Genomic DNA, 72,089 nt, shown 5'->3' on the forward strand with positions numbered 1-72,089 from the left:
TAAAAGTGTAGATAGACATATCCAATAGAGTAATTACATGTAGACAAGCAAAGATGCAAAATAGTAATTATACATGATAGTTTGACCTAAAAGTAAGAAAATAAAGATTTAATAAAATTGATTAAGACATGAGCATCTTGGAAATAAAAAAATAAGATTTCCTTGTGATTGTAAGGCATTAAGAAAGGTTTAAATACTTCAAGGAACTATTGCATCTTCTTCCTCCTCTTCGATAGTTGTTGTGTCTTCTTCACGCCTCAAATGAGATGAATTCATGTCTACTTGTATGTGTGAAGCTTTCTATGTTAATACGAAACTTTCTATGTCGATATGACATCTTTAAAGACTTTACTCTTTCCAATTTGAATTTTGAATGTCGAGTGAGTTTGTAGAGTTAATTTGAATTCACAATTTAGTTCTAATTTAGTTGTTCGTAAAAGAAAAATGGTGGGCTTACAATTTTTGTGTGGTGGATGCAAGTGGATGGGATATGAAGTGACCAATAGCTAATCACTTCAACTGGAAAGATGGGATGGAGTGGGGAGGGTGCAACAAGGTGTGATTGTGGTCATGTTCCAAGAGGCACGTGTAGTCTCACTAGTTGAATTGCACAACCAATTATCATTCTGTTTTGGGGTTATTAACTCCCAAGTGGGAGCACACTCTTCTAATGTTGGTTGTATATGACTAGGGTGACAAACCTTCCTTTACTTATCATATGTTAATTAATTTAACATGGACACCAATTTTATGGCCTAATGATGAGTATAATAAAATTTGTTAGTAGAATAGATAAAACTGATTGATTAATTCAGACTTCATTATTTGCTAGCTTTTACACATAATAATTTATGTCAAAATTTAATTTTGTTGAAACTTTATATAAAAGTTTAATTTTGTTGAAACTTTATATAAAAGTGTACAAATTCAAATAATTCATATTTATATTTTTTTCCCCATCTTTTCAACTTCCATTTACATGTATTAGGGGTTCAAGTGTGCATCCATAACCCCTTAAGCCCTCTAATACTATTGCATGTATAAGACCCCACATATGTAAAAAGTTTATCTCTAATAAGACTTTAGTAGAACACTTGAGCAAGAATCCAACACAGGTCCATGAGGAGAAAAAACATACATAAGAACAAATATCAAATGGACAACTAAAATGCTCATAGCACAATTTAGGAAAAGCTCTATCATTTGAGATGCGATGAGACTGCTGGAGACCAAGCGACAATTTCTCATGAAATGCCTAATATACATGACATCCGCTCTAGCTATTGGGATATTCTATAAACATGAGACTTAGATACTCATTTTGAAGAAACACAATTGGTAAGACAACGAGTTTAGTGGTCAATATTCATTGTCAAAAAACAGACTTAAAGAAACAACTCCAAAAGACTTAATGTTTTTATCTTATAGAATATGCTTGTCTTTTGTCTTGCATAGACTACTTCTTATCTTGTAGAATGCTTCTTGTTTTTTTTGGTTCTGTGAGTCCCATTGACTGTTTTACTTGTTAAAATCATTCATTGATTCATACATTCACTTTCCCTTTCCGTCCCTGATGGATACGAGTTCACTCTTCTTCACCATTTACCATTTACTCGCCTCCCCAATGTCATTTACGAATTTCATTGATCGTTTTACTCGAGATGGCCCACACATTTACAGTCAGGGTCGTTGCTACCAGCTGGCGCATTCGTCCATTGCTAGTCAAATTGACCTTGAAATCTACCCACAAATAATGTTTTGGAGTATTAGAGGCAATGTGATGGCGGCCATACTTGTTCTGTTTGAACAGTCCACTTATCTGTCTTGAGATTGCATGTTTTTGGAATTGAAATTGTTGAGAATTTCAGTAAATTCTCAGCATTAAAAACAAGAGTTCTATTTGAGCTTGAGACCCTACTTTCTGCTGTGAGAATGTACTAAGCAAATGAGACATTATAATTAGCACCATAAATGAGAAACACCTTCCATAAAAAAATTGTACATATGAACAAAGATAAAGAAAATTTGAATGAAAAATCTCAAATAAATCTTAAATAAAATCATTATGACAACAAGAGCTCTTTGTGAGCTAGAGTCCTTGCCTTTTGGGTTAATAGTAGGGTTATAGTAGTCAGCATGTAGTTTGTTTGTAAAAATTTAATTGTAATTGACAAATTGATAATGATTTGCTAAGGAAACATGAAAGAATAAAAAGATTACAGTATGAAGATTACATCATATGTACATTTTAGTTTTAATATTTATAATTTTATTTTAGAATATAAATTATTTCATGTCAAGCTATTAATTAAAGATTACTTTTGACATCAAAATTTACATGTCCTTTCACTAAAGCATATGGGTAAAACATTAATTTCCCAAAATAATACTAAGAATTTGCTTTACTGAAGGATCCAATTAAGATACAGAGAGGGGAAGATATACCTAGTAAGAGATAAGCATTAAGTACTATAAAGTATTAAGTGTAAGAGCCAAAAAGAAAGAAAGTGTTTAAATAAATTATTTAGAATTAGCTAATTTTGATAAAATTTAATAAGCAACAATGCTTTATTAATGTAATATAAAAATGTTAAACATGTAATTTGAATTAATTAATAAGTCTATTAATTAACTTAATTTTAATAATGTAATGATGAAAACTTAAAGGAATTGATTGATAAATACAAGAGATTTGTGAAGAAAATAAATCAAATATTTTTGTTTGGATGTTATTCTAATTTTTGAATTTAAAATAAAAATAAAATTTTAATTTGCAATTTTTACATTTTAACATTTTACATATCTTAAAATCAATTTTCAAAATAAAATAACAAGAAATTCACAAAATAATTAAGTTGCAATTTTTAAAACAAAGGAAATCAATAAATTTTAACTTTCTATGTCATTGAAATGAGTTTAATTGTTTAATTAAATTTATTTTTATATATAAGAAAGAAAGCAATGGATTTTGTAAGTTAAAATGGAACTATTTATGTAATTATTTTTGTTTTCATCTTTCTTAATCTTCAAATCTTTAATTTGATTTTAATAAAAAGTTAAATTTATCTTAATTACAATTATAGTTATATTAAGTGTACAAATTTAAAATTCTATCAATAACAATATTTTATAAGTATATAATATATTTTCATCCATATATACTCTTCAATATTTTTTTCTATTAGATATAAGAGAATAAAAAATGAACCAAGAGTCACCAGAGTTTCATTGTGGGAGTACAAAAGGAGGCAAAGCCTCACTACGACAGAACAATATCAACTGTACATAAAAAGAGAGGCAAGAAGGAACAACAATCTAGCTGAGAACATCACAGTGAATGTTGACCCAGGCAGTCCAGCCTAAGGGACCCTCCATCCAAACAATACTTTTGTGCTCTTGTATCTGTGTTAGCATAAAAAGTTCATCTTTTTTGGCAATCCCATTTTCTCTGATTTCTTTATTCAGCTTGTTGCACACTTGCTCAAAAATATGTAAGTCATCCAACGTTCTTCACCATTGGTACCCATGCTTGAGCTCATAGTAGTAAAAGGTAGCATGCCCATCACGAAGAAACCTCCTCATCTTGTCTTGCTCAATCACCATAGTAGCCCGCACCTACAAGAATATTTTAGAATAAGTGAGTTTTTGAAAAAACTCAGTAAGATCCATGTGCTTACCTTGGTACCTTTCCTCGTTCCTACACTTCCAGATCTGCCATAGAATGTTAGATGACAAAATATTCCAAAAACGGTTGGTATCTTTAGGAAGACCATTAATGTGACCAGAAATAATATAAAAAATATTGACATTAAAAGGATAAATAATGCCAAACATGTTCCATATCTCCTTAGCAAAAAGACAATCCAGAAATATATGTCTACTAGTTTTAGGAACTTTACATAAATTATAGATATTAGAATTCACAAAATCTCTTTTCACAGGTAGTTTACCTAACATAAGTAATCATTTAAAGCATCTAATTTTGGGTTCCACAGGGTTCTTCCATAAGATATGAAAGTACTTCTTTAAAACATTAGCATCATAGGAAGAATACCAAACAACATTGATATGTTCTATAATTTAACTAAAATTAAATTCTTTATTTTTATATTATAGATCTTAAATTTCTCAAAATTAATTTGATTATTTAATTTCAAAAAGAGTTAAAAATAAAATCAATAATATAAATAGGTTGAAGTACGTAAATCAATGTTTAATATATTTAGCAATGGACTATTTTGAAAAACTAATTCACAATGTTTATGGTGAAAAATAATAATGTTACAGTCGTTGTCAGAGCATGCAAAGGTACATCATAAGTACCGATTAATTAATTCGAGGAACCACCATAAAATGAACGTCATCCTGACGTAGGACGTGGAGCATAAATTGAATGGCTCCGATTGATGGCAACGACTACCCAGCCAGTTATTTCGATTGGCTAGGTATGACGCCGTTTCTCCTTCGTCTTCTTCCTTCCGCCCCTCCCATGCACGGACCCTGCAGCAGACTGTTCCGTACCGTCAGTCATGCACGGACCCCGCGACAGTACATTGCATCTTATGATTTGATTGAATTTTTTTAATGATAAATTTAACAAGTTAGAAATATCAAATTGATTTGTGTTTTTTTAATATGTTTTTTTTTATTAGTTGTGCTTAAATTTGTATTATAATATCTTATATATAAATAAATTTAAAGATTGTATTATGAATTGTAAATATGAATACTTATAATTGTCAAAATTTATTCTGATGTAAAAAAATTATGTTAAATTCATCTATAAGATAGAATCTTATGTTAATATTGTTTTCATTTAATGATTAAATAATTTAATATTTAATTTAAATTATATAATTAAATATATGATTAAATAAGAACAATTTTAACTTAGATTGTATCTAATATACAAAATTTAACAATAATAAATTTTTTTTTTGTCTATTTAACTTTATAATATACTTTGACAATTATAAATATTCTTATTAATTTTTATAGTTTCAATCAACTTTTATAAAAACAAAATTAATAATATATATAATGAAATTGTAAATTTTTTAACAAAATAGTTTTTTCGAATTACTTTTCTAAAATTTAATGGATTAAAAATGTTTGATTGATATAATCTTTTAATAAAAATGACAAAATATTTAGGTGAAATTCTAATATTACCAATATACTATTGTAAAACTAATTAATTCTCACCAATCACAAACAATTTTTTTTAATAATTCGAATATTTCTTTAAAAAAATAATTTCTTGATAAAATTTATACTCTATACATTATTGGCTAAATTATTCTAGTGTTAAGTTTTCCATATTCAATATTTTCACCTAGATTTAGGAGTTTTTTGTTATGTTATCTAAACACTTTTCATAATGTGGTTATATTAAAATAACTATCTTTTTTATTTTTTATTTATTTTATAAACACATTTTATAAAAATAATTTAAGTTTACATATTAATTAAGTAAAATTTTAAATATAATTGTGCATATCATGTTACTTTTGACTTTTAATTAAAAATATTCTAATTTTTTTTTTCTCATATATTATTGTTTAAAATTTTTATTTTCACTATAAATAAAATATGTAATACATTGTAATTTCAATAATAGAAACTCAAATCATTAAAAATGGAAATATCAACATGGGAAATTTTGACCAAATATTAATAATTATAGATATAACTAAATTATAATCAATATAGATATAACCATAAAATTAAATTTTATTTTTTCTACATTAATGAATGTTTTCAATATTTTGTAATTAATATATTTAATTTTTATTAAGAATGATTTAATTAATAACATTTTAATACATCATTTTAATATTAATGATCTATTTCAATTTACTAAACAATTATAAAAATATTATAATGCATCATTTATATATTAATTATGAATTATCTATTTCAATTAACTAAACAATAACAAAAATATAAATATTTAGTTATAAATAAATTTTAAGTAAAAATATATTATTTTTAAATAAATAATAAATATATTTAAATTTTTTTTTTTTATCTTTTTCATTTTAAGATTATCTATAATTAAACAAAATATTTTCTTTACATCAATCTAAATATTCAAATAAGAATATATTATGCCATTGAGCTAAACCTTAAAATATATATAAAATGTTTGATTAAAAAAGAAAAATCAAAGTTATCCCTTTATTAGTGAGATATGAGTTTTAATGTAATGGGTTTGAACGTGCTACAAGTAAGAAATATTATTCTACATGGTAGTCAAAACTTATTTCCTTTTTACACGGTAGTCAAAACTTTCTCATTTCATTTTACATAGTAATTATATTATTTTATGAAATTTATCATTATATTTCATTTAATGTTTTAATAACTTATAAGTTTAAATTTGATAATAGATTATAAATTTGATAACTTTGCTTATATCTTTATATTAATTTCTAAATCAAATAATTTTAAAAATAAAATAAATAGAGGCAAACTATTTTTTACAAAAGTATTAGCAATATATAATTATCTTTTCATTTTAAATACAAATAATTAAAATAAATGAAATAAGGTCTTAAAATAAAAAATTTCAACAAGTTATTAAAAATTAATATATGATGTTCATTTAACATACAATTTAATATTTTTAAAAATTTATTACTCAAAACATTAATGTACATACATAAATATTTAAACTAAATATTTTGTTGGTTGATCATAAACAATCTTTAAATTTATTTATATATATAAGATATTATAATACAAATTTAATCACAACTAATAAAAAAAACATATTAAAAGAACACAAATCAATTTGATATTTCTAACTTGTTAAATTTATCATAAAAAAAATCAATCAAATCATAAAATGCAATGTACTGCTGCAGGGTCCGTGCATGGGGAAGGGCGGAAGGAAAAAGACAGAGGAGAAACGACGTCATACCCAGCCAGTCGAAATAACTGGCTGGGTAGCCGTTGCCCCGATTGATTCTCTTCTATTTAATAATATATCATCTGATTCAATTAACAATTCCGGTTCTGTGGACGACAAGCAATTTATGTTAAGAAAATGAGTTGTTTATAATAACTGTGTAATCTTGAAGATGTCTGAACAAGCTATCAATCACAAGAAACAAATGTGATTTGCACGGGGTCAAACTCCTTTGATTTGGTTTGGTTTAAAGCCATGGGTTACAACACACAGTAAAATGAAATTAGAGCGAATCACGAGAGTTTATTGTATATTCATTCACAGATGAGGAATTTCCTCTCAAATATTTTAAATATGTCTTTTGCAAAACAATCTTTCTTGATTGTGCAAAGCGTAATGGTGTATAAAAAATTCAAACGAATCAAATCAAGCCCTCACATTTATGGAAGGTATATTGGGTTCAATGAGACTATTGGATCTTCCACATTTCAAAATCTGCTTATCTTTCCAGTATCTAACAATTGCTAACAAGAACATTAAATACATCCTTATCTATGGAAGGAAAATAGTATCTGACCAATCAGAAAAAAGGATTTATGTTGTTATAAATGAATTTATAAATATACTGACCAAAACTTTAGGAAAGACTTTAGAAATATGATTGCTTTTTCCAAAAAAAGAAATAGGCAGGGGGTAAACAAAAACATTAGTTCCCTACCTTATATAAGACAAGGACTAACAAATTAATAAATTATAAAATTTAATTAATTCTTTTGACAAATTTGGAAAATTAAATACATCTTTAATTATTTAAAAAATATAGATAAATAATAAATAATAATATAGATAATTAAGTTGTAAATTTAATTATTCTTTAAAATATATATTAATAATATATTTCATGTAGATAAAATATAATATAACTTAAAATATAGAATATTAATATAAAATATATTAATATAATATTAATATAAAATATATTAATATTTAACACTTTTTCTTTAAAAACGAGTTGTATGTTTATTTTAAATAAACTATTAATAATACTATTAATTCATGATATACGTATTTATAATTGTTCATTTAAATTCACCTAAATTATAAAAATTAAAATAATCATAAACTAATTCTCTACGCCTATGTCATGTTCCTAGTGGTTTTTTCAAAAGTAGCAAATACAACATATATAAAGTAAAATAATCAATGAAACAACCCTTGCATGCTTTGTCTTTGAACTTTGAATACTAAAATCAATCAGTTCATAATTTTTGTGTAGTAGATGCTTTTCAGCCAAAAATAAATTGTTGAAGTTAAATTTGGTAGTGGCACATTAGTAAGAAATTGTTTCAAGTCTGTGAATTAAATACTTTAATTGGATAATTTAAATGTTATTTAGTGTGAATACTCTGTTGTGCAGCGGAAATTTATATGACATTTATTAGTTTGAGGATAGCAAATTGAACCAACATTATTATGTTAAAGATACATTTAAATATGTTTATTTCTTGATCTATATATTTTGCATGTGAAAAGAATAATTGATTTTGCTTAAAAAAATTAGTTAAGTGGTAGTGATTTATATCTATATGTTGTAACATATTTTTATTTATCTTATTTATTTGTAGACATAAGATGATAAGACTGAACTCATCTTAGGAAGAAGACTTTAGTAATTGAATAAATGGACATGATCCCCAAAAAAATACTTCTCTCATAAATATATGTTTGATTTCATATTACAAATAGAAACATTTAAACAAAGTACCCCTGGACTACCAACACATTCTATACTATTTTCTTCTAAGCTCTTTCTTTTTCAATTAGTTCTTTTCCTAGCTCAATTTCTCAATCCTATAGCAGATTATATCATCTAATAAACATGAATTAGATTTTGAGTAGCCCCAACCAGCTAAGATTTACTATTTGGCTGTACACCAGCAATCTTGACACTGTATTTAGTAGAAAGGTAAGTGTTGTAAATGGCTCCACCTAGGACCAATGTATCAACTATGTTGTAAATTTTGGTCAAGTTCCCAATTTTTGTGTAATATTTAGCACCAACAACGATGACTACAAATGGTCCACATGGCACCAAGACAGTTTGCACATGGGAAAACTCATCCTAACAAAATACAACAAGAAGAACTTCAACATATTTTCCCTGTAGTAAAATTGGAGGAAGCATATGATGAATGCTTAAAATAGATGTGGTTTACAAGATGAGGAAGAAATAAAAGAAACTTGCATGCAAAGCTACGTGTCTGTGTCTATTCTTTTTGTTCCCCCCACCAACATTGTTTCTCTTGCCACATTGTCTTTACAGTTTTTGTTAATTTAGTTCATAGAACGAGGCATTGGGCATTGGGAGGGCAGTTATAGATGCCTGCAATGTGCCACTTACATGTGATCTTGTGGCCTTATTATGGAAAAAGAGTCCATGTGCATTTGCTTCTACAAATAAATGGCAGGTGGAAAGCCAAATTCTACAATCTATTGTGGCAATGTTCGCCCAACAGAGGACGGATGAATGCTCTACATTTTCTGCCCCAGAATCAATGTGATGTTTGGGCAACCTTATGTTTTTGGAGTAGTGGACAGTGGTATTATTTATTCGTTTTGAATATAGATTAATGTTTGCTTGATAGTTTAAACTTATTTGAAAGCCTTTGAGCATAGCGATTTGATTTACTGATTTTTTTTAAAATCTTAAGAGTTGTCTTTTTTTCTAGAAAATAAAATGGTAATTAGATTAACCGTGCAACTCTATTGATGTCTACAGGGGTTTCTAAAACTATTAATTATGTATAAATTGGCTAGACACAAGCATGGAGAGAACTCTTTTAGGCTTGAAGAAATTCTTGCAACTCGTCACGTGGTTCTGTAATGTAGTTAAGTGGATTTTCTTTTAAATAGAAGTCAGTACATGCTATGGAGCTAAAGTCTGTGCTCTGAAGTGCTTTTTATATACAAATGTATGCCTCTTCCATTATTAATTTGCTATTTTGGTTCTTTTCCCTCTGTATGTGCTTTTTTGTTAAGATCTCTAAATTTTAGCATTTTGCTCCATTAACTAGTTATAAACTGAAAACTATTCAACATCTTGAATTGAAATTTATTGGAGCAAAACCATTTGGTGTGAGGGAGGCTATTTCTGTCTTTCTTTGTTTAGTGAATTCTTATTAGGAGATGAATTCAATTTTTTAAAATATTTTGGAAGTGTGTATAAATATTAATTTTTTTTAAAAAGACAGAAAAATCCGATGGAAAATGATAAAATTTAAAGGCTATACAACCAACCACCAGTTGTAATTCTCAGATGTTCTAAACTAGATACATATAGAAATTAAACATAGTAAAGCTCCAATAATAATTTTTTTTAGTTTATGTCATCTTATGAAACACATATTCAAAAGAGAGTAACTAATATAGTACATCTCACTAGGAATGTCAAACATACAGATTTAAACTCTAAGAGGTTCCCCTCACTTTGTGGCATGGGCACTGATTGCACAGTTATGGTAATTATTTTGTGCAACACAATTATTGTTAGCATGATGTGTTAATTCTATCTACTTAATTTTGCAACGCATGATTATTGAGAGTTTTTGCTTCCAAAAGGACTAGGTTCACAATTGAATGTTCATCCTTAAGCACTGATCAGACTGTTGAATGCCCATTATCTATGCTTAAAATTTGAAAAGTTATATTGTAAATAAGATACTGAGAAAATTTTGGAGACAGATTCTTCCTAGTTTAGTGTTTATGCATGAAGTTGATCTCTACCTTGTTTTTCCTTCAATTGTTATTGCACAATAGGAACCGAAAACTATGGTAGAAAGCTCCAAAAGTAATGGAGATGATGGTAGGGTTTATTGGCGACCATGATGATAAAGATCGTATCAGCGTAGTTAAAAAAAATTCATGAAGAATCTGTGCAATTTAAAGAAAAATGTAGAACTTCCAGAGAAGCTTCAAGAAGCTTTAAAGTGAAAATCTTGGCAATTAAAAAAAAATCAGAACTTCCAGAGAAGCTTCTGGAAGAAGCTTTAAAGTTAAAAATTATTATTTTTCTGAGAACAACTTGACTGAACGATGGGATAGTTGATTGGCTATTTTCTGACAATGGCAGTTGTCATAGTTATTACGACCTTATCTATCTAGCGTTTTTCTTTATATTTTATAATTAAAAAAGAAAATTACCCCTCGCAAAATGCCTTTCAACCAATAGAAATTTAGGATTTAAAGCACAAAAAATAAATTTTTTAAATAATGTATATTTTAGCCTTAAGGAAATGATAGTTTGTCATATAATAAAATTAATTGGGTGCCCCTACCAAAAACATTAGTTCCCTGCCTTATGCAAGGCAAGGACTAATAAAAATGTTGTTGACTAGGGTTAGAAAAGTTCTAGATTATAGTAATAATTTTGGGGATGAATTGTATATTTGTTCTTCTTTTTAATAAAAAAGTTATATGTTAAATCTATGTGTAGATTGTGATTATTTGATACTTGTACGAGATTTTAAGAGAGATTAGTTTTTAGAAGTTATTCGATTTTAACTGGAAATGCTAAAAATAAGCATTTGAAGAATGATTACTCTGTTTAATAATTTTTGTTAGCACACTTCATGCTTTGCTACCAATGTAATTACGCATCATGATAGGACTAAAACAAGAGCTCTTTGGAGCTGGAGTTGCCTTTTGAATCTTAGAAAATAGATTATTATTAAAATAGATTTATACCAAGTGCAAAAATTTGTAAAGTATTTTATTTTGATAATTACATCCAAAATATATGTTGCTTTATAATGAGTCTTACGAACAAGTAAAAATAACTCATGTAACCAATTTGAATTTCAAAGATTAAAATTGTTTTTTTTCGCATTTTAAAATATATTCAACTATGTATTATAGTTTGTAACTAACAATTATACCAACCTTACACAAATATTAATTAAAAAATCATATAAGAAAACATTTCTCAAAGTAATCTATATATTCAATTGAACAAAGATATAAATCTTGTATTTATATATAAAATTAAAAATACATAAAATATTATTTATAAATAAAGAAATTAAAAATATTTATACTAATAAATTCTATTTTTACAACTTCCAAATATGGTTCCCCCACTTTAAAAAAAAAAAAAATAGAAATCTAACTTTTCATTACAACATAAATAAACAACTAAGTAAAAGATCAATGCGAATATCGTATAAAGTGACAGTGACTCAGTTAAACAATTACATGTCATATCATTATAGTAAGCATACTTTAAGGAAAGATATTTTAAAAAATTAATAAGGAAGTGAAAAAGAAATTTAAATTATCTTTTTGACTACCTGGAAGACACAGCTTGAAATTAAGTTTGCTATGAAATTAAGTTAATGGGTCCTCTTGCATCAACCTTGTATGTATATTGCAACAATTCTAAAAGTGAAGTGGGTGAAAAAAATCTTGAAACCCCTAGCAAATAACTAGCTTTGAGGAAATGTCTTTTATAATGTCAAAATTTACAATTTAAAATTTAAAATATATTTGCAAAGCTCATAATTTGTGCTTCAATATTTTTAGATTGCATCTATTAGATAGTTATCCTTAACATAATATTTATGAAATTTGTTTTCGAGAGGCATAGTTATTAGTGTCTTAATGTCAAATTTATCAAATTTATTTTTACATAGCCTTGGCTATTAGCACGATCAATCAATCGAATTACCTTGGAAAATTTGTGCACTGACATGCAATGATATACTGTTTTTAAAAGTTTTTGACAAACTAAACCCTCTTTCATGCTATGAAAACTAAGCTGCACTATATTGAAGTGTGGCTGACCATTTGTATTGTTTAGCAATACTCAAAGAATACCTTTATTTATAAATTTATAAAAATTAAAAATATTTATTAAATTCAATTTGAAGTATTATGTTTAATATTTAAATTATTTAATAATATTTTGATACCTTATACTTGTAAAAAAAACTATCTTATTATTGACTATAATTTGATTTCTAAAAAAATTATAATTAGTAAATAATAAGAATCCAATGCAAATATCTTATTATAATTTATAAGATGTTCAATTTTTTTTTTTTTCCAAAAATGTTTTTATATTTATTTGCTACATTAGTATGCTGTGTTTATATCTCTAAGTCTTAAACAGATCAACATTATAATTTTTACTAGTGATTAATAATAAATTTTTTTGTTAAAATCTTAATTTAATATTTTATATAAAATAAATAAATATATTAAACTAATATTTTCCTATTCTAAAACAAGTATACTTAAAATATATATGCTACTTCCCAATTGTTATAATTTATTAAAAAACATAGCTATAAGACGTTATTAATTAAATGATGACATGGGAACATTCAAGAGACTGTACTTGCAAAATGGCTATTTGCTTTGCCACCTGATATTTTCGGATCCCAAAATGTCAGACAATCGTTTGGAAAAATGAACTTAACACTATTCTCGAGATAGTGCTTGATATCGAGGAAGAAATACTGTATTCGCTTCATAGTATCATATAGATTTGCAGAAGTTGAAACAGAGGCATATAGGGCAATGTTCTAGTTTTAGTTTACCAGAATTTTCTTTTTGGGGTAAACTTTTAACAATTTTTTTTCTAGGTTCCTCTTTTATAAACATTGCAAGATATGCTCTTAAATCCCTGCATAAGTGAATGGCAGCCACGGGAGTATAAGTTTATGACAGGAGTTTGAAGTTTTTATGGATAGAATAAAATTTGGTAGTTTTTGTCACTGGTTTTGGTTGATTTTATCTAGTAGGTTTTTTGGTTGCTTGTAACATTCTATGGTTTGTTCCATGTGTAGACACCTAAAAATCTTTAGAAAATAAAGTATTTTTATTTTCTGAAAAATTCCTGATGACATCATCATTTATTAATTAATTAATTAATTAATTAATTAATTTATTTTTATGCCATTAAATCTCTTTATCTTAATTAAAAATATTTAATTAAGGAATCCCTCCCAAAAATGTTTAAATCTTATTTAAACATTATTTCCTTATTTATTAATTATTTAATTAATAAATTGACCAAAAAACCCAAAATAAATAAAAAATTTATTTTTTGCCCAAAACTTGGCCAATTTCCTTAAGATCACTAACCTCTTCCAAAATATTCTAATCCTTCTTTAATTTTGATTAAAGGCTAATCCCATCATTTCCTACCCCTAATCCCAACTCAAAATATTTAATTAAGATTAAATATTAATCCTCATGTTTATTAAAAAAGTTTTAATAAATATCTCCTCAACCCAAACCCTTGAAATAAATAAAACTTTATTTATTTCTTAAAACTAATTTATCCTCATCCTAAGAAGTTCTAGACTCTTCTAGAAAGTCTTCATCCTCATCCTAGGAAGTTCTAGACTATTCTAGAAAGTCTTTATCCTCATCCAAAGTCTAGACTCTTCTAGAAGATGTCTTTAAACCTAATCCTAATCCCCTCCTAACCTTGTCACATTCCCTAAAAATGGGTTAAGACTTACTAACCCAAGCCAAAGTTAACAAATATCTTCTCCTTCACCCACCCTCATTAAATGCCATCCACTTGTCTATCCCTAAGCTAATCCTAAACCATCCTAATCCATCCTCTAATCATTTGCACAATCCTAAGCAAGCTTAAAACCTTCCTAATCAAGCCCAAGTCGAAATTTCTCTCATCTCCCTCAAAATATCCCAACCATAAAACTTTATGAAGTCCACTAGGCCATAAATGACTCTTCCAAGCCCTTTTATTGCTCTTACAAGCCATTATGAGGGTCTTTATGAAGATTTTATCCCTTGAGCCTCCTTTGTTGACTCATCCTTCCCCTTTCCTCCATCCTCTCACCCTATGACATGTGTCACTCCTTGATTGGCTGTAAGGAAGCACAATCCATGTGCTCTCCTCTCATGCAATCTGAGCCCTCCATGAGCTTTTTCCCATCCTTGCATCTTAGCCCTCAATCCCTCAAGCCTCTTGCCTATAAATTGGATCCTTCCCCTTTGCAAAATAACACAATCTATGAAGTAAAGTCATAATGCCATTTTAAGAAGCCATTTTACATCAAAACCATACACTCACACCCAAATTCCAACTCCATTTGAAGCCCTTTTTGAAGCATAAAGCTTGAGCATACATCCTATCTATTTAGACAAAGCTACTCAACAAGAAAGCTTCTCATTGAGAGAGCCCATTAATGGCTCATATTCTCAATTAAGAGCTCATCTTAGTCTATCTTGAAGTTTATGAATTTTGTTTAGTTTGTAGAAGCTTCATTTAAATTTGGTTTCTATTAGCATACTAACATTGCTCATATACATTTTGGCACGCTCGGTGGGACCCCGCATGGGTCATCTTCATTAGCTTTTTTAGTCAATTTTTTTATGTCATTTGCTAATTTTGGCTAATTTTGCTTAATTTTGTGATTGGTAGGATTGTATAAATTGGTTTTGTAGGTCCACATTGTTGGAAATGAGAATGGAGTAACTGAGAGGGGGAGGGGGTGAATCAGTTACCACAAAAACATTTCACAGTCCCTTAGATGTCTAAAAGCTTGATCTTAGTTACAAATTACTGAAACTTGATAATACAGCAAATAATAATAATTATTAAGAACTAATAACCAAAAACAATTCAGCAATCATGAACACTAGAGACACCAGATTTAACGTGGAAACTCAATATGGGAAAAACCACCAATGTAACTAGTTACTGTTTTTCACTCTTCTGAAGTGAGCCCTGTTAGGAGCCAACCCTGTTAAAGGTTACAAAACACACTGTTAGGTGTGACCTTGTTAGAGGATTTAATCACCATGTTAGGAGTGGCCTTGCTAGAGGTCTTTAGAACAATTCAACTGAACTGTCACCTTGTTAGAGGATTTATGGAATGGCTGTTAAACCAACTTTGTTAAGAGATTTTGAGTTCACTGTTACAATGGTTAGAAAGCAACAATGAAGTGATCTGATACAATATGAAACTTATCTTTGCTGATTACAGATCTCTGTTATTCTTGACCGAATCCTTACTGATCAAATACAACTTTTCAGCTCCTTCAACGCATCTGATCCTTTATCAGACTTTTCTCAACATTTTCCTTTTCATTTCACACTATAATGCACCTTCATAACTTTTTCACACTTCTTTGATTTACAACTTGAGTGACCATATTTACCTTTTAGATTATCTTAGTTGGGTCAAATCACTAACCAATAATCAAACAAATACAATAGTCGGCTAGAAATAATTAAAATTACAAACTAACAAATCCCTTTACTGGCCGACCCTGCTCAGTTAATACTGTTCAAAAAATAATTCCTGTGTTAACCGACTGAGCTCGGTTAATACAGCGAACTCCGTGACAACCCTTCAATCGTCGGGAGAACTCGGTAAGTACTGAGTTTCCATAGATGACCAAGTGAGCTCGGTGGAAACTGTCTTTGCAAATTCCTTTGTTGACCGAGTGATCTCGGTTAACACTGTCTGCCTCATTTTCTTCGATAACCGAGTGAGCTCGGTTAACACTTGTCTGCCTTATTTTCTTTGATGACCGAGTAAGCTCGGTTAACACTTGTCTGCTTTATTTTCTTTGATGACTGAGTAAGCTTGGTTAATACTGACTGCTTCATTTTCTTCGATGACCGAGTGAGCTCGGTTGACACTATCTGCCTCATTTTCTTCGATGACCGAGTGAGCTCGGTTAGTTGAGACTAATAACTGATATGACATTTGTGTGACATTAAGGACAACATTATCCAAGAATCTCCCTCTTTGGCATTGATGGCAACACAACATGTCATAACAGAATAAAATTTTGAAATAAGTCCAACAAGATAACATACTTCTCCCTCTTTTAATAGTCTCCCTCTTTTAAGGAACTTCATAGCAGATTTTTCAAATTTCACAAATTTTAGAAGGATATGACAGTAGATCTCTCCCTCTTTGACAAAAAATGCCAAAGATAACAGAAGTAAAGTGAATTGCAATGTACCTTTAGTACTGATTCATATGCAATGATTTCTGATTAAACTGCATCAACAGATAGATCTTCAATCTTATATGCGTTGATGCATCACTAAAACTTATTTTAGTGAACTTCAAATAGGGGAATGACCCCTAACTTACCTCTAAGATACAAAAATGCATCCTTAGATAAGGGCTTTGTGAATATATCGGCAATTTGTTCCTTTGTGTGAACATATTCCAATCTGATCTCCTTGTCTTGCACCAATTCTCTGACAAAATGATATTTGATTGCAATATGCTTGGTCTTGGAATGCATCACTGGATTCTTGGATATGTTGATTGCACTAGTATTGTCACAGAACATAACAACTGGTTCTTTGATTTCCATCTTCATTCCTTGTAATAACTGCTTAAACAAAACAATGTTGGAACAGTTTACTGCTGCAGCAACATACTCTGCCTTTGCTGTAGATTGGGATGTACAATTTTGCTTTTTGCTTGTCCAAGAAACCAATCTCTTTCCAAGAAAGAATGCTCCTCCACTTGTGCTTTTTCTATCATCAAGATTCCCTGCCCAATCAGCATCAGTCAAAACTTTCAAATCCAAATTTGTACCATAGTCCATAATCTTTAGTTTCTTTCAAATATATCATTACTCTCTTGATTGCCATTAGGTGAGTTTCTCTTGGTTTTGCTGAAAATCTTGCAACAATACCAACTGCAAGAGCAATATCTAGCCTGGTATGAACTACATACTGCAACTTTCCAATCATAGATCTATACAATGTTTGATCTACTTCTTTGGATTCATCATCTTTGGTAAGTTTCAATCCAGTACACATAGGAGTTCCAACAGGTTTACAGTCCTCTATACCAAACTTTTTCAATATCTCCTTGATGTATTTTGATTGAGTAATGAAGATGCCATTCTTATTTTGTTGAATTTGAAGACCAACAAAGAATTTTATTTCACCAAACATAGACATTTCAAATTCCTTGTTCATTTGTTCTGAAAATTCTTTGCAAAGATCATCATTCCCTGTGAAAATAGTATCATCTACAAATATTTCTGCCAAGACAATCTTATTATCTGGTCCTTCCTTTATATACAAGCTACTATTATCATTAGTTCTTTGAAAACCAATCTGAATAAGATAGTTATGCAATCTTTCATACCATGCTCTAGGGGCTTGTTTCAGACCATACAGTGCCTTGTGTAATTTGTAGACCATGTTCCTTTTATCTGGATCAACAAAACCTTCAGGTTGTTCAATGTAAACCTCTTCATCCAGTATTCCATTGAGGAATGCTGACTTGACATCCATCTGATAAAATTTCAATCCTTTGTGAGCAGCATATGCAAGTAAGGTTCTGACTCCTTCCAATCTTGCAATAGGAGCAAAAGTTTCCCCATAATCTATGCCTTCTTCTTGAGAGTATCCTTTGCATACCAATCTAGCTTTGTTTCTGGATACCTTACCATCTTCAGTCAACTTGTTTCTGAATACCCACTTGGTTCCAATTATATTCTTATCTTTAGGCTTGGGTACAAGAGTCCATGTCTTGTTCTTCTCTATCTATTCTATTTCTTCGTTCATTTCTTCAATCCAACTATCATTTGCCAATGCATCTTTAATACTTCTAGGTTCAAAATCAGCAAGTAAACAAGTATTTTTCAACTTACTTCTTGTCAGGGTTCCTTCAGATTTGTCTCCAATGATCTAATCTGGTGTATGATGTCTTTTGACATATTTAGCTAATATAGGTTCTTTACCTCTTGAATGAGTTTCATTGATATCTGCTTGTGCTTCAATTTAATGTTCAGGCTGTTCTGGCTTGGTTGCTTCAGACTCAGTAGATACTTGCTTGGTAGTGTCTGAATGTTGTTGTGGCTCGGTTTGAACTATTTGCAACTTGGCTATTGAAGACTCAGGAGTTGAGGATTCTTGAGTGAACGGTATACTTGGTATAGTATCTGGTTCAATGTAAACAAATCTCTTGTAGTCTTTAGGTATCTTTTTGCTTTCTTCTTCTGATTTGTCTGCGAACTCATCAACTTTCACATGTGCACTTTCTATGACTTTGTGAGTGGATAGATTTAAACATCTATATGCTTTACTTTTGCAAGAATATCCCAAAAATATTCCTTCATCACCTTTTACATCAAATTTTTCTTTTCTAGATTCTTTCAAAATATAACATTTGCTTCCAAATACTTTCAGATAACTTACATTGGGTTTGTAGCCATACCATAATTCATAGGGAGTCTTGAATGAGTCCTTCTTCAACTATACTCGATTTAAGGTATGAACTATAGTGCTGATGGCTTCCTCCCAGTATTTGATAGCAATGTTTTTTTCTATCATCAGGGTTCTTGCACAATCCATAATGGATCTGTTTCTTCTTTTAGCTATTCCATTTTGTTTTGGAGTTCCTGGTGCTGAAACCTGTCTTTTAATACCTCTTTCAATGCATAAGTTATTGAATTCATGTGAAATGAATTCACCACCTCTGTCTAACCTTAAACATTTCAGCCTTTTCCCTGTTTCTTTTTCTACTCTTGCCAAATACCATTTGAATTTCTCAAATGCTTCTGATTTATTCCTTAGATACATGACAGTCATCATTGTTGAATAGTCATCAACAAAAAGAATGAAAAACTTTTCTCCAGTATAGCTTTCTATTCCAATGGGTCCACATAAATCAATATGCACAATTTCTAATATATCTTCAGACTGATAGTTTTTACCTTTAAAACTAGTCTTTCCCATTTTACCAATTTGACAATTCTTGCATAGACCAACCTCAGGTTTCTTAATGTTAGGAATGCCTCTTACTTTCTTGAATTTGCTTATTTTTACCAAATTATCAAAATTGACATGACACAACCTTTTATGCCATAACCAACTCTCTTCAATTTGAGCAATAAAACATGAGCATTTACCAAGTTCTAGATAGAACAAGTTACCTTTAGTTTGGGTGCCAGATCCTATCAGTTTTTCTTGCTCATTCAACAGTCTTGCCTTTCCATGCATGAATTCTACCTTGAATCTAGTATTTAGTAACTGTGCAACACTTAGCAAATTATGTTTGATACCTTGAACCCAATAGGCATTATTACATATAAGTTCTTTGGATAGACAGATTCTTCCTCTTCCTTTTATGAAACAAGGTTCATTATTACCAAACCTTACACTGCCACCATCATAGTCTTCAAACTGATCAAACTTAGTTTTATCACCAGTCATATGATGTGAGCAATTGCTGTCTATAATCCATGTATCATTCTTACTTACATGAGAGATAAGAGCCATTTTATCTTCGTCATCACTGTCAGAGTCATCTTTAACAATAATATAAACAATTTCATCCTCACTATTATCAGAATCCTTAGAATTTTCAGCCATGAAACATGATTTCTTACCTTTGTTCTTGGATGATTTAAAGTCTTTCTAGCCATTCCATTTGTGATCTTTCTTTTCATCATTGTTTTTCTTGTTTGGGCACCTTGCTGCAATATGACCAATTTCATCACAAGAAAAATAGATTAGAGGAACTTTACCTTTGTATTTCCCTCTGCCTCTAGAATATTTCCTTGCTAGTAGAGCTTCAATCACTTCGAGATCACTGTCTGAACTTTGGCTTGATTCATTTTCAATTTCTGACTATGATTCTATCTTCTTTTTGTTTTTCTCTTTGAGTGAGAGCTTGGCTTGAAATGCTGATTCAATGTTTTTGGAGGCTGGAACATAGTTGTCAAAGTTATCTAGTTCAAATGCAGTTAGTCTTCTGACTATGGCCTCAAGATTTATCTTATGATTTGCTTCACACCTTCTTTCCTGAATTGCAGAGACTCTGATTGCATAAATGGGAAGCAAGGTTCTGAGAACTTTGCTTACAACTATTTCTCCTTTGATGTCACCTCCAGCTGCCCTGATTGCACTTACACATGCTTTAACTCTTTCAACATACTTTGCAATGTTTTCATCCTCTCTCATCCTCATTTGATCAAATTGTCCTCTTAGACTTTCTACTTTTTCTCTTCTCACATTATCATCTCCTCCATAGATCTCTTTTAGCTTGTTCCACATGTCAAAGGCAGTTTTGCAGTCCTTAATGTCATCAAATTCTTCATAGCCGAGAGTAGATGCTATGACTATCATCATATTGTTGTGAGTCTTCTTTTCAGCAATATCATTAACTGACAATGTGCCAGAAGGTTCTTCATATTCTTCAAGGTATTTCAGTCCAGTATCACCAACAGTAGCCAGATGAAGTTTCATCAATCCTTGCCATGCTGAGAAGTTATCTCTATTAAGTTTTGAAATTTCTCTTTTGTAAGACATCTTGATCTTTGGCTTAGAACCTTGAAATCTTTTCCTGCAAGCACCAAAAGCTCTGATACCAATTGTTGGAAATGAGAATGGAGTAAATGAGAGGGGGAGGGGGTGAATCAGTTACCACAAAAACATTTCACAGTCCCTAAGATGTCTAAAAGCTTGATCTTAGTTAAAAATTACTGAAACTTGATAATGCAGCAATTAATAATAATTACTAAGAACTGATAACCAAAAACAATTTAGCAATCATGAACACTAGAGACACCAGATTTAACGTGGAAATTCAATATGGGAAAAAACACCAATGTAACTAGTTACTATTTTTCACTCTTCTGAAGTGAGCTTTGTTAGGAGCCAACCCTATTAAAGGTTACAAAACACACTGTTAGGTGTGACCCTGTTAGAGGATTTAATCACCCTGTTAGGAGTGGCCTTGCTAGAGGTCTTTAGAACAATTCAACTGAACTGTCACCTTGTTAGAGGATTTATGGAATGGCTGTTAAACCAACTCTGTTAAGAGATTTTGAGTTCACTATTACAATGGTTAGAAAGCAACAATGAAGTGATCTGATATAATATGCAACTTATCTTTGCTGATTACAGATCTCTGTTATTCTTGACTGAATCCTTACTGATCAAATACAATTTTTCAGCTCCTTCAACACATCTGATCCTTTATCAGACTTTTCTCAACATTTGCCTTTTCATTTCACACTATAATGCACCTTCATAACTTTTTCACACTTCTTCTTTGATTTACAACTTGAGTGACCATATATACCTTTCAGATTATCTTAGTCGGCTCAAATCAATGACCAATAATCAAACAAATACAATAGTCGGCTAGAAATAATTAAAATTACAAACTAACAAATCCCTTTATTGGCCGACCCTGCTCAGTTAATACTGTTCAGAAAATAATTCTTGTGTTAACCGACTGAGCTCGGTTAATATAGCGAACTCCGTGACAACCCTTCAATCGCCGGGAGAACTCGATAAGTACTGAGTTTCCATAGATGATCGAGTGAGCTTGGTGGAAACTGTCTTTGCCAAATTCCTTTGTTGACCGAGTGATCTTGGTTAACACTGTCTGCCTCATTTTCTTCAATAACCGAGTGAGCTCGGTTAACACTTGTCTGCCTTATTTTCTTTGATGACCGAGTAAGCTCGGTTAATACTGACTGCTTCATTTTATTCGATGACCGAGTGAGCTCGGTTGACACTATCTGCCTCATTTTCTTCGATGACCGAGTGAGCTCGGTTAGCTGAGACTAATAAATGATATGACATTTGTGTGACATTAAGGACAACATTATCCAACACACATGAGCATGAAGAAGACAAAGAAACTCATAGTCTATCTCATAGTATTTGCAAATTTTTCAAGCTTATAGGTGGACAAAGCACTTGGAATTCTTCTTCCTCTTCTTGTCTATATTCTTCTTATTCCATCTACTTCTTCTTCTTCTTCTTGTGGGAGATCTTGGCCATTTTTTTTAAGGAATAAAAATCATACACACTTCTTTTTAGTGCTTAAAATGAACCCCCAAATCATACTTAAATCCATTAAAAAATTAAAAATTTGCAAAAAAGAAAAAATCTTTTAACAAGTGAAACTAAACCAATCCAATCATTTGCATCCTTGCAACATCAAGGTTTTAGATGCATTCATGCAAAGTTAGGAACACTTCATTTTTGGGAATTTAAAAAGAACTTCAAGTTTCCATTTCAAAAGGTTCAAAATCAACACTAAGTGCACACTAAAATCTAAATCAAACTCAAAGCATCAATCAAGGATAAAATGAACCTCATTTGCAAATATTTTAAAGTTCTTTTAAAAATCTCATGAAAACTAAGAGTCCTAAATGGTTGCCAAAAATTGTCCTCAAAGCTTTGTTATTTGTTCCAAACAAATGTCTTGTTGCAAAATCTTGAATGTTTCTTAGGTTTTTCATGCATCAAAACAATCTAGGAATATCATTTTTGGGCTTAAAATATGCAAACTAGAACACAAAATCTTGAATGAAAACCAAAGTCCAAAGAGTCATTTTCACTTTTGAGTCCAAAACAATCTTGAATGATCTAAGGTTAAAACAAAGCACTTCAAAGTTCTTAAAACAACACACAAAATCTCAATCTTGAATGCTCAAAGGAAAAAACTTGAATGTTTAATCACTTGTCTTTGAATGCATGTTGCTAAACACACTCTTGAATGCCATGGATTAAAATAAAATTTTCCTTGAATGCATGATTAAAACAAAAAATCCAATCTTGAATGCCAAGGATCAATTAACCATTGCAATATCAAACACTTCATTTGGAGCTTTTAAAATTGAACAAAACAAATCTCTTTTCCACATGCAATTTAGGCAAAGTTTGATTTTTGGACATTTAAGAAACTTCGTTAAGTTAAATAAAAATTTGCAAAAATCAATTTGAGTAGTTCCTTGGACTCACCTCTTTTCTAATCACCCATCAATTCAACCATTGGTTGCAATCTCAGCGCCATCTATGGGGATGGGTCTACTTGAAAAAGGTGTTAAATGTTCCACAATCTAACTCACTCACTTGGTCTTTGAACGTTTTCTTTAACTTTATCAAAATTCTTAAATGACCAAAAATCTAGACTAAATCGATCACACTTCAAGTTTGGGCACTAAAATTGAACAACTATTGACGTGGAGGGCCTCCAGGTGCGTGCTTGAAATCGAATCTCACACATCTTTGTTTTGGGCTTAAAAACAAAATCACACCAACTCTTGAATGCCTTAAATAAAATTAATCGATACTTGACGTGGAGGGCCTCCAGGTGCGCGGGTTTACTTTTTTGTTGACGCTAACTCTTCTTCTTGTATTAATTCTTCGCTCTATTTTTCTTTGTTGGGGCATTTCAAAGTTGGAATTGAACATTGTCTCTTAAACATGAGTGCTTGCAAAGTCTAGATCAGCACACATAAGAGTCAGTAGGTAAAAAGAACAAGCATGTTTTTTAGCCCAAGGTCATCCAAGTCTTCTCTCCCCTTGTCGTCTTTCGAGGCCATCTTAGGTGCATAAGATTAGGATCCAAAACCTTGTTTCTTTTTAGGAGGCCTACTTGGGGATTTCATCACCCTGTGGACGACCTCAACTCCAGCGTTCCAACGGAGTATAAGAACCGGGAGGTGAATCCAAAGACACCTCTCTTGGAGTCAAGATTTTGTCACTCGGGCTAAGCCTCAAGGAACTTTATACCCTTGAGAAGTGAAAGAGGAGAAGTGGGTTACCGCTCCTCTCGGTTGTGTGACATCTTTTTGGTTTCATCTATAGATTTGAGCCTCACGTACCTTGCGTATATCGAGGACTCCCCAGCTATAACAAATTTCATCCTTGTAGAATGCTTCCTAGGATGTTGGTGTGTTTGATGTGCTTGCTCCAAATTTTGTCTGCTTGTTTTTTCATACATTTTGAATGAATGTTTGCCAACTTTGGTCAAAATCTCGAAAAAGAAAAAATCTCCTAGCTCAAGGCATACTTAGCGTAGTCACTGCCTCATCAAAAAATCATCCAAGCTCCCCCACTGCAACCAAATCTATCTAGTTCCTTGCTTTAGAACAATCCAAAATCCAAAGTCTCTCCAAATCATCCCCCCCAGCCAGCTAGCAACCCAATCCAAAATCACACCCAAGCCTTTAGAGAGTTGTTGTCATTCTGCAAGAATTTGCTATCCAATCAATCCGACCAATCCACTAGCCTCACCAAGGTTATCCCTTTGACAGAGCTTTGTCTAGGGTAATCTAGCTTTGTCACTTGTTATCCCTCATCACCTTGAGCTAAAGGTTGGGATCCACAAGTGGTCAATCTTGTGTCATGCCCATAGGATCATTAGTCTATCCTTAAGTTGACATAATCTCCACCAATCCAACGCATAGGAAAGAAAAAATCTCACTTTTTGACAGCATGCCCTTGAAGTCTTCCATCCACAAGAAAGCCAAAAATCTCTAGCCAATCCTCCTTAGGTCTATCATACAGCTTTGACTCTCCGTAGGAAATCCTTCATCAGCTAATCCAAAATTTGCGCTTAATCCAAATCCAACCATGAGCTTCCGTGTTCATCCATATGCAAGATCCCATCCCCATCCGACTCATCATCAAAACATGAAATCCCAAACCTATCATGATGTGTTCGGTCGTATTGTCCTTGCTCCCGCCACCTCCTATTCCAATGATGATGAAAATCTTGTTGACTATGACGGGTATATTGAAAGCCTTAGAAACATTCCCCCAAGCATCCCACAAAATCCATGCATTCTTCCAAACTATCTAGTCATGCCATCTGATATCCCAACTTCTCCTCCATCACACAATCAACCAAGCTTCTAATCTTCCACCCCCATCACACTAGCTATTCATATCAATCCACCTCCACCTCTGACACATGAGTCTCCAAGGAATCTCCTAGAGGAAATACAAGAAAATTCGCCTCCAGCAGTCGATAAGCCATGTCATCTAATCCAACCATGTGAAGTAGTCAGTAATGAAGCTTCCCCATCTATAATATCACCTCTATCTCCCATAGCTATCATCCCCATACCATCCATCAAATTGCTTAAAATCTTCCACTTCCCACAAGCATCAAAATCTCACCATCTGTCAAAATCCTCCAAATCCTATCCACATCACCTCCAAGCATTTCCAAAATCTCCCATAATGACCCTTATGCATCCATCTTCTACTCACCCATCTCCACTATTGAATCTCCCATATATCCATCCACTGCCTTTGAAGAGTCCATCCCTTCACCTCCTATCGCACTATCCACTCCAAACCAATCCTATCAAGATCTTGCCCAAAAGCATGTTGACATCCGCCAAAGCATAAACGAAGATATCATCGTACCGTGTCTTCCATCCATAGTGCAGTCACTATCCCCTCCATCTCCAAAACCTCAAGCCATACCTCCTCTATTGCAGGACATCTTTTCATCCCATTAGCTAAATCAAGATCCTATCCTACCATCTCCTCTGCTCCATGCTTCCATCTCACCACCTATCCAAGCTATTCCACAATCTATAATCTACCCTCTTGGTTCACTTACATTCATCCATGGTGGCCCCCTCTGAGCAGAAGAATTAAGAACAATATCTCCCCATTGCAATACACCTAATGAAGCACTGCTACCATTTTCTGCAAGCAAAAAGTTTCCTCAGCTCGTTCAAATGCTCAATCGATGGCATTATCAAGGTCAAGGTTTAGGACCACAAGAGCAAGGAATCAGAAAGCCTATTATTGCACAAAAAAATCTAGGATTTCATGGTCTTGGATATGTATCCAAAGTCTCACCATCTAAAGATGTTGGTTCACCACACCCCCAAACCAAGCCTATCTCCAAGCCCACCATCCCAGCCTCCCATCACTCTTTCAAGAAATCTTATGTCATCCCCCCTCCACCATCTTTGCAACCCAAAATAACCTACCATATCCCCCCTTCATCCGCTAAATCCATTTTGGGTCCCTATGTCCCAAAATCTACCATCCTCCATCCTCCTATCAGCCATCATAAAAATCCTATTCCATCCATTCCTACGCAAGATCAACAAAGGCACGTATCAGGGCACATCATCCATCATCCCCCTACATGCTCTTCCCTATCCTCTCCATCTCACAAAGCTTCTCCTAACCATCTTCCCAAAGCTTACCACAACAATGTGAATGCCAACTTCAAAATGCATAAAGCTAAAAATCCACATCCTAGGCAATCATATGTCTATTCTAAAAGACATACTCCAAAAAGGCAAAATCCAATCAAAGAATGCCAAACAATGCAAAAGCCTATGAAAAGAAAATCCAAAACCATGTGGATCCCAAAGAAAAAAGTTGAAACCCAATGCATAATGGCATCCCCCATTGCTAATCCCCCATCCAGTGACTCGTGTCCCCCATCTCCTAAGTCCATCTTGGGTGCCTATATTCCCAAGCGCGCTTCCATAAATCCTTCATCAAGCTCGCATCTACCATCTATCCCCCATATGCTCTTTTCACACCCATCCCAACATGTGCCAATGTTGATCCTGCAAGCATCCCCATCTCATGCTCCTTTCCAGCCTTTTCATCCCTCCATCTCCTACCATCAATCCCATCTAATCCAATCTATTGCATAAATCACACATCCGATGTACCAACAGCTAGCAACAAAATTGAACATTCCAATAGCCAGTGAAAAATCCTAAAAAAGCCAAAAAAATAGCTGAAGAAAGCCAAAATAATAGCTGAAGAAAGCCAAAATAATTCCAGCTAAGTCCAAAGTCAAAAAGTCAAAAAAGAAAAAGAAAGTGTCCACTGGTGAAAACTTGGCAATTCAAGCGCCTTGGACAAGTACCATGATGGAAACTTGGCAAACAAGTGTCATGCGTAATCCTGCCATCCCCAGCTTAGCCTATCACCCTCATGCTTTTGGTCATCTCTTGACATCCAAGTCCATCTTCCAATCTATCCACCTATCCTACACCCTCCATCTTCCATCTCACACCATCCACTTATCTCCTGCAGCTTCAGCCAACCATCCCAGCTATCATCCATCTCCCAAGACCCTTCAGCTTTTTCCATCCTAGCTTCAATCCTATCACATCCATCATAAGACCTCCTTCTGCATGTTATCTTCTAATTGGGGGCACTATATTCCTTGGAGATCTTTTCTTGTCCATCCTCCCTTGTCATTGGTATCTAGCTCTAGGCTATCCTCATGCAAACCCAATGTCATCTCTTTATATCCATCATAATCCTAGCTATCTACCATCCTATCCAGCCATCTCATCCTGCTCCTCTAGCTATCCTTGGTCACAAAATCTCTCATCATCATTGGATGCATCCTTGCACATCCATATCTTACGCTATCAACTCATCCTTAGCTTCTGCATCTTGCACCAACTTGAGCCATCTCGCTATCTTATCATCTGGAGTTCCTATACAACTTGTAAATAATCTTGTACCCAACGCTTGTATCATACCTTGTATCATACCTTGTATCATACCTTGTATCATAGCTTGTATATCCAATCTTGTCCAAAAAAACTTGTACATTTGTACCATATCTTGGTCCATCAGCTTGTACATCCTCTTTAGCTTAGTACCATTGTATCTATCCAGTGTTCGTGTCAGTTTGTCCTTGATCAGCATCTTGCACCCATCACACATCTTGGTTAGCTATTCCAATGCATCCTTTAGCTAGATTTCTTGTCACCAAAGTGTTATCTTTCTTAGTTTAGCTTGCCAAATACATCACTCATCCAAATCTGCTAGCTTAGGTGCTCTCTGATAGGTCCTTGCAGGATATAGCTTTCCTCATGTCTGATCTTGGTCCGTTAGTACCTCGTCCTACCCATCTCATTGGCAAACGGTTCTCTTTTGGATTTTCGCTTTCTTTTGATTTGGACTTTTCCCTGTTGGGTCTTGAAATATATTTTCCAAGAAATCTCCTTGTTCCCTCCTCAAGGTTGCCACGATCTTCCATATCATGGTATACTGCGAATGGGGCAATCAGAGCGTAAGGTCTTGATCATGTCTTTTGCTTGTTTTCTTTTCTACTTGTGGGTTACCCAGTGTCGTTTACACACTGCTTCCTCTGGGATTCATGTGTGATACTGGGGCAATCCTTGCGTGTTTGTTTTGAGTCAGTTCGTCAGTCCTCTGGACAGTTGGTGAAAAGGCCTTGATGTTCTTGGTAACCTTGGCAATTAACCAATAGTCTTATAGCAAATCTAGTGCTCAACTACATGGTGGTACTTCTCTTTGAAGTATCCCCCCGCTCAAAAAGCTTCAATGGTTTTCCTTCATCTCCATTATCCCCTATCCATATCCAGCATCCATCTCTCCTACCCCAGCTTATGCATCAGTATCTCTTTGAATCACTCCCCACCTTTAGCTTTAGGGATCCACAATCCTAGTCTTAGGGATCCACCAATCCAAATCAATCCACCAAGCCTCATCTTTCGAGATCCACAATCCTAGTCCTAGGGATCTCCAAAATCCATCTTCTGCCAATCTGACTCTTTGAAATCCTGTTGCATCAGCTTTTTAATCCCCTCATCCATCTCCCCATCCTGGATTCCTTTTATAGCACTTCGCTCCTTCATCCTCTGCAATCCCTAAGAACTTAAGCTTGCTTCCTCTTGTGCCTCTGATTCTCCCTTTATCATTCTCCTGTAGTGAGAGTTTGAGCTAACTAAACCTCTTCTCTTAAGACAATCTATGTCTTCTTGCTCATCTCAAATTCTTGTACTTTTCAAAAAGTTGTCGAGCCTCGCTTTCGCTCCCCGCCGCCTTCTTGAGGGGGCATCTTGCAGTCCATTCTCTCATCTTCTGCTCTAGCCTTGGGCATCTTATTTTCTTATCTTTGATGCCATGCCACTTGCAACATCACATCAAAGAGGGGCAAAATGTAGACACCTAAAAACCTTTAGAAAATAAAGTATTTTTATTTTCTGAAAATTTTTTGATGACATCTTCATTTATTAATTAATTATTTATTTAATTAATTAATTAATTTTTATGCCATTAAATCCCTTTATCTTAATTAAGGAATCCCTCCCAAAAATATTTAAATCTTATTTAAACATTATTTCCTTATTTATTAATTATTTAATTAATAAATTGACCAAAAAATCCAAAATAAATAAAAAAATTATTTTTTGCCCAAAACTTGGCCAATTTCCTTAAGACCACTAACCTCTTCCAAAATTTTCTAATCCTTCTTTAATTTTGATTAAAGGCTAATCCCATCATTTCCTACCCCTAATCCCAACTCAAAATATTTAATTAAGATTAAATATTAATCCTCATGTTTATTAAAAAAGTTTTAATAAATATCTCCTCAACCCAAACCCTTGAAATAAATAAAACTTTATTTATTTCTTAAAACTAATTTATCCTCATCCTAAGAAGTTCTAGACTCTTCTAGAAAGTCTTCATCCTCATCCTAGGAAGTTCTAGACTATTCTAGAAAGTCTTTATCCTCATCCAAAGTCTAGATTCTTCTAGAAGATGTCTTTAAACCTAATCCTAATCCCCTCCTAACCTTGTCACATTCCCCAAAAATGGGTTAAGACTTACTAACCCAAGCCAAAGTTAACAAATATCTCCTCCTTCACCCACCCTCATTAAATGCCATCCACTTGCCTATCCCTAAGCTAATCCTAAACCATCCTAATCCATCCTCTAATCATTTGCACAATCCTAAGCAAGCTTAAAACCTTCCTAATCAAGCCCAAGTTGAAATTCCTCTCATCTCCCTCAAAATATCCCAACCATAAAACTTTATGAAGTCCACTAGGCCATAAATGACTCTTCCAAGCCCTTTTATTGCTCTTACAAGCCATTATGATGGTCTTTATGAAGATTTTATCCCTTGAGCCTCTTTCGTTGACTCATCCTTCCCCTTTCCTCCATCCTCTCACCCTATGACATGTGTCACTCCCTGATTGGCTGTAAAGAAGCACAATCCATGTGCTCTCCTCTCATGCAATCTGAGCCCTCCATGAGCTTTTTCCCATCCTTGCATCTTAGCCCTCAATCCCTCAAGCCTCTTGCCTATAAATTGGATCCTTCCCCTTTTCAAAACAACACAATCCATGAAGTAAAGTCATAATGCCATTTTAAGAAGCCATTTTATATCAAAACCATACACTCACACCCAAATTCCAACTCCATTTGAAGCCCTTTTTGAAGCATAAAGCTTGAGCATACATCCTATCTATTTAGACAAAGCTACTCAACAAGAGAGCTTCTCATTGAGAGAGCCCATTAATGGCTCATATTCTCAATTGAGAGCTCATCTTAGTCTATCTTGAAGTTTATGAATTTTGTTTAGTTTGTAGAAGCTTTATTTAAATTTGGTTTCTATTAGCATACTAACATTGCTCATATACACCATGTAATGTAGATTTGGCTTTAGAACAACTTATAAGACCCATTGTAGCTGATGATGTTGTGGTTTTGAAGCCCCTACTACATCTTATTCCTAGTCACATTTTCCATCATATATGTATGAAGAAATTCTATGACAGCTCAAAATAATAGTCTATGGAATATTACTAAAAGGTAGAATGTATCCTTACCAATTAGCCGTGTGTGCATGTAATAGCTTTCTTAATCTAATAAATTATTGGATTAAAAATCAATCCATCAAAATAAGAAAACATGGGCCTATACAATGTTTTCAAAGAATTTCTTAAATCTTGCTGTCTTAAATCTAAATACTAAATTGAAAGCAAAAAGAAAAATATTATCAAGAAATGTCCATGAACAACCAAGATTTTTGCCCTTCCCATGATGCAAGGATTCAGATGAAGAAATCTGAAAAATTAACCTTAATAGATAGAGGTTCAGATTCCAAATGACTAGATCAAAGTGCAAAAATATTGAATTCATGATGCTCGTGTGTGACCATGTGCCAAAATATTAGATCTCACTCACATAACTAAACTATAGTTCATTAAAGGAATATGTGTATCACCAAATGCAGTTGTTGTTCATTAACATAAAAGAAATTTAAATTTGAAATCACATTATGGATTTTTCATAGAGCAATCAATGTTGAATAAGCAGAATGGCATGTTTCTTCATGAGGTTCCTATCACTGTCGGGTTCCGGTGATACAATTGAAATGGACCAAGTCGCCTGCGGAAAGTTGGGCACCCAACCCAAACAACAAAATAGTTCAAATGACAAAAAAAGCAACAAAATAGTTCAAACCCTAATCACACATAATTTATATTTTTTCCCTGGTAACTACAGAAAATAAAAATGCTAACTAATCCTTCGAGATATCTTTAGGTTAATTTATTTGAGAAGTAGTTTTCCGGCAGTTTGATTATGTAACTATTAATATAGTTTTTCTCAATTGCTCGAACAGTTTTTAGGTTGTATATATTCACTTGTTATTATAATAGATTTTCTATGTGTGTGTGTGCATTTAATTTCATATTCTTTGGGCCTGTTACAATGGTATCAGAGCCAAGTTGTTGGAGAAAAGGAATTTAGATTGAATTGTGATTCCAATGTATTCTTTAATTTCAATCGTTGGAATAGTTCTTTTTGGAAAAGAGAATTATCATGAATGGTTTTGAAAAGTTAAAAATACTCTTATTTTTAATGATTTGTGGGATGATGTTTGTGAAAGAAAAGATAAAAATGAAGAGCCAATGCAGCCTACAGATGGAAAGGAACTGATCTAGAAGGGTAAAGACAAAAAGGCTTATGCTCTCATTGTTGCCTCCATTGCTGAAGAGGTAAGTAGACATATAATCTATTGTAAGAGTGCATTTTCAGCATTAAAGAAACTCAAAGATCTATATGATTCTCATTCAAAACATGAAATCATTCAATTATTAATAAACTTATTCAACTTAGAAATGAAAGATAATGATCCAATGAAGTTAGCCTATGAAATTAGGGCTTTATTTCATGATATTGAAGCCATGGGTGTAAAAGTAGATCTACAACTTACTACTTTTATTAAAGCTCTTTATCCTACCTGTTCACACTATCTTGAATCTCTTCGAGCTAGTGAAAAGATGAAAGATATAACATTTGGAAAACTTGTGGAGAAGATTGCAGAGAGGGAAAAAACATTTGGGAAGAAAGAATCACTTTCAAATGCTAAGACTTTGTGTCTTGCACAAAAACAACAAGGGCAACCATCCAAAGATGAGCGTTCCAGACATGACAATATTAATAGAGGTTGTGGAAGAAGATAGTCTAGAGGTAGAGGGAATAAAAATTATCAAGGTGATAGAAAATATTCTCAGCCACAACACCAACATAGGGATTATCAACAAAAAGAGAGGCAATCTATACAATGCTATAGATGTGGAAAAATGGGTCATAGTACCAATCTTTGTCAAACTCCATGGGAGAAGATTTGTGACAAGAAGGAGAAGCCACTAGATAGAGGTAACCCTCCTGAATCTACACATTATGTTATAACAAATTGTAATGTTGGGACTGAAGAAGTTTTTGGTACTTCAAATTCTAGTTTGAATGATACTTGGAGCCACATGTCACATGACATTTAGAAGAGATTTTTTTGAGACATTCAATGATCAAGTGGATGGGATAGTATATTTTGCTAACAAATCTGAGTTAAAACCTTTAGGAATTAGGTCTATTAGACTTAAATTACCAGGTCTTGCTGATTACATACTTCCTAATGTTCTATATCTTCCACAATTGAAGAGAAATTTAATATCACTTGTGCATATCAAATAACAAGGTCATTCAATACATATGTTTGATGGTATCATTGAGATTAGAAGGGATGATGATCATGTGATTGTAATGACTAGAGTTGAAGATGAAAAATTTTTATATTTGAAAGGTACTTCATCAAGTTGTCAGAATTATGCAAATTTCTCACAGCATGGTGGTAATATTTCTTCCAGCTTGTTATGGCATGCAAGATTTGGTCACATTAACTATGATAATCTCAAAATTATGAAAAAAAATGGAATTCAAGGACTTCCCACTATCCCAAAAAAAATTTCTCAATGTGATGCTTGCATTTTAGGTAAACACAATAAACAACCTTTTCATAATTCTATGTTTAGAGCTTCTAGAAAGATGGGTCTCATTCACTTAGATTTGTGTGGGCCTATGCCTTTTCCATCAACAAATGGAAATAAATACATAATGAATTTTATTGATGACTATACCAGGATGTGTTGGGTTTATTTATTAAAAGAGAAATCTCAAGCTTTTGATACCTTCAAAAATTTCCATTTGTGGATTAAAAATGAGACTCAACTCAATATTGAAACCCTAAGAAGTGATAATGGTGGTGAGTACACTTCTAAAGATTTTGAAAAATATTTGCAGGAAAATGGTATTAAGCATCAGACAACCATTCCTTATAACCCACAACAGAGTGGTGTAGCAGAACGTATGAATCAAACACTCCTGAATATGGTAAGGTCTATGATGTTTTTTAAAAATGTTAAATTAATTTTTTAGGGAGAAGTAGTTCTCTGTTCTATCTACATAAAGAACAGAAGTCCTTTTGCTACACTACAAAGTAAAACTCCCAATGAAATGTGGCATGGCCATTTTCCAAGTGTCAAGCATTTTAAGGTTTTTGGTTGCACATGTTATGCCTTAATTCATGCTCAGTTGAGAAATACATTGGAAGCTAGGAGTAGAAAATGCATTTTTTTGGGATATTCTACTACTTCCAAAGCTTATCGTCTATATGATGAGGAGAATAAAAAAATTATTATTTCTAGAGATGTTATATTTTTTGAATTTGAAAAAGATGCACACAATATTGACAAAAAACTTTCTCATCTTGATAGATTTCAATCAAAAAACTTCTATCATGAATGGGATAATGAACTTCCAACTCTTGAAGGGGGGATTCCCTTTCTAGGTCAATCTTTGGAAGTTACAAAGAATGAAGAACCTGTTGAAAGAGAAGAAAACAGTTCTAAAAAAATTGAAGAATCTGAAATAGTTTGTGAAGAACCTGTTGAAAGAGAAGACAATAGTTCTAAAAAATCAGAAATTATTTTTGAAGAACCTTTTGAAAAAGAATATGAACTAGCTTGTGAAGAATCTAATTCAAAGGTTCCAGCTTGTGAAGAATCTAATTCAAAGGCTCTGGGGTTTGATAAAACATCAGAGCACTCAATTCGTAGATCAATCCGGACCAAGAAAATTCCTAAGGGGTACGAATATTTTGAATTAAATGTTTCTATTGTTGATGAACCTTCTTCATTTCAAGAAGCAACAACAAGTGATGCATGGAGAAGTGCAATGCAAAGAGAGTATGATTCTCTCATAAAAAATAGAACTTGGAGGTTAGTGGATCCTCCAATTGGTGCCAAACCTATTGGCTGTAAGTGGGTATATAAGAACACATATAAAGCTGATGGTTCACTCAAAAAATACAAAGCAAGACTTGTAGCAAAAAGATATGCTCAGAGAGAAGATGTTGACTACACTGGAACTTTTGCTCCTACGACCAAGTGGGGAACTATTTGAGCATTGTTTTCTTTGGTAGCACAAAAATGATGGAATATACATCATATGGATGTTAAAACAACCTTTTGAATGGAGATTTGAAGGAATATGTCTATTGGTATGAAAAATTAACTGAGCACATCCTCAAATTAGACTACAAGAATTTTAGTCTAGATGATGCAACTCTCTTTGTCAAGAAAATTGGTAGATCAATTGTGTATCTAGTTGTATATGTTGATGATCTTCTCATCACAGGCAATAATGATGATTATATAGAATCCATTAAGAGAGAGCTGAAAAAATGTTTTCATATGATTGACTTGGGATTACTTCATTATTACCTAGGTATTGAAATCATTCAAAATCCTAAGTTCATTTTTATTTCTCAAAAAAAATATATTGGAGAGTTATTATATAGATTTTACATGAAAGATTGTAATTATGTTTCCACTCCAATGGAGCAAAATATGAAGATTTCATCTAATGAAGGAAATGCTTTTGAAAATCCAACCAAGTATAGGTAGCTTGTTGGAAGTTTGATTTATCTCACCACTACTCATCTTGACATTACCTTTGCAGTAGGAATTTTGTCCAGATTTATGAATAAACCATGTGAAGGGCATTGGATTGGAACACAACAAGTTTTAAAATATTTAAAAGGAACTCAAACTCTTGGCATAAAATATTCAAAAGTTTCAGACTTCCATCTTACTGGCTATTTTGACTCAAATTTTGATGGTGACAAAGAGAATGGGTTATCTACTTCTAGTTATTTGATGACCCTAGGATCAGCTACTATTACTTGGAGATCAAAGAAACAAACAATACTTGTTGACTCTACAACTGAAGTGAAATATATAGCAGTAGCTCAAGCTACAAAAGATATTGTGTGGCTCAAGACAATTCTTGATGACTTGCAGGAGAAGCAGATAACTTCAACAACTTTATTTGTTGATAATAATTATGCAATACAATTGGCCAAGAATCCTAAATTTCATGATCGAAGCAAGCATATCAATACCAAATATCACTTGATTTGATATCATGTTGAGGCAAAAACTATACAGCTGAAACATTGTGCCACTGAAGAACAAATTGCTAATATTTTTACTAAAGCACTGGGATGTGTTAAATTTGAACAATTTTGAATGCTACTTGGCATGACAAATATCCCTTCAGATTAAGAGGAGAATGCTAACTAATCCTCCGGGAAGTAGTTTTCTGGTAGTTTGATTATGTAACTATTAATATATTTTTTCTCAACTGCCCGAACAATTTTCAGGTTGTATATATTCACTCATCATTATAATAAATTTTCTATGTGTGTGCATTTCATTTCATATTCTTTGGGCCTGTTACAAAAAATATATAAATTCAAAAACTCAAATCCTAGCAAGAAATATTTGTTGGGTTCACAAGAAATTCAAGCTTTTTTAATGAATCCCACTCCAAAAGAAAAAGTAAATATAATGAAAATTACTCTAGGCCCTAAATGAACACAACTGCTGTTAGATCCAAATCTGAAAAACTTCATCAAATAAATTCATATAGAAAAATCACAATTCGCCCATTTGTTATTTTTGTGTATGAATCATGCCATCAAAATTTACTTCTCAGTACATGACAAGAATCCATTTACACCATCAAAATCTCTTTCTTAGCACCTTGGAATGATCGAATGGCGATGGTGTTGGTGGAAAAATATGAGCAGTGTGGAATGCTTCAGCGGTGATGGCGTTGGTGACAAATTCCAAGTTATAGATCGGAAGAAGCTTCCAGAGAAGCTTCTAGAAGACTATTGTTTAGATTTTTTGGTATATTTTGAATTGGAAAAAACATATAACCCCTAGCTAAATTAGTAGTGGCCAATAGAAAAAAAAGGAATAACGGTTATAAAAATATTCTTAAAATAAAGCTGTTTTAAAACTTTAGAACTTAGTTATTTATATTGAAAAAACCTAATTGATTTGAGTCCATCCAAAACATTAGTTCCCTACCCATATAGGTAGGGACTAATAAACAAATTTAATCTAAAATATTTATTCAATCCCCGCCCCAAATTATTACCAGGAAGATATGCCACACTGTGGTTTAAGTTTTGATTTTTTTTCCCTTTAATAACGTTCCCTGCGTCTAATAAACTATTTTTTTCCTTTTGTTTTGCAGTGAAACATACCAATATTTTGATTTTCCATTTTGTGTTCTAGGTTTGAACAATTTTAACACATTTGATGTTAAGGTTTTCTTTCGTTAGCTGCTCTGTATTTGAGTTGGTGTTTTTATTGATAATTTGTATGTTACAAATCAAGTCAAGTAGAAGAGACAAGACCTTGGAGAGATGTTGAATGGTGATAAGATGGTGGAAGCTTTGTACAAGTTGGAATTTTTGGAAAACAAAGCTTCTCAACTCCTTTGCAGGAAGAAACTCACAAAAGAGGATTTGGAGAGGTTCAGGGAACCTAGAAAAAATGATTATTATTTTCAGATGTACTATGATGATATGCCCATCTGGGGCTTTATTGGAAAATATGAGGAGAAAGAAAAAGACAAGGCTCATCTGAATGGCACCAGATATTTACTGTATTGGAATATGCACTTTGAAATCTTGTACAACAATGACCGTTTCATAGCAACAAGTGTTCGCACGGATCCAAGGTTCATAGTTGATATTATTGAGAATAGGAAAGTTGAAGTTGATTTCAATTACTCAGTCAATTGGATGAAGAGTCATACTCCTTATGAACGAAGAATGGATAAATATTCACAGTCATCAATTTTTCCATAGAACAAAAAAATCCACTTTTCTCCATTACCACTTCTTGTGTAACAATTCTTCTTCTGACTAGGATTCTTGCTTCTATCTACGTATGTGTTCTCAAGAACGACTTCATCAAGTAAGAAGTTATAATTTGATTAGGAATTCACTTGTGTAATGTGCATAGAATCCCATGCTATGATCCAGTGAAATTATTTTGAATGTATCATTCTTTTTGTTAAAAGTCAATCCTAAAGTGAGTTTTTGAATCATCTGGCAATCTACTGTTGTTGTTGCTACAAAGGTATTCTCATGATGTGGAGTCTACTGATGAGCAAAGAAAAACATTATGGAAGTACATTCATTGAGATGTCTTCAGATATCCTCAGTACAAGTCTCTGTTTTGTGCTATTCTTAGATCTGGGACTCAGCTTTTTGCTCTGTAAGTAGAATGCAGAGCAATATTCCAGTACTTTGCCCAAAAGAACAAATTCATTCTTCTTGCATTTATATGTTTTGTGCTCTTCTAGATCTTAGAATCAATTTTCTGTTCTGTAAGTATAATATAGATCAATGTTTTTTTTGCCAGTGATGCAGGAGCATCCAAAGGTATAAGGGCAATCCTATGTCACCCAAAAAAATGTACTTAGACTTAGTTTCTATTTCATGTGTTTTCATTTCTAGATACCCATTTGGGTCAAATAAAGGTTCCAACTCTTACAGTTCCACTATCAGCGTTCTAGGTTAGAGTATTTGAACACCTTGGGATGATGTATCTAAAATGAACCTCTAGAGAAGAAATTAGAACATTTTAAGCTCAAATGACCAACTTAATAAAAATTGTAAGCTTCCATAAATAACAACTTTTCCCTGAGATAACCCTTATTGAAAAGATGAAATAGACATATTTTTGGGTGATGTAAGATTTCCCTTACACCCAATATGCTCCTACATCAGACACCCAAGATAATTTGAGAAGTGACACAATGACATCTCAGGTGGTCAAAGGAAAGCAAAGATGGTTAACCTCCTCCCTTGTTAGCCATGATGAATCTTCAATAGGTCATCCTTTCCATTTGACCATATATTCTTCATATGACATGTTTCTTGTGCTTTTGCCAACATAATTGTCTAAAACTCATTCAATCTCCTTTATAGCTGAAATAGTTGCTAGGATACTCCACTGTGCCTTTGTGACCTCATCTTCAACACCTTCTTCATGATACTTTGTCACACGTGGAATGCTAATCACTTGCAAAATATTCAACATATAGGGTAATTCTACAATTGAAGTTGATGAAAGATCAACTCCGTAGCTCCCAAGAATCACCTACATGCAAAGGCCTGTCACAAAAGGGGAGAAGCAAAAGTTATGGAGGTTGTAATTGCCAAATCCATAGATGAGACATTCTTGATGAACAAAAATATAAATTTTTAGTATCAAAAATGAATTTGTTAATTACAAATAGAGATTGACCTTATAAAAGAGATCAAAACCCTAAAAAAGTCTAACCTAGGTTGCATCATAATAATTAATAAAAGAATTAATTATTAGATGTCTAAAGTTTAATTTAAGAAAATTAGAGTTAATAAGAAAATATCTAATTCCTCTAACACCCCCCCTTAAGATAAACTTAGGGAGTGCTAAAAACATAGAAACAACTATTGAAAGTAGATTTGAGTCCCAACAAACAAGGCCTGATGAGGTACCGAAGCATGACCAAATGTTTGAAAAGAGGAGAAAGGGAGAAAACCACATGGGAAAAACCCTACTCCAAAAAGAGATGGAAAACATGTTGAAAGAAACTAGTGAAGGAATGAAGAAGTCTGCAAACTAGGGAATGTCCTAGAAGATAGGAACAAAAGATGATAATGAAGAACACCATTGAAGCATGTAGAAGCTGCAAAGATCTATCAAAAGTAACAGTTGATCTGAAGAACCTCCATTGAAATAGAACTTGACAATGTAGAGAGGATTGTAATTTGCATCGAATTAGGAGGCACACAAAAGGAAAACAACTAAACTTGAAAATACAGATGATATGAAACACCAAAGCCTAAAGAGATGATCAATTGAATCAAGGAAACATGATAAATAACAAAAGAACCCTCGCTAATGTAGACAACGGTGCTGTGATAGACAACTAAAAAAGTGGGCCAAAAGAACTGCATGTCAAGAAACCACAATCAAGATGCACAGAAGAGTACATATGTGTGTATTGAGGTGATCAATCTCAAACACATCATGAGGCTAATGTCATGAAATAGACACTCATTGGACAAAGGAGAATAGAAAACAAAGACAAAACATCAACCCCCCATGGCAGTTTAATCATGAGTAGTGCTTGTATAATAAGATATGATGAATCCCAAGAATACAATAATCTACATGAGCATCCTCAGATGACACTACTCATCAGAAGGAAAAGAAAGACAAAACTACTAAAACAAAAATACAAATGCAATATGGTATTTTATCTCAGTGAATTTGCAAGAATGCATACAATGATGTCTAAATAGACCAGAAGAGACAAAGACTAATACAATAGATAGTACAAGTCATGATGAATCATATGCAACAACAGAATTGATCCTCAGACTTGAAACAACCAAGATATCTACTAGAATGCAAAAATACAAAAGACTAAATAGAATGTGCCTACATCTGAATCTAGAAAACAACCAACATCAATGGAAAGAGATCAAAAAGAGCTTTCCAATGATATAAAGAATTCCCACATTGAAGATTTGATGCTCAAGATATGTCTTTCAGAGTGTAAAATTATATCCCTAACTCTTACATCAAAAAATTCCATCAAAAAAGTACCAAAATTTGAAAAGTAACTATACCATTCTAACGGGCTTGGAACTAGCTTTTCGATGATATCTCATTTGCAAAAAATAGAGTCTGTATGCTCCAGATATGAGCAAAAATGCAAAGGTAGGTCCAAACAAAGCTCGAAGAGGTGACAGGATATATTGATGCAATGCTGACATGGCTCTAATGTTAGCAAGTGACGAGCCCAAATTTGATGGTCAAATGGTTGTCGAGGCAAAAAAAAGCCTAAAAAATGACCCCTATTGGAAAAAGAATATCTGATCGCTGAAAACACTATACTAGACAAAGGATCAATGTCAGAAGAAAAATCCGGTGGCCAAAATCAAGGAGGGGCTAGAATGGCCTGTGTGTGACATATGAAGTCCAAAGAAGAGGTTAGTGGTAAAACTAAGACTACTAGGCAAAGAAAACCTCCACCATTTTTGTAGCCCAAGATGGTCCCTCCATTGTTGAACACTATAGAAGTTCCAAAGGTGGCATTCCCTGTTAGGAATAAGGTGTCTCAACCTTGGATAATTCCTATTCTTATTATTTTTTTTTTTGTAAACATACTTTTTTGCAAATAATGTAATTAAGTGTGAGTGCACAAGTTTAGTTGGCATATTGATGTGCCACTCCACTTGTATGTGTTAGCATTTTGAATTGTGTGTAAGGAGATCATGGATGAAATAGTTATGACAGATTCCCATGATATGTAAGAGCTATCTTTGGAAGATTTGATGATGGGTGAAGACATGAAGACATGTGGCAATTGATCATTGAGTATTGTACACTCGACTCTCCAACTTACGCGCATGATATAACCATTTTTAGGGTTGTAGATAGGGGAGAGAGAAAGTGTATTGTTGGTATGGTACATTGCTACAGGATTGGTCTTCTGTGTCCTGAAAGAACTTGCACTACAAGTGTATTGTAACTTTCTATGTTGAAGATAATACATTGTGAAGGTTTTGGAGGGGTAGGGTTGTTTTACGGAAAGGTTTTTCCCCACTAGCATATCTTTGTGTTTATGCGTTTTCTTTCTCTATTTGTTTTTTGTATTCATGGTTGACTGCAATATTATTATTTAAATAATATCAAATTTAAAATTTTAAGGATTTAATAGGAATTTGCATATTACTTTCCTTAAGGGATTAGTGTAGGAAGTTGTTTTCGCACCTGAGTTTCCTTACATTCCCAAGAGAGAAATACTGCCAAAAAAATAGGAATCCTACTCCAATCACTGTACATTCTCTAGGTGGGTCCATTGCCCTACACACTCAAACTCGAGCAATCAAGGATCGTTCCTCCAAAGCCAATGAAAAGTGGGACCCAAATTTTTTTTCCCCATAACAACGCAAAAACTCCCAATCGAAATCCCTTCTCAATGCAATGATATTGAAGGTTGTAGTGATTGGAGAGCATCACAACAACACCTAATAAACCTGCCAAGAACTTTGTCGAAACTGCTAGAAGGCACGTGGCATGGGGCCCGTGAGACTCCAAATAAGCACCAATCATGGAGCTTTAGGCGCTGGAGGAGCTAACAACACGGGACCTAAGGTGAGAGGCTGAAAATCCCATCGATACAAATAAAAAATGGTTTTTTTGAAATGCACATGTGGTCTAATGAACATCCAATGCAAATCATGTAAATGCCTATGGTTCTATGTCAAAACAAGTTCAGTGACACGAACACTCCTATCGTGTGGTAGACCAAGGACGAAGGAGGGTTGTATTGTAATGCCTCGCTCGAAGATCTTTGGAAAAAGGATAAATATACACCAAGATAATTATTTTTTACAAGTGTAAATGCACATGACATACCACATACGAGGATCACAAAGATCGCAATGGAAGACTAACTAGACATCTCGACACCAATGGATCTCCAAACGCCACTACTTACCAAAATGATTGACTATGAAAGATGCACAACCTTTTGAATTCAAAATGCAATGCCAAGGGATTGAAGAACACGTAAGAGGGTAGCCAAAACACTTCTCAAAAAGTTTGAGTCAAACCAAAAAGTGCCCATTGTCTGCTTGGACAGGTCTTTGCAAAATCTAGGTGATACTTTAAATCAGCCCTGGGAAATACTTTCTAGTATTGTACGACCTTTCTCAAGAAGGGGGGTGACACTTTCACGGTTTGGGTGACACTTCTCAAAAGGGTGTGCGATATTTCAAAAGTATTGTATGGCACATCTTCAAAGGGGGTGTGATACTTAAGAGTATCGCATGGCATTTCTCTAAGAGACGTGCGATACAATCAAGGAATGCATGATAGATCTCTTTTGGGCATGCGACACTTTATAGTGTCCCCTATGTTGACACATGGTTTCCCACGAATACAAAAAAAACTCTAAGGAAAAACTAAAGAGTAAAACAGAGTTCAAAACCTCTACATCGGGGTGTACTGGATCCACAATCAAGGTATAGGCACTCAAACACAAACACTATAAGACAAAATCTGCATCTAACCATCTAACAAGCAGTAAAGGGATAGTAGAGAAGGAAACATCTAAGTGTACTAAAACATTGCAATGAGTTGAAACAACATCACAATGAACTGAAATAACATCGCAATGAATAGAACAACCAAACTAAGTATGCGGTTCCTCCAAACCATAATAGCATCATAAGACCATCATGGCCCCTAGCCATCCCCCTCACATAACATCCCAAACTATGAAATAGATCATCAGTGCTATCTTATGAGGATTCCACTACTAAAATGTGCTATGACATAAGAATAAGGAAATCTAACATGCTAGAAGTAAAGCATAAGATAATCCTACAAAATAGATAACATCATTTATCATATGCCAATCATCATAATAATGAAATGTGTCAATAAGTAACATCATCTAAACATAATATAGAATCATTTCAATGAAAGCATAAATCACAAGAAAGCATACTTCGAAACCTGAAGTACCAAGTGAAAATATCCAATAATTGTTGCACTAGGACAAGAGACCGTCTCTATACACCAGTCCCTAGTAGTATTATAGGTAGCTACACCTCCCAACCACGTGGAACTTGTAGGTCCACTTCCACCATGTTGATGGAGATAATGATCCAACCACAAACACACAAAAGGAAAATGTCCATGGCTAACACTCACGCTAGACAATATGATGACTGAAACCAAAAACATAGACAATGCATAAACTATAGGTCCTAGTCAGACACTCAATGGGTTACTATGTAGGGGTTGACACCATGGAGAGTTGCTTGGCATCCAAAAGCCCAAGCCAGTATTGGTAGCATCAAATTCCCAATGGAAGGCACACAAATCAAGCAACACAGTCCCCAATGAAAGGTGCACAATCCTAACTTTTTAATTATCTTAAGTTTCATTATCAATCACACATTATATTTAGTTATCACTTATATAAAACTTCCTCTACCAACCAGGAAATAGTCACTAGGTTGCAAGATAGAAGTCTCTCCATGTGCTACCCTACCCTACCCATGCTCATCCAATGATGAGTGATTGTAAACATGCATATTTCCAACCCAATCCCAATGATCATAACTTCCAAAAGTACCATGAAAGATCAGGCCTCAAAAGTCACCCAAAAAATGCATGCACACGTGCTTGTGTGTGGTGCACCACCATCATGAAGATCATAACACAAGGACTGGATGAGAACACAAGTAAAATATCACTCACTCAAAAATAAGCTCACGAGGATAGATTCTACACAAATCCTAATGAATAATAAAACCATACATCACGAACTCATTGAATCGGCCTCAATTAAGGAGTATGGATCCTACACAAATCCTAATGATGCAACAAGACCAAACATCATGAACGCACTCAACCAGCCTCAATCTCGGAGTATGGATTCTACATGAATCCTAGTGTCCATGAAACAATAACAAGGGTCCAAAAGAAATAATAACACCAGGTATAAAATCACTCAATCGATCACAAATTTGAGAGTATCGATGCAACACATTCCAATGCAAACATAAAAGTGCAACAATGGTCTGAATGACATCCAAATGGATGATCCATGTCCCTGACCAAACTCATGCTAAGAAAACCTGAGAAAACATGGTGGCACACAAAATGAGGTGAAAACCCCCAAAATTGGAAAACTTTGAAATTAAAACCCATTTGGTCTCTAGGCACAAAAACTCCAAAAATGCAATAAAATTTGGGTTCAGACACCGTATGCAAAAATGACCAGCATAATGGCACAAAACCCCAAATCCCTATCCCAAAAATGCGGAAAGTTTTCATACCCAACCAACTGGCCAGAACCATCAAATAGAAACAGAGGGCAACACTAGTTCTTAGCCTCCTAACAAATGACTACGAAAAATATAAGCTAAAACAAAGTAGAAAAAATAGAATGAGAGAGCCCTACCTTAGCCAAAAGGGGAAAAATGGGAATCTGAACCATAAAATAAAAAACCTTGCAAAAATAGCTAGAAATCGTGGCAATCCAAGGGCTCATCGAGCTGGATCCAATGAGACCAATCTCGCGACAATCCCACGCCTGTAATTCCCACAATAAACAAAACCATGAATCCTCAAGAAGAGGATTTTGGGTTTTACTCTCAAATTTTCTAATTAAAAAATGAGAAGTGAGGAATTAAATTCCTTTTTCAATACTTATTCACTTTTCGAGTGAATAATCGATTATAGAAAATAACCAGCCAAACTAGTTAAACCTCGAATCAACCCAAACAGAAACAACCTATTCCTAGTAATAGGAATTCATCTATGGAAAAGCCACCAAAAATTAAAATAAAATAAATAAAGCTCGAAAACCCCAAAATCATAGAATTTCCTTTAGAACCTTCGTGACAATGCGAACCTCTAAATGCATAGACATACTTACGAGTCTAATCACATAATGCAAACAAGTCCAAATTTAATCAAATCATTGGAAGGTTTAATTTAATCAATTAAAATAAGGATACGTCGACCATACGAGGACACCATTGGTAAAATATGAATAACTGAATCACTAACCCCATATGGCACTACTAGGGATATAAATCCTGCACACTAAACAACACAATCAAGTGCAATTTGCATATAATAACACAATCGAAGTAATAAATGTATTAAATCACCTAATTTAACCATTTATTCAATTATACCAAAATAATCTATTTACATCACTCACGTTTGCATAAAGCATAACAACACAGGAATGAAGTAAACACCCATAACATTAAATCCACCACATAACATAATCAAAGATATGTCCAAATATTGAATAACCCAATATCATCATAAACCACACTGTCATCTCAAAATGACATCATCATGCAATATGATCAATTGAACAACATAGCCATCTAACATCTATGATAATGAAATCAAAGTATAACATCTGACCCTCAAGTCATGTCAAATGTAAAACATAACATGAGTAACAAGTATCTCTCAGTTCAAAATTCCACAAGGTAAATATTCGTAAAACATAACCAATGAATTGAACATGGACAATCCATTTCTAATTATTTAAGCATTTACTAATGGTTGATTACACAACATAAAAAGGTACTTAAAGTACATAAGTGAATGCAGCCATAAACATGACTAACCACTACTATAGGGTCTTAGTCCAGTGTAGCAGGGTAATAGTACATAGTGCAATCTTTGCACACATCTCTGGGTAATCATAGCACAACATCATGATACCACATCGATCCTGGTAACCACTGGGACAAACCTCAGTGAACCATAAATCCAATGACCTCAAGGGTGTAGATCACTCCTGGTCCTAATGACGATCCCTTCTCAAGGAGAGATCAAGGTTGCATCCATTAGGATGATGTAAGGCCCTTCCCTAATACCATTTTATAAACCCTAAATAACATGAATATGGTTAGAACTAGGAAGTGTAAGGAGGTGAGATGCCATGTTTTTGTCTCTCATGCATGGTATGTGAATTATAGACTATTACCATACATCTTATGATAGAATGATGATAAGTAGGTTTTAGGATTTAGGTATGTCATGGTTGGAGTCTTTCTTATTAATATTAGACCTAATATCTTATTAAGACTGATATACATTGTAGTCATTATTGTAATAAGTATCATATTTGAAATTTTATTAGGTTGGTAAGTTAAGACCCTATGGAATAAAGACTCAATATGTTATAACTTAGAAACTATGTCGATGGGTTCATACTATGTTATGATTTATTAGGATAGTTGTTTTAGTTGGCCATTATGAAAAGATGAATTATTGCTTGCCCATGTAAGTACTAATAATAATTATAGACAAAAGTTGTTATCAATTTAGATAAAGGCCTACATGGTAGAGCTTGACATGATGTAAATATAATAAGTCAATTGTCATGCAAGTAATATTGGGTGGATGGGCTACATTGAATAATGATTAAGATGGAGATATAATACATTGATTAACAGATATAACGAGTTTACCTAAGGACTGATTTTGAACCTATGTAGACATACTTATGGAAAGATCCTGCTTTCCTGACATTAGTGATTTTAGAGACATATCTGATTACGATAACGAGATAGTGTTAGTAATTAAACTATATTTAATTGAATCAAAGAATACTAGTTGTGGGGTTACATTTAGTTAGTTTGACCTAAGGTATGCAATCGAAACTAATTTTCAGGTTGGCTAATTTAGCAATATAAATTCAACATTTCATCATTAGGATAGGAAATGGATTATTATGTGATGTGAAATTTTAAATTGATTATGATGACTTATGATTATATGTGATGTGTAGATTTTGATATTTTAATGTTTTGAATAGAATTAAGTAAAGGAATTCCAGTGAATTGTTTAATATGGATTTTGTGAAATTTAAATTCATATGCATTTATGATATGTATTTTATATTACCTCCTTGGACTACTGATGCTCGAGTTTAGCATGCAGGAAGTGGAACCATGGAAATCTTTGGGGGAAACAAGGTCCAAACCTATGTGAACATGATTTAGTCAAGGTGAATCTTTGGAAGATTCAAAAGCCTCGTTGTGATGTGTTTTATTTTGTAAATGTAAGCTTGTATGTGTGTGAAATTTTAATCTCAAATATGCATTAGGGACATGTCATGATGATGTGGGATGTGATTTTATGTGTCACTTGACACTTGTGAATTTTGTGTGTTAATGTCATGTCATCTAGGGTTTGGTCATGGTAGCATATTACCCTAAAACTAAATACCTAGTTACTAATTAAATAAACCCACTTGACAAGGGGTGGGATGGGTCACTATCACAAGGAAATTCGAATTTAGACTTGACCAAGGGTTTGAAGGGTCATTAGGTGGTCCCAAAGTGCCCCTTGTGTGAAAATAAGCTACCCATATGATAGTATAACATGTTAGAGGCCCAATTTTGACCATATCAATGCCTAGATAGCCTAGGGGGCCCTTTTACCAATGCATTCTTCCACCAATTCGAAAATGGAGTTGTCACATGGGCTTTTCTCCATGTTCCTCTAAGTCAAAAATAGAAAACTTAGGGGGAGACAAGTTTGTAAGAGTAAGTGGCTTGGTGTTTTTGCTGAAATAGTTAGTGGGAAGGCCTTTTTAGAGAGTCTTGGACAAACTAGTGGGTTGTTCACCCACTCTCTAATTTTAGAGATAGTTAGGGTTTTGGAGGGAGGCTAAGGGAGCTCTTCATCAACTGTCATTGCCATTATCTTGGACCAAGGTAGGTGCTCAAACCATGGCCATTTTTTTTTAGCATTGCATAATGGATTTGCAAGTATGGAATGTTGTTTTGGAATCATGGACTTGTTATGGTAATCTTTGTGTTGTGTTGTTATTGTGCAATGAGTTTCATGCATTTTCTTGGTTTTCTTCCTTGATCTATTTGTTTTGTTTTGAATGTTGAATTTGTTCATGGGTGTGAAGGTTTCACTCACCCTTGGGAGGGAAGATAAGCCTTGCATGACGGGGTTAGTTGGGCTCAACATTGAAGTTGAGAGATTTCTCTTGGAGAGGGTTTTGTTGTTAATGGAGTATGGGCTCCATTGAAGCCATATGCTTTGTTTGATAGCCTTGAGGAGGCATTTTTATTATGGGAGGTATAAGTGTATTGATGTAATGAGGAGGATGTATTTGATAGCCTTGAAGAGGCATTATACAATTGAAAGTGTATATGTGTATATGGATATGACATTCTCCTCTTTGGAGAGCCCATCTTCACCCATTGTTTCATGATGCCATTGGTGAATTAATGTGTAAACCTTGGAAGGGATTTTTATGTTTTTGTGTAGTGTGGATGTATGCATTTGCAAAAATTTGTGTGTATCCTATTTGGGCCTTGTTTCCCCTACTCAGTGGGTGGCTTCTTAGAAGCCTTGGATGGGAGGTGAGCCTCCATGGTTCTTGTTGTTTTTTTTAATGTACTTGTAGGGTTGTGGTCCATGAATTCAAAGAAGAAGGCTTGGGTGTCTCATGGTTTGCAATATCAAGGAAAAAAAGGAACTTGTCCTTTGTGCATTGCATTTGTAATGGAGAAATCTCCATCTTCTTGATGTTGTGATACATAATTGCATGGTAGAATGAAGGAATTGTGAAAGGATCATATGTAATTGTGCCATTATTTCATTGATATGTAGTTGGATGTAATGAGATTGTAAGTTGAAAACATTATTGTAGGTATAGTTAAAATGTGGTATGGAATCATGTTAAGTAGCTATTCAATAGTATTTAATGCTCATTGGAAATTAACAGGAATATTCATTGCCTTGAAGTCTATATCAAAGTTATAAAATTGAGTTACTACTCATGTAGATTCATGTATCAAGCAATAGTCAAACTTTGTAGGTTTCTTATGTGAAGAACATTGTAATAGTTATTCAATTTAAACTTAAGTGATTTCATTATGTGGATGCAACAAAAATAATTCTTCCTCATTTTTACAATGGTTCATATGAATCCTTCAATATGCTTTCAAGTAACAAAAAATTTCTTATATGAGACTATTCATCCTTGGAAAAAAAATAAATTTAAAAAAAAAAATAAATAAATTAAAAAAAAAAAAAAAAAATACATACATACATACATACATACATACATACATATATATATATATATATATAAAATTGATCTTGTGTAATGAGATTAGTATGTTAAAATTTGAGTTTTCAAGCACCAATAAATCCTTAGATTAGATAAAAGAATAATATCAACACACGTAGTTCTAAGCTAAAGAGAATACAAATTTGGCTAATACCAAATCCATAGTTATGAATTGTTGGAAATATTCAAGATATGACAAGTTACTGAGAGGGGAGGGGTGAATTAGTAACTTTAAAATTCTTGCTTTTAAATTCACCATAAATCCATCTATGCTACTACATACATTAATACTAAAAGATAAAACATTCATCACACAAAAGAACACAATGATTTGGTGACCCATAAACCTTCCAAATAGAAAGTAAAACTAGGGTGGGGATGGTACCCACAAAAACTAGGGTGTGGATGGTACCCACAAAAATTCAATACTGCAGCATAAAGTTGGCTTTTTAAGGCTTACATTGACCACTTCTGGTGATCTACCTTGTTAGGAGCACAAAGGACTGCTAGGTCCACCTTGTTAGAGGATTTACAAACATACAATGAAGTATGCACTCAGTTAAGAGATTTATACACAAACTGTTAAGTCTACCTTGTTAAAGGATTTAGAAACTGATTCACCTATTAAGATGAAATAGTGGATCTACTTACAACTGATTGATGATAAGATCCTTTATGCACTGATCATTTTATGTGATGGATATAACTTTTCTGCCTCTATATTGATCTTGTTGTATTCCTTGAATTGCTGCTGATAATCCTTCGCATGTACTTCTCAAAAATCACTTCACATTACTTCTCTATTGCTTCATACATATGATATATTATAATACACCTTACATATATACCTTTCAAATTTACAAAACTGCAAGGTTGACCAAAATACAAGTGAACAACACATTACAAAGTCAGCCCAATAGTAAATAACTTAGGTTCACTAAATTGACTCAGTGACATTCTGATACTTGGCATTCACTGCATTACTCGGCATTGTCATGCACTCGGTAAAAGTGAAGGCTTGGTCCATACCAATCACTCGATGTAGTTTTGAACTCGGTGACCACTGGTGACTCGGTAGATGTAGTATCACTTGATAGATACTGCACACTGAGTTTACCTTGCTTCACTTAGTAAACACTACTTCTTCCAACACTTGGTTTACACTAAATCTCCATGACACAAAATTGTTGCTTGGTAGACACTATGAAGCACAGTAGACACTGAGAGGCTCAGTAGACACTGTTGTTATTCACATTGCTTGGTAGCCACTATTCTGCTCGGTGTAAACTGTTGAATACTACTAGAATGCTCAGTGAGTGTAGGAAATTAAGTGCGGAGCTCAATAGCTATACTGATATGGATAAGTGTTGTCACTAATGGCAATACTAACTTGATGCCAACAATGAATAAGAAGGAAGAAAAATGCATCAAACTCATAGAGAGGAACCTTGTTGTAGGTGCACATTTACTTTCTGGAATTTGTATGAGAAAAGAAAGAAAAGCATTCCTACCCATTACAGAGAAATAAAATCTTCATAGGGAATATTCCCTGAAATCCCTAACCTATAAACTTAAATCAAACATATGCATAGTAAATAAAATAAACTTATAATACACATATATACAAACTCCTATGTAATCACTTGAGAAGCCATGTGAAGGAAAGATAAGTCAAGTAATATATTTTTTTAAATAATAAAAAATACACATTTCCCTAGCAAGGGAGGTCGACCACTTTAACAACTTGAGAAATGTTCAAAAAAATAAGGCAATCAACATAAGGTATTAAAGATGGGATGGGACCCCATTTGGGTGATGGTCCCACCCCACACCTAATTTTTTATCCCAAGTGCCTCATCCTTCAAGCGTAACCTTTGCTTTCATCCTCATGTAATGGAGGAGGAGGGTCAAAGTCCAATGTTGGACAAGCCATTGCCCAAGCCAAAAAAATAGGCATGTGAATAAGTTTAAAGAGTGGGGGATCACATGATTCCCACGAAATATTTTTTCTCTCCTCCCTAGGCAGGACAAGGGGGACACCCAAGACATGGATCGACCTTTTCCATCACATCATTCACATGCCCTTAGGATGTGGCTCCTAGGGTTAAGTAAACTATGTTAGGAGTATGGATAGTAAGCAATATTGTTAAAATAGTTAGTGGTATAGCTCTAGTAAGTAGAAAAAGTTAATGGTTAGTAGATTCATTCTACTTTAATTAGTTAGTATTTTAAAGTAATGATGTCAAGTTAGTAGGATTTTTAGTTATTGGTTTATTTGCTAGTTATTAGATTTGTCTAAATTACTTAGGAGATTTTTTTGTAGCTGTTTGGCTAGGGGGGGATGGTAAGGATGGAAGGTAGAATGTTACGAAAAATAAGTTAGAAGAGGGTTAGTAGCAGATAGATTAAGGAAGTTGGTAAGAATTAGTTGTGGTAATGTATTTGGTTAGTGGTTTAGGGAATTTATTATAATTAATTAATTAATTATTTTAATATTATAGTTAAAATACTTAAAGTATGTTGAAATTTATTTTATATATGATGTATTATATAATCACCTATCAATGAACTTAGTATATTTAGGTAATGTATAATATGGTGTATATATATATATAGGTTTGATGATTTGAGGATTCATAATTGTAATTTTTTTACAATGTCATCTGTTACAAAACTTTGTAAAAAGTGTTCCATATTCAGATCTTAATGATCTTAGAATGCAAGGAATCTTATAGTGATACCAATCCATATGGACTCAATTATTCTCCTCTTGTTATTTGAGCACACATTGGGAAGGGCCACTAAGTTTTTAGATTATCTTTAGGCTATCAGTTTTGAATACAAGATTTCATGTCAGTAGGTTATCTATTAGCTCATCTATATGGTTTTGATAAGAATGGAATGTTACAAGTAACTCAAAACATATTAGAAAGTACTTCCATAGTCAAATAAACTATTGATAAAACCACTATTATCAAATGTGGATACTAATTCAATTTAGCCTCATTGTGTCCTAGTAAGGGATACATTGATCTCATCCAATTTGTGCAAGTCCTGGTGGTAATGTTATTATCGAAATAGGATCTAACCAAGTTGTGTTAATGATCATGCTAGTAAAAGTATTACTTTGATAAGTAAGGCATGATGAATAATGTTACTCATTTTGACCTAATCAATAAGGCATCATTTTCAATTTGGACAATTCCTTCAATGGTGTTGAGTTTGGACTAAAAAGTTGAATTGGCATGACCGCGTGTTAATGTATCTCTTCAAGCTTTTTTAACCATAAACTTCAATTGTAAATTGAATAGTGAAAGGAAAACTAATTTATTAATGAGCTTAAAATTTTTTTTTTAAAAAAAAAAATATAATTAGTTGTGTTTTTTCATGTAAAATTTGGGCATGACAGATGACTTACAAAAATCAAATGGGAGCGGCACTACAGGTGCGCTTAAAAAACCACAAGCATTTCTCAAAAAAAAATGCCCATGGATGGTGGGATCTCTATAATTTGTGCACTAGTCTCCGACAAAGAAATTTAGTCCCAAACAAATTGTGGATGGGAGAAAATTGAGGCAGTAGAATTCTTGACCAATGCAAAGAGTCTCCATCAAAATGTTGTGCGCTTATGTAGGTACAAGATGCCACCAAAGGTTCTTCTGGACAATATGGGAACACCAATCACATGTACAATCAGTGCTTGGAATTTACCCAAGCTTGCAGGAGAGGGCATGGAAACTAGTGATAGAGATGTACTATCAACGTATCCAAATTGCCCACATGCCCACAAAAAAATGGATTCCTTATCAAATTGGCTAGAAAAGACTCTCCATACACAAGAAAAGGAAGCTCCAAACCTTTAAAAGTCCAAAAAAAAATGGTGCTATAAAAACCACAAGAAGTCTGAGTAATCATGTGGATGTTGGTGCAGAGGGCCCACTCAAAAAACGTGGGCTTCAATCTTGTGTGAAGGGCTTGAAAAAAGTGAGCACCAAAGGCCATGAAAACTTGAAAAAAGTAATTAACTACCTTGTTCAAAGGTGGAATTTCCTTATCAAACTACCAAGAAAGTTGGCTTAACCACCCACACACACGTAAAAATGTGCCTCCAAAAATTGTGCATGTGGGATCACATGTGGTCCCAAGCTAATCAATAGTTTTTTTAAAATGTTGCTCATTTACCAAAAAGTGCTAATTGAGGGTAAAAAAAAACAAGTGAGCTACATTGATCCCCAAGAGTACACCGAATTGGGAGAAGAGCCACAGGGTATCAAGTACAAGCCTGACATAGAGGACTATACCAAAAAATAAATAATGCCTCCCCATTCACCCTTTTTTAAGAAAACAAATCAACGCCTCCTCTTTGAGAAAAAAATCTCAAACATGTCTAAAAAAAATGTCCACAACATTTTTTCAATAAATAAAAATAAAAATGATTTGAAATGTATTTTACAAAAAAATATTGTCGCCTCATTTTGCATGCCCAGGTCAAAACAACTTAGGTGCAATTTTTTTGACTCAGATTTCAACAGTGTTCCAAAATTGGATGTATTTTATATGAAAATGGGCGTTTTCAAGTGCTTTGAGCTCAAAAATAATGTCTGTTTGGGATCATAGTGGTCTGAAAAATAGGTCCCCCCAGATCCAATAGAAAAATCCTCTAAAAGCTCATATCTAAAAATTGATAGCAAAACTCTCAAGAACTGAATAGGGACATGAAGATCTGGAGCTCTGATACCAAGTTGAAGTTGATGAAGATCAATCCCATAGCTTCGAAGAATTACCTACACACAAACACCTATCATAGAAAGAGAGAAGCAAAAGCTATGGAGGCTAGAATTGCCAAATCCATAAATGAGACATTTTTAATGAGCAAAAAGATAAATTTCTAGTATAAAAAATAAATTTGTTAATTACAAAGAGAGATTGTCCTTATAAAGGAGACTAAAACCCTAAAAAGGTCTAACCTAGGTTCCATCATAATAATTAACTATTAGATGCCTAAAGTTTAGCTTAAGAAAATTAGAGTTAATTAGAAAATATCTAATTTCTCTAACATCTACTTCATAAGCATTTCTTGAATCATGCCTCTTCAATATCCTGCATGGTCCAAACTTCTTCATCTTCAACTTATTATATGTTTCCATTAGAAATCTCTTCTTGAATGAACCATGATTTCACTTCCAACCCAAAAATCCTCTTGTCTCCTTTTCTTACCTGCCTTAGCCTTGTATTGTGTATTCATTGTAGTAGTGTGCTTCCTCACCTCCTTATGAATATTTTTGAAGTGTTCTACAAAATCTTCAACACTAATTTTATCCCCTTTATCCAAATTTCTTAATTAGAAGCATTTTAAGGACTACTTCCCTATATTATCTAGAATGGCAATTTATTAGTGCTCCCATTGACATAATTATTGTATGAAAATTATGTTTTAGGTAAAATCAAATATTATCCCTTAGGTTAATCTCAAACCAAGCATCACAAAAAATTTCCAAAATCCTTTTCCCCACTTTTTTTGTTCTCACCAGTTTGTGGATGATGTAATGAGCTAAATTTCAAATCTTTCTTTAACTTCTCCATAATGTTTTCCAAAAACTCAAAAAACTTGGTATCTTTATGTGAAATTATTCTCATTGGTATACCATGCAACCTTAACATTTCTTTGAAAAATGATATTACCACATCAACAAATCATTAGCCTTGTAGGAATAAAATGTGTCATCCTTGAAAACCTATCAACCACCACAAAAAATTGAATCATCTCCTCTTCAAGTCCTTGACAAATCAAGAAAAAAATGCACAATAATATCCTCCCATGGATTCTCTAGTACGTGTAATGGTTGGTATAATCCTGCATTCTTCTTGCATTCTTCTTTTCTCCTTTTTCCATTTGACATAATCTAAGAGTTTGTACAAACTTCTTCACATCTTATTGCAACTATGATCAGTAATAATTATTACTAATTAGAGCAATGCCTTTATCTTGATCAAAATGTCCATCTAAACCTCCACTATTCTTCTTCTTAATGAGATCATCCCTCATAGATCTCCTTGGAATGCACAATTGACTTCATCTAAAATAACATACCATTCTAGATGATGAAATCTAACCACTTGGTTCTATCTAGAGTAATAGGTTTTGTATAATCTTTCTAAGCCTCACTAAATTCAAAATCCTCTAGATACAAAATTTTGAGCTCCTTGAATCCAACAACCTTGATTTGCATCTTTATCAACAAAACTTGTCTCTTTCCAAGAATATTTAGAACCCTTTTAGACTTCCCACTCATATATTTCAAAAAAATTGTGTAACTTTGAAAAAAATCAACCCATTAATATAACAATAATAGTTGATGCTAATCAAATGCAAGTGTAAGTTTGGATCATAATTATGTCATGGGATAGGGAAAATACCATCTTTGTAAGATTTAATAATTATTTTAGCAAGGAAAAGGGATAGGTTAACCATTAATTCACCTAGAATCCTACTACAATTTTATGATTTCTTGAAACCTAGGGAAAGAAGATGAGTTCTAAAGGTATAGCATAATTGGAAAAATGTTATCCCTTTTCTTATCAAAATAGTATTAAGAGTTTATGATTTTCTATGGGAACTGTGTGTACTACCCTATAATTTACCACTTAGATTGGGATTTGCAGAAGTAATTTTGTATATTGGCTACATCTAAGAGAAATAATTAAGAGGAATGGATAAATGAACTATATATTTCCTCATTTTACAATTGTCCCATACTTTTTATAGTAAAAGAAGGTTGTATTCATTTTGAAAAGGTCTTTACAACTTATTGCTTGTGGGTTGCATATAAAGGCATAGTGATCCCAAGGATTTCTATAACATGTCCATAAACAAGACACTAGTACACAAGCAATAATATATAACTAAATAAACTATTAAAAATTGTAGATATATGACTAATTTTGATCACATGACCATTAGTAGTTTATTGTCAGACATTTATATCATGACCAAATTTATGACTAAACTATTTTAATCATTGATTTGGCCTTTGATTTGATTATTTATTATCATTAATTGGTAGTTTATTTGGTCAAATAGTCGTGTATTTGGTAGTTTATTTGACTATTTATTTGGTTGTTGATTTAGTCATTGATTCACTACTTTATTTAACCATTAATTTAATAAATTAGGGCACAATGGAATCAAACCACCATCCTCCTACTTGTAAAGCAGGTGCTCTTCCACTAAGCTAGTACCCTTTCAAGAATAATGCAAAAAATTATCAAAGTTGCGTTGATGTGGTTGTTTCTAACCCCTTTCTTCATGTTTTCCCACCAAAATTTAATATCTTCATTGCAAATTAATTTGTATTTATTAGAGTGGTCATTCCTAGAAAGTCATCCATACATATTATAGTGGACACCAACCTTATAATTTAACAAAATATCTACTTATAATTCCTAAAAATTGGGCTTGTCTACAAACATATATTCAGAAAGCTAGAACAACTTGGTCAAACTTTTGGAGGAGAGGCTAACAGCAAGATTAAATGCTTCAAATATAACCTACTATAATTAGGACATTAAGTAAGGCCTTGAATATCATCAACAATAACAAGGCAATTAAGTAAGTCTTTGAAATATCAGTACACTAGAAAATGCTATACAAGCAAAAATTACACAGAAAATGGTTCATTCTTATGTTCTCTTTGGCCATATTTTAGATGAAAGTCCTACCACATTTTCAATGTTGGATTGGATCTAAGCCACATCCCTAAGGATACCACAACCATGTTGATATGCATCTCTATGGAGGGTGACATATTTAATTAGAGAACATGAGACACAAATCTTCTTATAAGTTGAAGAATGAAATCCTGAGAGTTCAAGGAACACTAGTGCACATGTTACCCAAATGGGAACGAATAAGCATGATTTATGTTTGGTAGTAGTGTAAATATGGATATGTTTTCTAATCAAGGAATAGTACCATGCCAATTCATGCACCTGGATCTGGTAATAAAGGAAGATTGGGTAGACTACTAAACATAGTCTAAGCCGGGAAAAGTAAGTTGTCAATTAACAGAGGGATCTATGCTACCCCATGAGCTCAATTTCATTGAGAATATGACCATAAATGAATTTGATGATATAATGGAAAAATGTTTTACATACAAGAAGCTCTTTAATATTTGTGAGCAATGTTTCTGGATTAGATTGTGTGAGTTTTTTTAGCATCAAAAAATGGATCCAAGTTATGATCCTCTAAAGATTTTGAATCCATTCTTTGTGAAAATTAAAACTTTGGTGAATCATTTCTAAGAGGTTATGCTCTCTTCGAAGGAGAAAAGAGATCAATCAAAATCAATCCATAAAAAGGTGACAAAAAGGATTCTATAGATAAAAACTCCATTACTTTAAATGTAAGTAAGTCATTCAAGGGAATTAGGCTTACCACCATAGAGAAAAGATGAAATAGGTTAGAATAGTCCTTCCCTTTCACTTTCAACATATACGACAATATAGAAAAGGTTAATAGATGAATCAGGAAGTAAAAAGGAAAATGGTAGTGACAAAGAAAGAAAGATAAATGAGAAGAAAATAAAGAAGTATAAAAAAACCCCTAAGGGAATTTAAATAAAAAATTTAGAAGAACCAAGTAGATCCAACTTACCTCCTATATTTCCCCTTTACCTCTAAAGAAGAAGGGAAAGGAATAAAAAAAGGAGAAAATCGATTGAAATTTTGATGAACACCAAGAAAACAAAGAGGATGATCTTATTGTTATCACTTATAAGGAATTACAGGTGATAAATCCCTCCAACACCAAGGTCACAAGACTAGGATTTGAACTCTTTCAAAATTCAAAGAAGAGTATTTAAAGATGAAAGGAAAGAGATAGGTGATGAATTCCTTTATGATGAAACTTTTTTAAACAACAAGATATTCCTATAGTTAGTTTGGAAGGTTAAAAATTGACGAGTATTAAAGAAGGTGTGAAGAAAGGATGGATATGAAACTTGATAAAAGTAAAGAAGAACATGAAGAAAATATTAAAAAAAGATGATGGAAGAATTCAGTAACATCACCATTAGTGGGGGGAACAAAAATGTTAATCAAGTGTGGGTCTTGATCCTTCCATAATGGAATATTAATAATGCAATAGATTTTTATTTTGTTAGGAAAAGAAAATAGCTATATATCTTATAGGAATAAAATAGACTAGCATTAAAGGGATCTATCTGGAGTTATGATCATGCTACACTAACTATATGGTCACTATTGCAAGATTTTAGAAGGCCATATTTGGTGAGCAAGATATTGGATCCAAAAAGAAAATCTCCACTGAAGAAAAGGGAATTGTCAACTCAATCTTGATTCATCTAAATGAGAAAGTGTATATTTAGTTGGAAATGATTCATTCTTTATATAATTAATTGTTTGAGGTTGTCAAAGGTTTTGATAAGGGTAGAGAAATGGTTGGACCTCTATTTCTAATGCAGGAGCATCCGAGGGTAGTCAACAATCCTATATGCAAGAGCTTTGAGCTTGAATTTTGTGGACTTATGCTTTGTGTAGTTGGGGAGGTATTCAAGGTACATTGGGGAACCTTGTCCTAAGTGTGCATAAAGTCTGGAGTAATTGTCTTTGAGTTAGAGCTGCTTTAGTGGATGTTGGTAACATGTTCTTGTTTTATAGATAGACCTTGGAGATTGTATTTGTCAACTTCAATCTATGGGAGTTGGTGGGCATGCTCTTAGATTTGGATCATTGGATGACACATAGACCTATGCCTAAGAGTGCATACTCTTATTTAGTCTTATGAGTTACTTATGCATTGTAAACTTGGGGCTTGTCCTAAGTATTTAGTTATTGCATGTATTTAATGTTTTTTGCAAGCCAAATTGTGGTTTGTAGGTTTATTTAATGTGAGTGTTAATTTAATGTAACTTGTTAGGCCAATTTATGGCTTGGTTTAGTGTGAGTAGAGGGTCTTGTAAGTCTTTGAGAAAAGTTTGGTAGAGCTAGTAGCTAAGTGTGGGATTGGAAAACAAGAAGATTACTTTGTGGCTTGTGAGCACAAGTTTAGATTCTTCTTGGGATTTTCTACCAGATTACGGATTTGGGATAGCTAGAGGTTGGATCTTGCGAGGTCTTGTAGAACTATTATTATAATTGGTGATGTATTTGGCCATAACCTGGAAGGCCTTACAACTAGGAATGTCAAATGTAAATCTTATGATTCTATTATGAGAATTGTTGTTGTTAGAATCTAAATCTCTATGTTATTGTTATTCTTCTTCTATGTGGTTATTTTTTGGGGGCTAGGACATCTCCTTTGGGGATTCTCTTGCCTTATACTACATCAAGTGGTATCAGAATGGTTGATCTTGTGGTGCTAGTTGAGCTTGTGGATTTATTTCTTTGGGTTTTTGAAGATCTTGGAAGATGCTTCCAAGAAGATTGGACCTTAAGGCAATTACATATCTCTATGATGTTATAGAGTCAAGGATTACAAAGAAGGTTAAAGAAAATTTCATATTTTAGACAAAGTTGATGAAGAATGGCATAATTGCCAAGATCATGAGAGTTATAGATGGTGTACCTAGGAATATGAGTACTAAAGATGGTTATGAAGAAGTTTTTGAAGACATTGAAGTTGCTTGATCTAGTGGTGAAGACAGAGTTGATCACATGAACAGACTTGTGTAAGATAGAGCTAGTCAATTGGATAGATCTGGAGCTCACTTGAAGTTGAAGCATAAGATGTATGTTTCTAATTTCTTATGTACTTTGAATTTTGAAGAACTAATTGATTGTAAGACTACTTTGAGTTAGAGGATATTAAGGATTGATTTAGAGTAAGGTTGGAACAAAATAAGATAAAATGAGACATTGCTTTATGGTGGAAAGAATTGCACAGAGATAGAGAAGAGGAAGGTGAAATAAATATCACAAGGTGGAGATTGATGGTGACAAAATTGAAGGAAAAGTTCATTCCTATTGATTATGAACTTGAATTGTTTAAGAGATTGTAGAATTTGAAGCAAAAGAACATGACTATGAAGGATTATACTGAGGAGTTCTATAAGTTAACAGTTTGATCTAGACATAAGGAAATTTCTAAGGAAAAGGTGGCTAGATATATTAATGGTTTGAGATTCAATATTTAGGATGAGATTGGTATATTTATTTAGTTGAGGATGCTTATCAATATGCTCTAAGGGCAGAAGATAAATTGAAGATAAGACATCAATGTAATTCTTGAGGGAAGGAAAAGAAGGAGCACTTGGTAAAGGATAAATAGATTTCTAGAGATGAACTAAACCCTGTTAAGTAGAGGAAGAGAACAGGTAGAAGGGCATAAAGCTTTTGAATGTCTCAATGATGATAATAAGGTTGGTGTAAAAGAGTTGATGTGGTGACTGAGAATGTAGATTTAGTGAATGCGTATGAGGTGGAGGAGAACTTCTTGATTCAGTGAGCATTGATTATTAAGAAGATGGTAGAACCTTGTCAATGGAAGAATTTATTTAGGACTAGTTGTAAGTCTAGAGGTAAATGTTGGAATGTGATTGTGGATGGTGGTACTACTAGAAACCTTGTTGCTAAGGAGATGGTTCAGAAACTTGGTTTGAAGAGAGTGAGACATCCTTGTATTTACAGGATCATTTTTTTACAAGATGAACATATTTTGGAAGTTAACAAGCAGTATCTTGTTAATTTTTAGATTGGGAAGCATGTGGATCAAGTGTTGTGTGTTATTATGAACATGAGTTGTTGTCACATATTTCTTGGTAGACCTTGGCAGTATTATTATAGGACAGGGCATGATTATTTCAAGAATGTGTTTACTATTGAAAGGGGTGGCAAGACAAATTCCCTAATTCATTTGCGAAATACAAAACTTGTTAGGAAGAACCTGGGTTTTGGTAGCCGAGTTAAGTTGCAGAGAGCTAGAGATCAACATGTAAAGTAGACCTATAGTACATCGAGGAAAAATGTGAAGAGGCAGAGTAAACAACTGTCTATTGAAGGAAAGGATTCATAGATGTGGAACAAAGGAAAGACTGTACAAGTGGATAACATGGAGGGAACATATGTGAAGAATCAAATTAGGGTTTGTGTGTTGAACCCTAAAAGATTTTCTTCCATTTGTTAAGAACATCTTTTCTTTACACTTGGGGTGTCTAATGTAGGAGCATCCTAGGGTAGTCACAAATCTTGTATGTAGGGGCCTTGAGCTTGGATTTTGTGGACTTATGGTTTGCACACTTGGGGACATATTCGAGACATATTAGGGAACCTTGTCCTAAGTGTCTATAAAGTTTGGAGTAACTATGTTGGAGTTAGAGCCGTTTTGGTGGATGTTGGTAGTGTGTTCCTAATTTACTGGCAGACCTTGGCGATTATATTTGCGGGCTTTGATTCATAAGATTTGGCATGTGAGATCTTGGATTTAGATCATTGGATGACATGTATACCTATGCCTAAGAGCATGTATTCTTATTCAATCTTATGAGTTAGTTAAGCATTGTAAATTTGGGGCTTGTACTAAGTATATAGTTATTTCATGTTTTTAATGTTTGTTACAAGACAATTAAGGGTTTATTTAATCTGACTTGCTAAGATGACTTGTGGCTTGGTTTAGTATAAGTATAGGGTATTGTGAAGTCTAGAGTCATTCGTTCAGTAGGGAGAAGATGGAGTAGTTGAGAAGAGTGAAGTTTGGCACAAGTAGTAGCTAAGTGTGGGCTTGGAAAACAAGAAGGTTTCTTGGTGGCTTATGAGCACAAGTTTAAAATTTTCTTGGGGTTTTCTACTAGATTGTGGATTTGGGTTTGCTGGAGGTTGGATCTTGTGAGGTCTTGCAAAACTGTTATTGTAGTTGCTAATGTATTTGGCCATAACCTGGAAGGACTTAGAACCAGGCATGTTAAATGTAAATCTTATGATTCTATTATGAGAATTGGTGTTGTTAGGATCTAAATCTTCATGTTATTGTTATTCTTCTATCATGTAGTTTTTTTTTTGGTGGCTAGGACATCTCCTTTGGGGATTCTCCTGCCTTGTACTGCATTGATTTCCCAAATGGATGCATAAAACCAATGAGTTGAAGATGATGTGTGCATATTCAAAGCCTCATGTAGACAAGCCACACACACTTCATCCAACCCATTTGCTGGTGAAGTCATTGCAAGAGAAAAATATAATTTAATAATTCTCAAATTAAAATTGAGAATTTATTGTCTACAATGTTATTCTAACCAAATAACTTGATAATAAAATCTCTCTAATTCCAAAAATAAAAAAATTCTAAATACTAAAATTTATGACACAAATTAATAATTCATTTTTCTTGTATTTATAATCTCAACAAAATAATTAGATATAATTAATTTCTAAGCTAATCCCATTATTAACATAATATGATGGTATAAGTGAACACCTTTTTTAAATTTAAATTTTGTTTATTTTTTTGAAATGAGGTAAACCTAATCTTGGAAGAGCCCTTTGAGGGTCATGCACTCAAAATGAGAAAATGTGTAAAACACAAAAATTGTAGTACTTTGGAACTAGTTTCTAAAATACTAAGGCTTTTAAAAAATGAATAAGATGAAGAGGGTCAAACCCCACATACATGGACACTTATTCCTTCTTTTTACTAAAAAATATAACATAGTTGTTTTCATGTCCTCCACCAAACATATAGTTATATTTAATATTTTGCAAAAACCTTCAGTAGGATAATACGTAGGAGTGAGATCTAGAAGCTATGTATTTTTTTGTAATTTTATGATGAATTGTTTTTTATCTATGATTTTTTGAAGTGACCCCATCTTAAAATTCTTGCATCTCTTCATGTGCTGGGCATAAAATAATATAAAATCAATAATTTTAAAAAAAGTGTATTTAATCAAATGTAGAACAAAAATATGTAATTTACTTTTTATTTGGTTAAGTAGATAAAAACTAATTAATAAGATGGTAGACGCATGTCTGAGAGGATTTTCAGGACATTGATATAGAAAAACTAACATCACAATGCTAATGTTGTCCAAAAATTTAAAAAAAGATTATACGGTTAGAAAGGTAAGAAAACATGCGAGATTATGGTGGTAATTTTAGAGATACCCACTTCACCATTTGTAAATATGATGAAGTGAAATAGGAGAATTGATCTTAGAAGATGAAAAAATGTCTAAAGCAACAAAAATGAAGGGAAAACATTAACCCATGCCTTTGGGTCATTTAACAGTCCGGTTACTAGGCCTAAACGTAATCACACTTTTATTTTTAATAGAATACGATCATGTTATGCATGGTAAAACTTAATTGTCATACTAGCCATAACATGATCATGTTATATCTATGTAAAAGTAAAGTCAATTGTAACTTTCTATTAATATCATATATATATATATATATATATATATATATATATATATATATATATATATTTGGTTTACCTTTAAATATATATAATTATACTTGTATAAATATGTATGTAATATGTTTCTAGATATATACATATAAAAATATGTTTATATCATCTATCTACATTCTTACTCTCTCCTTCCTTACTCCTTCATCTCTATCCTCCACTCCCCTTATCCATTCTCTCTCTCTCTCTCTCTCTCTCTCTCTCTCTCTCTCTCTCTCTCTCTCTCTCTCTCCTCCTCTCCCCTTCCTTACCCCTATAATTCCCCCTTCTCTCTAGATATAAACTTATTGTAGATCCAATGGGTGTAACTCCTCCATTGACAAATATAAGTTCTTCTAGATACATGAGTTTAAATGGACACTATTAGTTCCTAAATATGTCATAGTTGAGCAAATGAATAGATGTCCCTTGAGAAAAGAAAATATCGACTTATTAAAGCATCTTTATGATCACACTTGCAATTAATTACAATTTCATGCAAGTGCATGTCAAGTATTTTGTATTGACCCGTAAGGACTATATATGACCCCTTGCAACACATTAGAACCATCAACTGTGCCTTAAGGGGTCCTAAGACCTCTTAAGGTACACTTGATGGCTTAAATATGTATAAAAGGGTCATATGGGGTCCTAGTGCATTGAGATAGATATTAAGACCCCTTAGGATCCCATATGACCCCTTGGGATACATTAGAACCATCAAGTGTTCCCTGAGGGTTCCTAAGACCCCTTAAGGTATACTTGTTGGCTCTAATGTGTCACAAGGGGTTATGAAGGGTCATAGTGTGTTGAAAGGGACATTTTGACCCCTTAAGATCCCATAAGACCCCTTTTAACACATTAGAGCCATCAAGAATTCCCTAAGGGGTCTAAGACCCCTTATAATACACTTGATGGTTCTAATGTGTCTAAAGGGGTCATTATTTTTTGAAAGGGATATTAGGATCCCTTATGAACCCATGACCCGTGGGACACATTAGACCTGTCAACTATGTTGTACAGGGGTCCTAAGATAAAATTATGGCACACTTTATGGTTCTAATGTGTTGAAAGGTTTATTGGGACCTATTATGACCCCATATGAGGTCACTTGGGACACATTAGAAGCACCAAGTATTCCCTAAGAGGTACTAAGGCTCCTTAAGGCACACTTGATGGCTTAAATGTATATAAATGGGTCATAAGGAATTCTAGTGTGTTGAGGGGGACATTGAGAACCGTTAGGACCAAATATGATGTTAGCATGAATGCTATTGATATTTATATGGAGGTTTACCCTAGAATTTTTGGAGAGATGGTATAGTGTTCATGTGTTGCATTCATAGCAGTGTTGTTTATTGATGTCAAGATACATATTATTTTGTTAGTCTGGCAGAGCAGAAGACATAGATTAAGGTCATACGGTTTGAGGATTGAAGTTGAGGTCATATACATTTGAGGATGTATTCTACATAGTGTCTTGATGATGTGGTTAATAGCTCATGTGGAAATTTGAAGACACTGCAAAGTTATTCGAGATTTGGTGAAGATTAGATAGAGTTACTAGTTGAGCAATTTTTGATGTTTTGATTATATATACTAATAGAGATAGAATCTAGTTAAATAAAGTTGTACAAAAGTAGAATACATGCTGAAGATGAGGTGGTTAAGTGAGAAAATTTGAATGTTACATGAGTGAAGAGTTATGAAAATTCTGAGATGATAGTTTGATTGTAATTGTGAAAATATGTAATATTGTAATGTAACATGTAAATGTAATATCTTAAGATGGTCTTATATTATTATTTTAAATTGAGAAATCCCCAAGGCGGGATCTTATTTTAGGACTTGGTATAAAGGAAAGATGTTTTCCTTGAGGAAGTGTGTGATTTAGTAATGATATTGTGTAATGTGAGTATACAAACTTGTATGTGAGATCTAGTAAACCTGATACTGAATACGTTTTGATCAAATAAGTGTTTTTTGTAGTTGACGCACAATGAGCTGACAAAGATACTATACCATAGATAATTTTTTATTGGTACTATTCTAAGAAGGATAGTACTAAGGCCATTTAGATAGTGAGTTCAATGGTTTTTCCCTAAAGCTATTTAGATAGCAGGTCCTTCTATCTTCCACAACTCCTAATAAGGTTAGCACGAATCCTAAAAGGGTTGTCATAACTCCTAACAGGGTTGGTACAACTCCTAAAAGGGATTCAAAGTCTCATAACATGGATTGATATGTACTGCATGTATTTCATTAACTCCTAATAGTGTCTGTTCTCCTATAAGGAACTCACATATTGGTACATTATTTTGTGGGTACCATCCCAACTAGGGTTTGCCTTGTGATCAAGTTTTTCCCTAGTTAGAAAATCTAGTGTTATTGTGTATGATAATCTTTCTATGGTTGTTTCATTTACTACTTGCATGTTTTGGATTTAATAAGGATATTGAAAGTTATTTTAATTTGATAACTAATTCACATCCTCCCCACTTATCTTGGTGGACTTTACTTTCTAACAATTGGTACCAAAGTAATATTCTTTATTTGGACTTGATGCTTGATGATTCCTCTATGGGGGAGTATCTATGTTTGAGATGAGTCATGGTAACTGGTACTTAACAATGTCTTTGGACACTTGAGCCTATTGAATATTTTATGTGGAGAATTCACATAATGATGCCTTTTTCATTGATGTCAATGGGGGAGAAGTAATACATTAAAAAAATCCTTAAAACATCCTTATATATATTGATGTCACTAGGGGAAGAATATCTATGAGGGAGATTGAAGTTCTTGAGAGAGAGATTTGATTGATGAAAAGGATTTTAAAAGATGATAGGTATATTCATGAGAAACATGAATGGGGGAAAAGATGCATCAAAGAAATTTGGTATTGATGGAGCTTACATAATTTTCATCTATGTTTCCATCAATTCCAGAGGGGGATATTTTTAGCATGAATTTTGTTGATATTCCTATGGAGGAGTATCTTAGCATTGTTGAATAGATAGTATAGTACTAGAGATTGCATTCATGATAGTGTTTTTCATTGATGTCAACATACATGTTATTGTGTAAGACTTGCACAGTTGAGAACATGTTCTACAAAGTATCTTAATGATGTGGTTAAGAGTGTGTACAAAAATTTGAAGACAATGCAGAGGTATTTGAGATTTGGTGAAGACAATGTTCAAATAGAGTTATTGGTTAAGTAGTTTGATGTTTTGATTATATCTCCTAATAGAGATAGAATCTGGTTAAGAAAGGTTGTAAAGATGTAGAAGACATGCTAAAGATGACATGGTTAAGTAAGAAAAGTCATATGTTACATGAGTGAAGAGTTATGAAGAGTTTAACAGTTTTTGTGGAGTAAATGGCATTAAGGGACAAATTTTAGCTCGTAAGACACCTGAGCATAATGGTATTTAAGAAAGGAGAAAATAAATCTGTGACTGAAGTAGCAAGAGATATGATGTTTAAAAATAATGTAGCAAAGATATTTTGGAGAGAAGTAGTAAATACAATAATGTACACTATAAACATAGTACAAATAAGTCAAGGCACTATTAAGACCCCTTATAAACTTTGGTTTGGATATGTACCATCAATTAATTATTTTAGAATATTTGAAAGCAAGTGTTACACTAAAAGGATTATCACATTGGAAAGTTTGATTAAGGAGCAATGAAGGTATGTTTCTTGGTTATTCACTCAAAAGTAAAGCTTACAAATGTTTTAATTAGAGAACTAAGACTATTGTTGAGAGTGCAAATGTAGAGTGGATGAGAAGTTTAGAATTTAGGAAAGAATACTTGATTATAATTCTGATGAAGATAGGAATCCAAGGACTAACCAAGACAATGTTGAGTTGTTCTATGAAACTAATACTAATTTACAAAATTAGACACACTTTATAGAATAAATATAATAACCAAGGATTGAACCTAGAGAAGAAATCATTATTGAAAGTAAAGATAAAGGAGTTATGACAAGGAATAAGTGCATGAAAAATTATGTTTGATTTCACAAGTTGAACCAAAACTGTTGATGAAGCTAGTAAAGATGACTTTTGGATTAAAGATATGAGAAAAAAATGGTATTAAAAAATAAGATGAATGAACAAGGTGAGGTTGTGAGAAACACAACAATACTTGTATGTAAAGAATATTCACAACAAGAAGATATTGGTTATGAGGAAAAAATTTCAGTTTTCACTAGAATAGGAGTTAGAATATTTTGGCATATGCAACTAACAAGAAATTCAAAGTATATCAGATGGATGTCAAATCAACATTTCTGAATGGTGAACTAGAAGAAGAGGTATACATTGAGTAGCCTGAAGGTTATCCTTTGATTGAGGAAGGATAAATGGTTTGTAAGTTAAGGAAAGCATTGTATGGATTGAAACAAGCACTTAGAGCATGACATGCAAGATTGGATAAGTATTTGACAAAATTGGGATTTTCTAAAGGTATTGTAGATAGTAATTTGTGTTTGAAGGAAATTGAAATGGCTTACTAATTGTTGAAGTGTTTTTGGATGATATACTCTTTGGAGGTGATGATGAAGCAAGCGAAGCTAAACAACAATTGTTTTAGTGGCAAATCTTTGCCAATTGGCGATTCCATATCCTTGGTCATTTGCCATTTGGAAAATAAAACATATATAGTTGGTCAACCATGTCACCAAAATTTTACATAATTTGGGTCCATATCTTGGGTTAGTTTCCTATTATTCTAAATGTAATCAGTCCAAAATCCTGGTCCAATCACCAATGTAAAATACCTTTAGAATACAATTATTTTAAAGTTTTCACTAGCCTTTAACTATTGTTTTCTTATTGGAAAATGTTATTTCACCCTTAGTATAACAAAATATTTTCCCTTGAGCTAGGTGTCACCTACCATTTTACCGACGTGTCACTACTTGGCCCATTTAGCGAATTATTTTATATTTTGGGCTTACATAGGAAGCATCTTTTCACCTAATTTTTATATTCCTTGCAAATCTTGCACAATTCACAAACATAGTTTGGTATACATAAATTCATATGATACTTTTATTTTTCAAAAATTTCTCTATTCTATTTGGGCATTTCTTATTGTTTCCAATTCACCAAATTTTCAGAGTGTTGAGTGCATTGTCCAATGATCACTACCATTCATGACTTGTAGTTTTCCTAAAAGGTAAGTGATTTTTAATTTAATTATTATAAGGTTTCTTTTTACTAGAAGTCTACTATCACGGTCATTTGTTCAACAAGTTGATTTTTTTTGTAGCCTTTATTGGTTTGTAATGTCAAACAAGAGGGTTTTCGACAGGATCCCTAAAATCCAAGAGAGGCCACCAAAATGCCAAACCTTATCAACATACTTTGGTGGTGGAAATAATGGAAACCTACAAGATTCAAAAGCTACATCTCTAGTACATATTGAAGAAGGGGATTCTTCACAAGTTGGAGAATATTTTGAAGTTCAAGTTGTTGAACCTAATATCTTAGTCGATGACGACTTTGAAGATATTTTTGAGGTGGTTCTCTTGAGTAGGGAGGCACAAGATGATATTATAGACTTGGCTGAGAAAAGAAAAAGTGATACCAAAAATGATATTATAGACTTGGCTAAGAAAACCAAAAGTGATGCCATAAATTATGTTCTTATACAGAAGGAGAAAAGAGAATTGGAATAAAAAAAAGATTGATCTTACTGGGATCTATCCAAAAGGAAGTTTCAAATAGAATTGGTGGAAAATTTATGGTTCATTGAACCACTTCCCGATCCAATTGATGGAAAACCTCCTTTAGAATGCAGATGTAAGATTTGCACAGAGATATCAAAGAAGGAAACATTTTTATAGCTTAAACTTGATACCATAGAAAACCATATCGATAAATTTTACAAATAGGAAACTATGGATGGAGTTGAAAAATACATGCTAAGTTGGAAAATGAAGGACAACTATTTGAATATCAGAAGTGCCAAATTATACGAGTTACACAAGAAATTACAAGAGAAGTGTTCTAGAGTAATAGTTTCTATTGAAACTTTCATTGGGAAAGCAATGGAAGCAAAAAAATAAAAAAGGTCATTTAGTTAAGTGTCACATTTTATATTTTGAGTATAGGGAACCCTATGAAATACTACCCTTAAATGAGTGGTTTATTACACTTTTTGAAAGTTTGAAACCATATGAACAGTCACTGATCCATAAACAAAGGATGTGAATGATCTAATTGTCTTTCATAGGTTGAAAAAGAAGATATGAAGGTAAAAATAAATAGTCTCAATTCATTACATTGTCTCTAGATGAAGTTACAACAATTGAAAATACTTCCTAGGTGTGCATGCATGTTTATAGTGTAAACAATCTTTGTTGTCAACCTTTTCTGCTATCTATTGCTAAATTGAATTGATAACATGGATATTGCCAAAAATTTGGTGTGTGTTGGAGAAAATGGAGCTTCAGTTATGCAAGGTCATAAAGGTGATCTTTGTAAAAAGATCGAGACTCATTTGGCACCCTATGTTATTTTCATTCACTACATGGCCCATCAAATGAATCTAGATTTTGTAATTGTTAGAAATTTTGGTTGTCTTTGTAAAGTGGAGTCTTTAATCAAAGAAATTTACCAATACTTTTTTTGAAGTCCAAAACTAGTCTGGGAATTTTAACACTTTTCTCAAGGACAAACTGATGGGAGGAAGCTTCTTAAAGATAATAATACCATATGGATCTCTTTGGATGGAAAATTGCATTGAGTATTCTCTGAATATCCATGATTACTTGGACTAATCCACTTTGTACAAGAAAAATTTCCTCAGCACTATTCAACTTTAACTAATTTTAAGATACTCTTGAACTTTAACAACTATTCTCCCCATGATAGAGGACATGAGAAATATTATTAAAAAGGTTCAAAAAAGAGCTATGTACATTGTAAAATATAATAAGACATGTAAATTGACATGTGCTAACTAGATACTATGTATCGATTAACACCATTAGATGAACCAAAGTTTGCAAAGTGAATAAAAATCACAGATTCGAACAATCCTGAGAATATTTTACATATTGGTGCAAATGATGAGGTATGTGCCAAGGTACATGGAGTTGACATACCAATGTAGTGCTACATTTGTGTCAACCCCTAGTCTGACAAAGACGAATCAGGAAACAAACTAGAGAAGGTACTTTCATGTGTTAAAAGTGAAGACTTCAAGAAGATCGCTAACTCTATGCTTGAGTCTCTCAAGAAAATTTTCTACAGTCTTTCTTCATAAATTAGATTAAGATTCCCTCCAGAGGAACTTCTTGAGGTAATGTCTATTATTTTTCCTTAATATTGGTCTCTAAACAGTCCAAATGATTATGGAAGAAGTATGATGACTTTGATTAAATTTTTTTGCAAAAGTATAGTAATCAATGGAGTAACTATAAATGGAATTTTAGATGAATATTGATTGAGAGATCAATCATATTGTTTTGCAAACATAATGAGGGAACAATATGATCTTATGGAGAACCCAAATGATGAGGGAGCAGTAATAAAGATTTGGAAAAACCTTGGTTGGAGGGATCAGTTGAGAGAGTCCATACCAGAATATTTAAAGCTTTTTGATTTGGTTTGACAATGCTATTGGGCTTAGTGGAGGATGAGAGAGTTTTTAGTACTTTGGGCTTCTTGAAGTCAAAAGTTAGAGACAAATTAGACAACAATTTGGATAATTGTTTGAGGCTCTATACTTCTAGGTATGAGGTAGATAATTTCCCTTATGATAGGGCTCTCAGAATTTGGAGAAACAAATGTCAAAGAAGAGGGT

At 33.1% G+C, this 72,089-nt stretch overlaps 1 pseudogene; it reads left to right on the forward strand.

Annotated features, from left to right (window-relative positions):
- Nucleotides 1-4,393: 4,393 nt before the first annotated feature.
- On the forward strand, nucleotides 4,394-59,621 carry LOC149541948 (transmembrane 9 superfamily member 2-like; annotated as a pseudogene).
- The last annotated feature ends 12,468 nt before the right edge of the window (nucleotides 59,622-72,089 follow it).

This window comes from Cupressus sempervirens, chromosome 8 (assembly GCF_028749045.1).
Source record: "Cupressus sempervirens isolate cs-2001-9-10 chromosome 8, ASM2874904v1, whole genome shotgun sequence".
NCBI lineage: Eukaryota > Viridiplantae > Streptophyta > Pinopsida > Cupressales > Cupressaceae > Cupressus > Cupressus sempervirens.